Genomic DNA, 52,171 nt, shown 5'->3' on the forward strand with positions numbered 1-52,171 from the left:
CACTTAAAGTCTGAACACTTAACAGGGCATACCCTATTACTAGTGAAACAATTTGAACATTCAACAAGAGAACCAAAACGAAACTGTCCACTGTTTATTTATTTAGGCGCTTTGCCCCCATTTCATCCGGTTCATGGTCCTTTTGACGCCGCTGGTCCCCAGCCTTATGCACTGTTACCTCAAGGTTTTTTATCGCCCGACTGTTCCACTCCAAGGCCGATATCAATTTGCCGATGGAGCTTTCGATCGTCTTCTCCAGCTGGAATAGAGCGGTCGCAACTAAACTGGGCTCCTGTGTAGCTTCCTGTTCCGTCTGCGTGCTTGCTGCCTTCAACACCACCCGCTTTGGCTCGTCCATCACTGGTGTGCTTAACCTTGAACTAAAGCCTGGAGCTATCGCGCACACCTTATGTTGACTTAAGTCATTTTGTCCGCCTTGGGCTGGGGTCGCCTGAGGAACTCCAACATTGGCACTGGTAATCACTGGTGTGGGTAGATAGGTTGGAAACCCTGACCCTACACTGGCACTGACATTGGCACTGGAAATCACTGGTATGGGTAGATAGGTTGGAAACTCCGACCCTACACTGACTGTTGCGGGACTTTGATAGAAGTCATCAAACACATCGAAATTGTCCAAATCCTGCTCAAAGGGAACAGTTTTGGAGGTCTCAAATCTGTTGAACTCGGGTCTTGTCGGTGTGTACGGCAAAGCTGTCCCAGTAGACATGCCGGGTCCTTTAAACAGATTAGCAAAAACTTGCGGTGTCATCTTCACATTTACTAGTTCGCCTTGGCCTTGGTCGCTAGTCTCGTGCGCAGCAAGCTTGTAATCATCTCCTTCTTGGACCTCCTTGGGGTGTGCATTCTCGACGAGGTCCTTACTTTGGTCTCCACCTCCCTGCATTGCCGCCAACACTGCATGCCTCTTATAGTCCGTCACATGCTTATTCAAAGCTTCTCTCGATGAGCACCTAAACAAGCACAGAGAGCAATAGAACGGTGCTTGGTCCAAAGGGAAATAGGCTTTTGAACGTGGTCGGCCATCCTGTACATCTCATTCACATAACTCGTCCTATTTCTCTTACAATGAATGCACGAGAAAAGAGGCCGCTTTCTCGATCTCTTCCCATACTCCATCATCTGCAAATACACAATCATTGATTTCGGTCTTAATTTGAAGTCCGTACTCTCATAAGTCATTTGAAAACTTAATTTATATTTTTTAATGCGCATTCCTTGCTGGGAATTTTGTGTAACACTATTATTTGCATTTAAGCTATCGTGTCACTATTTCGGTTTGTTTGTGTGTTTTTTTTTAAATTACTTCGGCGACTCGCGTACAGTCTTTAATAAGATTAATGTTTTTTCACTTTAAATTCGCGTCTCACAATCGAACCTAACTCACACAAAAGTATTTAGATAACAAAGTCTTTCAAACGGTTGTGTCACACACAAAAATAAATAAAAAATCACGACACGTAACGGGACAGATTACTATAAGTTCTTCCGTGCTCCATCAATCCATTTCGGAAGGTTAGTACCCGTATATGGCTTCAACTTGTTATGATGAACTACTTTCTCCGGGCCTTTTTTCCCCAACTGGATCACAAAATTAATCTCAGATATCTTTGCCTTTAACAAAAAACGGACCATCAAATGCTTTCTGTAGTTTTGCACTTATACCGACTCTTCGCGTTTCATGTAACAGCCAAACCACGTCACCAACTTCGTACTTGTGGAAGGAGAGGCGCACATCGTACACCTCTTTACTGCGCTTTGCATTTGCCTCTAAATGCCTTCTTGCAACCTCATGTGCCCTCCGCATGCGCCCTCTAATTTGAACTGCAAAGTCAGATTGGTTTCCAGTCTCGTTTGCAACCTTTATGTGACCAAACATAACGTCCGCCGGTAATCGTATCTCTCGGCCAAGCACCACCATGTTGACTTACAAGGGGTCGCTCTGTATGCTCCCGCCAGACAACCCAGGTACAGATCCCAATCTTTCTCCTCGTCATTCAGATATGCTCTGACCATCTTCATGAGGGACCGGATGAATCTTTAAACATAACCGTTTCCCCGAGGATTGCGAGGACTACTGCGAGTCTTTTTTACGTCCATGAGAACACACAGATCTTTAAATAGCTGGCTCTCAAATGCCGCACCTTGGTCACTATGTACAACTAGCGGAGCTCCCCACCTGTTGATGATCTCGTTGAGTATTACCCTTGCGCAATTCTCTGCAGTTTGAGTTGGCACAGCTGTCACCTCAACATACTTTGAAAAATGATCTGTCATTACCATAATGTACCTGTTGCCCCGGTTTGTAACCGGAAGCGGTCCCAAGAAGTCGATGGCGAGTACATCCCAAGGGGCATTAGCCTTTAAGTGACCAATGGGTGCTTTTGGTGTCTTGTGAGGCTTTTTATCGGCTTCACACACATTACATGCACGGACATGAAGCATTATGTCGCTCTTCAACTCAAACCAGTAGAACCCCTGCAATACCCGGCGCTTCGTACGTTTAACGCCCAAGTGCCCCGCAGTTTAGCAGTCATGAGCCTGCTTGATCACCATTGTTCTCATGCAGTGTGGAACGATTAACTGGTGAAACTCTGCAGTTCCATCGTGTTTCCGGAAGATCCGGTAGAGAACGTCATCCAAGATCATGAAGCTGGACCACAAGAGCCAGTAATGCCTTGTCTCGCGACTGGATGTTTCCATTTCCGAAAACCCTGGCTTAACACCAGTTCGCAACGCTCTGAGGATAGGCCCAACATCTGCATCGTCTATCTGGGCTTCTTGAATTTCTGCCGTAGTATAGCCATTGATCCACATGGCTGCTTCTTGGCGCACAGGCTCTGAAATCTTCGACGATGATGGAATCTGGTCGTCATTGACAGTGATCCCTCTTATCTGCTCCACCTCATCACTATTTCCATTCACCGATACATCAGCTGCTTCTAGTGTAAGATCTGTGCACAGGTCCGATATTGGTCTAACCACGATTGGTTCAGTGCCATTCTGTGTTCGCCTTGAGACCATCAACTCGGCTCTACGACGGCACTTCCGGCACGGTCCGAATTTCAGAGCTTCGGTCATGTCGACATCATCGCAATTACAGTCCATCGGGATCGGGCACCTTGAAAGGGCGTCACAGTGGCTTTGCTTGATGCCTGGCCGATACTGTATATCGAAGTCGTATGGCGCCAAGATCTCCAACCAGCGGGCAATCTTGCAACTCGGCTCCTTCATGCTGAAAAGCCATACCAGGGCTTGATGGTCAGTTCTCACCGTAAACCTTCTTCCCAACAGGTACTGTCTGAAGTACTTCATGAAGTACACCACCGCTAATAGCTCCTGTTCCGTGATGCAGTAATTCCTTTCGGCCTTGTTTAATGAACGGCTAGCGTACGCGATTACCCTTTCCCTATTTTCTTGCACTTGGGACAGTACAGCTCCGATCCCAGTCCCAGATGCGTCAGTATCTAGGACGAACGTTCCACCATCATTCAATGGGTAACCCATCACGTCGGGCCCCATTAGAGTCTTCTTGATGTGCTGGAAAGCCGCCTCACATTTACCGTCCCACAGGAACGCAACATCTTTTTTCGTTAAATCCACAAGGGGTCTTGAAATTTTCGCGAAGTCGCGGATAAACAGTCGGTAGTACGACCCCGTAGCGACAAATTGCTTCACCTGCTTCCCATTTGTGGGTTGTTGCCAATCGGCGATCTTGGAAGCATAAGAAGGATCCGGAAGAACTCCATCGCTCGAAACGATATGGCCTAAGAACACCACTTCCGTTTGCAAAATGCTGCATTTGTCTGGACGTAACTTTAATCCAGCTTGCTTAATTCGCCCCAGTACTTCGTCAGCTCTGCAAATGTGCTCCGAAAAGTCCCTTCCAAACACCACCACATCGTCAACGTAGACTAAACATGTTATCCATTGGAGACCTTGAAGTACCAATTCCATGGTTCTCTGAAATGTGCAGAGATGTTGAGCCCAAACGGCATACGCGTCATCTCATACTGGCAATATTTGCAGACAAATGCGCTCTTAGAGATGTCCTCCTTCGTCAGCGGTATTTGAAAATACCTACTAGTCAGGTCAAAGCTACTGAAGAGTGAAGACCCTGCTACAGCATCAAGACAGTCTTGCATACGGGGAAGCGGAAACCCATCATATTTCACTAACGCATTGAGTCGCCTGTAGTCCACACACGGGCGGATCGCTCCAGACTTCTTTCGTACCAACACGATTGGGGATGCCCATGGGGAAGTGCTTTTCCTAATAACCCCATTTTCTAGCAGCTCTTCTATGGCCTTCCTCTCCTCATCAGCATACGCCATGGGTACCCGTCGTGGTCTTTGCTTTATTGGTGCAGCATTTTCCGTGTCAATTTAGTGTTCAGCGACATTTGTTAAACCAATGTCCCATTTCGCTTTTGAGAAAATATCGCTATATTTCTTCAAAAGGCCAGCTACTATTCATTTTTGCTTAATGTCTTTTCCCTCTGTTGATCTTTTATACATATCAATTAGATGATCGGGTACTTCTTTCTCATCTGCTTCCTCATACGCTTCGCTCACGGCAGCCTCGGCAGACACATACACTCGCCGTATCGACACTCTTTCGACATTTCCTGATTCTGCTTCTGCAACTATCGCAACAATGTTCTCAACTTTTTCAGCTTTCCCTACAAACGTATTTTGTCGCAATATAACTTCTTTTGAGAAAGGATTTAACACGCAAACCCTGCACGTGGGATTCGTATTCAAGTTTACAAGCGTTGCCGCCATTAACAGCTGGTGGGTATCATCTAGGGACTTGGTTGACTCGACCACAAAATCCCCCACTCGCTTATCATCGCCTTCTTGCCTTTCAACAAACACATCAATGACAGCCTCCGTTCCTCCTGGTACTGTTACATCGTCAGCTACCCATACCTTTCTCGCCGTTTCATCTCTTACACACGTTATTTCGACGCCATTCAGAACCAGCACGTTCCTACTCAACAGGATGTCAACAGGACCATTATCTTTCGAACCAAGAACATCATACCCCAATAGAACGTCGTCTTCAATATCCGCTACAACTGCTTCACGCTCCAACGTGACTGGTCCAACCTCGAGCCCCAAAACACCCATACCTAACTCCTTAATAGGTACTGCATTAGGTCCAACAAGGCTCACAGACCCCCGCAATTTTGGCTGATCTCGCGAATTTATCCGCTTGAAGACGTACTTCGATATGATGGTTTTCGTTGCTCCAGTATCCGCGGTAAATACAACCGGTACGCCTTCTGCATACCCTTCAACGTAGCATCCCTCGAGTCCTACCCGATACCCCTTTGACAACCTCGATACATCCGTTTTTTTTTTCAGTGCTTGTGTTGCTCGCCACTGGCAAGTTAACTGGCGTCGACACCTCATCTATGTGATTAATAGTTTGGCCTCGCGACATTTCCTCTACATGGACCACCCTTTTGCCGCAAAAGTCGGTCCTTTGATGTTTAAATGTCCATCATTAACAGTTTCGACATTGTCCTGTGCAACATTTGACTTGGTTTGGCATTCTCTTGCGTAGTGCCCTAGCTTATGGCAGTGAAAACACTCCACGTTGCGCTTTCCGCCCGCTGATCTTCTTTCGCGCTCTAATTTATCGACTCTGTCCAATAAAGCTTTCATTTCACAGTCACGTGAATTCTCTGCTTCAAATCCACTTTGGGCTGGTTTTATATCAACGTTTTATATCAAATTTGGTCTTAAATCTTTCGTTCCAATATCTGTTCCGGTACATCGGCCCACTATCTCGAGCGCGTTGATTTGTGCGAAAGTCGAGATTTTCACTGGCCTCCGAAGTTACCCGTCTTGCATTTTGCTCCCCATTGCGATCGCCCCTGCCAGAACTTCGTATCTGGACGTAGTTTACAGCATAATACACCGCTTCGTCGATGTTCTTCGGCTCTTTGTGGAATTCGATTTCACATTTCAACTCTTCATTATTTAGTCCGTCTAGGAACTTCCTGACAAGATCTTCATCTCTTGTGCGCCTAACTCTATAATTATGCGCCTTGTCATACAGACTCTTTAAGTCAGCGGCATATTCTTCCATGCTTTCTCCATGTCGCTGGAATCTCCTACTGAATTTTGCCGCAAACGCCCCCGGTGCCTCTATTACCCGGAACCGATTGTTCAGTTCACCAACGAGCTCCTGGTAGCCGTTAATAATGTACGGAGAAAGCTGTGTGAACACGAATTGTGCTGCTTCGCCTTCCAGTCTTGGCAATATCTGGTTCAGCTTTTCTTCGTCATCCCAGCGGTACCGATTTGCTATTGTTTCAAATTGTGCAATCCAGGTCGCCCACTGCTGTTTTCCCGAGAACGACGGCAGTTTCACTGGAAGTGGTTTCGGTCCAATTGACGGCGAATATTCCTTTTCGAAAGGATATGCAAAATATTGTGGACGTCTCGTATCATTGCAAAGCGGTCAATGTCCAAGCCTTGATCAACCCGTGGTGGATCACGCGTAAACAACCGATCACGCATGACACGTTCCCCAGTATAACGACGAACCGGCATTGGCCAGCCCGGCTCATTTCTACCAAAGCCGACGTGGCCACGTTGCTCGACGTAGCTTCTGTGCGGCGACCCTGCTTTTCGCATGTCCTGAGTACCATATGCGCTCTCAGCTACACTAGCTCTATTATTGTAGAACCTGGTGTGTCCACTTTCAGTCCCCATCACTTGCGGTACTTCCGTAGCGCACCCCCTTGTGGCGCCTCCTCGGGCTAATAGGTGTGCAAGGTCTCGGCACATCGTAACTCTCGCCCTCACCCGCACCAGCAGATTTATTGTTGTTATTGTCAGAATAAACGGTGCCACCATTATTCTGACTCGTCTGCTTGAGAAGATGCAGTTCTTTTACCACATCTTGTAAGATCGCCGCCATTTCTGATAATTTCGCATGCGCCGACGATTCTTCCGTCGGCTGGTTCGTTGCGCCGGTATTCGTCTGCTGTTTCGTTGATACGATATCCGTCGGTTGGTTCATCGATATGGTGCTGCGGCCATCATCAGTTTCGTCGGAACTGACATCTGCTTCCGATTCGCCGCTTCCATCATCCCCGTCGACGAAACGCCTCCGAAAATACACTTCACCATCGCTATACGCTCGATACGGCGAATGCATTGTTTAATTAAAGTCTATGTCTGTTTTATTAAAATATACACATTAAGAATATACTTCTTACTGATGCACGATCTTTTAAATAAATGCGCATGTTCAAGTGCAAAATTGAATGTCTACTTAATATTATGTTTTACGGTGTGCGGTAAATCAATTGGCAGATAAATAGTTAAACTGTTTATATTTGTTTTACAATGTTTTAGAAGCGTTATTGTTTAAACTCGATTTATTGTAATTTCGGTAGCGTAATGTTCATCTTTTATATAATTTTGCCCGATATTAAAGTTCTCGCGTAGTGTTCATTTCACTGGATCAGCCTTGGAAAATAGCCGATCCCACCGCTGCCCGCCAAATGTTAGGACCCAGTCCGCGCCTTTACAGAAATATGATGGGGATTTCGTCAAGTGTTTTCAATAAAACCAAAACCGAATAGCCCGTCCATGTATTTTTATTCTCCAGCAAGAAATGCATCTTAAAGAAATGTTAATGTCGTAATATAAAATTCAAATGTGTACTATATATGTATTCAATATTTTACTCTATGTTTCAATAGTTTTATTTTACTAGATTTAACAAAGTTCGCTTACTGAAATTCTAAATTAAAGTTGAATGGGAGATGTTACCCAAATGTTCGTAAGTTCAGTTATGAGAAAATCTCAGCTTTATCTACTACTGGGACACTGCGCCTTGTGCCTGGCACTGTGACACTGCGCCAGGCACATGGCACAATGCGCCCGACACACGACACAGTGCGCATACCACAACAAATTTTGCGCCGGATGCAGCTATGCCTTAACAGGTGCTCATAGAAACTTTAAGAAAGATGCCAAACATTCAAGTTCTACAATACAATACAATCATAAATAACAACAATAGCCTAAGAAATTTCAATCACCTCAAAAGAGCGTTTTCTGCCGCTACAATTTGAAAACATTTCCTTAAAGACTATTTAAAATCAATGGTGAACGCTTGTAGAATAACCTGTAACCTGGCAACGACAATAGGGTACAGTAAAAATCAAGATGGCTGCCAGTTCATCCACAACAACATGTGTAAGAGCTTTAAATGGAAAAATCTTTGGATTAAGACAGCTTTAAGTGGTAACATTTACCAAAAAGCTGGAAATTAAGGTAAGACTATAAACAATTCATTAAAATAGCTTACAATAAATTAGATTGATTGACACTGGGGTCCAACAATAGCTCCACATACAGAGCTTTCCTCAATGTTTTAATTATGTCAAACTTGACACTTGAAAATATGTCCTAGTCTTAAACAGTTATTAAAATGAATTTAAAACGTTATAACATATGATCCTGGTGATGGTTAACGTTTAATGTTCATTAACTGTGACGGATATTGAGCATAATGGGCAAATAAGTCCATCTTTTTGTTAAGGACTTTGAGGTTATAGTGCCATTAGTTTATGGTTATATGGTCTTTATGAAGCCTTTTTTGTTATATGTTTCTGAAATTCGTTTAGAAATAGATAACTAATTAGTTAAAAATAGTTTTTAAAAAAAGTAACCAGTTATACCATTTTAATTTCTGTTCAGTATTGATGCAGATTAGAGGAGACCAAGTTTTGTTAATCAGTGTTTGTTGTTCAATGCTCTATTAGCACGTTTAGAGCAATGCTAGGCCTCTGGTACTATCCATAGTAGCAGACAAACAATTGTTTTGAAACAAAGTCAAATATTTCCTTTTAATTTGCTTGATTTAAGAATGGTAGAATTTAGGAATGGTAAAATACACCAATTTTATCAAGATTCCAAGATTCCAATAAATAATGATATTTTATACTGTTCTTATTGTTGATTTTACATTCTATAAATTTGTTGTTGCATATGTAAACAAAGTGTGTGCGCGCACTAGTGTCAGGTTAAACACCGTATAAAATAGTGTATTTCCGTGACTGATCGAAAAAGGTGGTGACTGAAAAACGGTTGTGGGAAATTCATGTATGTTATATCATATTCATGTCTATCAGTCACTGAGTATAGTCAATGAAAGTGAAATTTCATATAAAAATGCTCTATAACTTCGGTCTTTAAATACAGATAAAAAGTCAACAGAATGCAGGATTTTACGTTTTAGTTTCAATTATATAATATTTTCCTGAATAAAGCATATCCTATAAAATATTATTCGGTACTAAAGAGGTATTAAATGTTCTTCATTCGTGTAAGCTGTTAATGATAATTGTATATAAAAACGATTTATTATATGAGATCGTGCAATATCCGAAATCCTCAACTAAAACATGATCATGTCATATTAATTTGTACAATGCATATGTACTTGCATGCCAAGCTTGGATTTGTGCCTTGGAGTTGGGAACTAAACATTTTTCAATTAAGGATTTATTAAAGAAAGTTGTATGCTAAAAGTTTGAAATTGGATTATTCTTTTGATATTTTTTTTTTTGCAAAACGACTCATGACCGATTTTTTTCCTGGTTTTCTGAGGGGAGATTAGTGTGATTATGTTTTATTCTACTTGTTATGTCTGCTTGTTTTTTTGCTAAATGCATACATTTTGCAAGTTTGTAAAAATATTAACCAAACAAGTATTGCTTGATCAACATTTATATTCATACGAACGATATTTGTAATTGGTTTCTTAAACTTTGATTTTGAATGTAGAAAACCATGGCGATAGGAAATATAGGAAGACCCAACAGAAAATCAGATCGTTGTTATGCAGGTCTAATATGTACTAACATTTACGGAGTTGCGTGCGTATCATACAAATAATGTCACATCTGATTTTAAAACACACAGACAGACAGATAGGTTATTTATACTTATACAGTAGTACATCGTCTTCATACTAAAATATACAAACTATTTTCTGTCACGTGAATACGAATAACAACATTTTATAATGTAACATAAAAGTTACATGAAAACAACAAATACAAAATAACAATTTATGGAAGAACACGTATGTTCTATCGAGGGGTGGTGAAATCTATTAAACAGTATTATTTAGGATCGTATTTCTGAAGTGTAACATTGGTACAAGCATCTTAAAGTTTAGATTTTCGAACCGTAATTTTCTAATTAAAACCGTACGACATCTATATATAGAGCATGATCTTAAACATTGTTCACACTGTCTAAATGTTAAAAGCACTTGTGTCATTGAAAACAAATTTCATGAATTTTTTATTCTTTTAAATTTCACGAAGATCGTAACATTCATCATTATCTTGGTAGAGTGGAAATACAGAACACATCGATTTTATTAATGTGATGAAAACGAAAAATGATCTGAACTTGAAGAAAATTGCATTATTTATATAATTATATATCTTAATCAAATAATTATTCACATCTCATGCATGTATAATATTTACGAAATAAATAGTTTTGTCTTGTCTTGTATTAAGTTAAATTCAGAACAAACAATTAATGAAGTGAAACAGCATTTAAAATAATATTTTAACATTTTGCAACTTGCTGAAACAAATATTTACAAAATGCAGATATTATCGTTTATCTATAAATGACCAAAATTGGAATAAGTCATTGAACTTTATTAAATGTATCATGTTGGTAACAGCAGCAACGGTATCACGCAAGATGGAACTCTGTTTCGAAAGCCGATTTTGCAATATAGGGTTATAGATCGAATACAATAAATCAACTCATTTCACTTCAGCTGAAGCATAACAATTTTAACTATTGATTGGATGATTCAATCTGGTCCTTGAATATAATGTCATTGTTGAAGTTTGATTTCATTCTATGCAAGGACACACAAAAAACATCAAACAAGTCTGCTTTTTTATCGCTGGCATAGATGTATCTGACGTATTCTCCTTGAACAGTGTTCACTGTTCAGCATCGGTAATTGACCTGACAACGTTAATAGTTGATACTACTCCGTGCCTCTGGAACTCATCCAAAGCCTTCATCCGGCAGAAGTTTATAAGCGATCGCTGCGTGACAAATCCAATACTCCTTTGCTTCGTCCAAGTTCTGGTTTTTGAACTGGTTTCAAATCCTAGAAAATATTCCTTTGTAGTTTCACTTTCCACTTCTGCGGCAACAGAAAATTTCAGATTATACACACAGCAAACTGCGTTAACAGTGTCCCCATTTTTCGTCATGACTACCGTTCCAAATTTCAAGTTTCCTGTTCTAAGATCAGTACCAAAAATAAATTCGAATTTCTTTGTTTCAAGATGTTGGCAAAATTGAATCCCGTTTAATTTACGAATTGAATCTTCGCCGTACATCTCGCTTATATCTGAAATCAATGAACTAAGCTGAAGCGTTGAATACCCCTTAAACTCTTTAATTTCACATTCCTCTTGCCAATTGTCAAAAAATTCCCACCGAAGCGTGTTCTCCAGACTTATGGCATCACTCCTGCAAACTTTAATAGCTGATAATGAGTTGTTGATTCTTTGAAGATACTCATTGCCACTGCAATACCAGTTGTGTCCATATTGGGTCCTGTAGGTATAGCTTGGTCTCCTTGCGACATCCACCCGATAGCCTTAAATCAGAAGACACGGTACAGAAAGAGTTATGACATCAATAACTCAAACAGTGTAAACAATAATTATTATTTTATTTTTTTTATTTTACACTGTTTGAACAATTTCTTTCTCATAAATATACTTATTTCTAATTGTTTTTGTATCCTCATAGGATCCAGTGTTTTTGAAAATATATTCGTTGGTGTTTGCTTATATTTCTCAACCATATATCCCGTTTAATTTACGAATTGAATTCTTTGAGAAAACAATTAAGCTTCACGTTTTGAATAAAGCAAAGATATTCAAATCCATCCGAAATCTGCATTCGAGTTAGGTAATAGTGTTTCGTGAAGCTATTTAAGTCAGGAGTGGCTTATTGGATTCAATAGGAGCCTTGTACGTGTATTTATTTCCACTATTATAATAATAAGATAGATAGGGTTTATTAATTATTTCTTGAAATGTATCAAATTTATGCGCCATTTACACTTAATAAAACGTTAAAATAATAGGCCGCGGTTGTAGACAAGGTGATCCCTTTTCACATTATATTATGTGCAGAATTACTAGCAATTAAAATCAAACAATGTTCTGATATAAAAGGCATTACTAAAAACGGTATAGAATGTAAAATTTCGCAATTTGCTGACGAAACGTCTTTATTACTGGGTGGTTCTGAAAGCTCATTGACCTGTGCGTTGAATATTCTCCTTGATTTTTATTCTCTGGACTAAAAGTAAATTTTGATAAAACTAACGTTATATGGATAGGAGCCCTACAGTACAGCTCAAAATCACAACAAGAAGTATCGTTGAAAACGATGGATGCTCCCCGATGATGCGCTTTGTCAATCTAAACAAATCTATTATTAGCCTCGGTGACCTTGACCTTGACCTCATATGACATCAAACGTCATCAATAGGTCTATGTATGGTACCTATATGCCAAATATCCAAGAGATCCGTAAAATATTGAAGGCGCTATGATAAACTGTAACAAAAGTATAACGGACGAATATATTATTAGCCTCGGTGACCTTGACCTTGACACCAGTGACCTCAAACCTCATCAAAAGGTAGAGATCCATGCAAGGTACCTACATGCCAAATATGAAAGAGATTGGTAAAGTATTGAAGGCCCTATGAGAAACTGTAACAAAAGCGTGAAGGAAAATCTATTATTAGCCTCGGTGACATTGACCCCAGTGACCTCAAACCTCATCAAAAGGTAGAGGTCCATGCAAGGTACCTATATTGCAAATATGTAAGAGATCGGTAAAATATTGAAGGCGCTATTAGAAACTGTAACAAAAGCGTGAAGGAAAATCTATTATTAGCCTCGGTGACCTTGACCCCAGTGACCTTAAACCTCGTCAAAAGGTAGAGGTCCATGCAAGGTACCTACATGCCAAATATGAAAGAGTATTGAAGGCCATATGAGAAACTGTAACAAAAGCGTGACGGAAAATATATTATTAGCCTCGGTGACCTTGACCCCAGTGACCTTAAACCTCATCAAAAGGATGAGGTCCATGCAAGGTACCTACATTGCAAATATGTATGAGATCGTTTAAGTATTGAAGGCGCCATTAGATACTGTAACAACAGTTACTGGATTACTTAAAAGTTTATCGGGGGCTTTGTCCATATATAATATAAAACTAACTGAAACGGAAAGAGAACGATGGTCAGTAATTGAAGAAATTGTTAGCATATACAACTAATTACTTTATACTTAAACTATATATTTGTCACTGAAAACAAATGTTATGACATCGAAAATGTTTTGCTTTTTTGTCCAGGTTTTTGTCTGTGTGTAACTTTTCTTTCTTTTTTCTTGCATTTCTCTCCTTTTTTGTCAAGAAATGAATATGAGGCATACACAATTATAACTACCCATTGTACCTTTGTTCATGACACGCTATACAACTTTGGTATATATATTGTATTGGTACTTTTATGATATCCTTATAAATAGTATGCACCCGTGTATGTTTTTATGAATTTCTGAATAAAAGCTTAAAAAATGAAATAATTGTAGGTCGGCAGTTCAACCTTTTGCGTTAAACGAGAAGAGCAAAGTGGTCAAAACTAATGCGTCCAGAGACACACCCATAACAGTCGAAGGCAAGGCACTGGATAAAGATGAAAAATCTCAGCTATCTTGGTAGGATCCTGGGCAACCATGTAGGAACGCAGGCAGATGTCAGAATCCGTATCGGATAAGCATTCCATCATAACATCTGGTGACTCAGCGCGATAAACATCCACACATTGATCAGGCTCTCCAATACATCGTGAAGCCAATACTACTATATGGAGCAGAGACCCAGAGAACCACCGTCACCTGAATGACGAAAATATAGGTCGTCACTAATACCTGACACAGGAAGATCCGTAAGATTCGCTGGACAGAGAAGATCTCCAACGAAGACGTTTGGAGAGACCAACACCAGCTCGTTAAAGGAGACATCCTTAAGAGACGTTGGCCTAGAAACACCAAGCGAAGAGACCAGGGTGCACATGTCGAGCAGATGGGTAAGACGCGAGGCGGGCTGGAAAGACGCTAGGAGGAGGTTGGTTGGCCGCCTATGTCCCAGAAGATAAGTAAGACGAAGATGAGATGAGTTTCATTGGAGCGAGTTTTTATTCAAACAGTTATTCACTATGTATGTTTTAAAAAGCTAATGCGACGATTTTTATTTCCTGTTGGAGTTGTCACAAAAATGGGCTTCTCAGATTAACACTTAAAATAAGAAACGGTAATCTCTCTGTTTCTTGGGTTTCCATGAGATAGCTGTAGAACAAAATTAACTTTTTGAAACATAGATTATTGCCGTCAATATGCTTTTTAATTTTTGTATCATGATGCAGTAACGTGTTATAACTTCTAATGTTTCAAACGATGCGTAATCTTTTATACATGTGGTTGATCTAAAATAGTACTTAAAAAGCTTCACTTAACATATTCGCAGTAATGTTTTGTTGTATTAAAATTAATCAAAATTTAACATCTAGCTTCTAATTTTTATTGTATATATTTTAACTATGGATAAAAACACAATCCATAAAATACTGAACACAATCGCGATGTTTTATATTCATGTAACAGACCGCTCGCTGATTGATACAATTTAGAATTAAGGTCTCTTTTTCAACATTTTACTAGATCAAATGTCTTTTTTTCACAAATCCAGCTATTATTTATCTACGAGCAACAACCCTTTATCACCTGTTTGTAAAGTTGATTATCACTCCTAATTACGTCCTCACTACAAAATGTGTTTGCAAGCAGTAAATGGTTGTCGATAGACTGATCAAAATGGAAAAAAAATAACAAAATCCAAAAAGAGTATTGTGCTTTAATGTCATAATTAATGGAATAGTCTGTCAATAAACCAATGTCGAAATTATGAGGTGTATGCGGCACTCAACATTGACTATGACAGGTAATAGCTAAAAGAGTAAACCATGTCTGTTCATAGTCTTTACTCTTAAGCAAACATCTGGAAAACATCTAGTCAAGTGGCTATGCAATTATTTTCCGAATAGATTTTCACCGATTTTTCTGTTTCAGCGTGATCTATAACCGATTCTTTGAATCCTTTACTATAATTATAATACAATCAACTCGCCATATTTGATGGTGAGTCTCAAATAAAAATAAAAACTTGTAACACGATTCACGATACCCATCCTTACAAACTTAAATTCAAAACATGTTTCTTATTGCATCTGTTAAAAATTGTCGACATTTTGATATACTTTTATTTTGAGTTGTCTCTCAATAAATGATAATTGTAAGTTTGCAATATTAATATAGAACTAAAATTATACTACTGTGTGGTCTTATTCAGGACTATTGTCTTCGTTATATATGAGTATTTCACAATCATATTTAAGTTCTTTGTTTATAAGCAGTTCAGTTAAAATGTAATTAACTGCATAACATTAGGATGTGTTAGCACTAGTACAGCATTATTATGTCAATACAGTAATGTCATATATTTAGTCACGACTTATAACTGAAAACAATAAGTTCAAGCATAATTTCAATTCGGAAAGTCATTTACTGATCGAACAAAACCCACAGTCAGGGTTAAACTTTCACTTTCAAACTCAATGGTAAACGTGTTTTTAAACCATGCTGCACGCCAAACTTGTTCCAAACCCTAGTCCGTATTGATAGATATAAATTTCAACGAGATTCTATATCAAAATGATAAATCATACAACATGTACCAATTTCTATTAATTAATTAATATACACATTTGTTTGCCATTGACCCTTACTCTCTTGGATTCTCGCTTCTCCACAGTTTCCAGATTTTGATTAAGAGTGATTGTAGCAGGCCAACGACTTTGGATCAGCTAGATCAGCATGAAACTTCGATAGAGAGGGTTTCCTTGTTTATCTCAATGTATTTAGCACAAATCCTCCACATGCAAGCATGGGTTGTAGGTGTATCCCTTCTTTTTTCTACCGGTATCTCTGTCAAATTGTTGGCTGCCTTGGAATGCACTTTACTCTTAAACAACAGAAAATACTCTAAAAACTGATTCAGGGAGTTATTTTGTGTGTGCATAATAGCTAAATTATCTGCATTTTTTAGTATAAATGTAAGTCGACCGCTATGGAATTTAACACAATTTTATTGTATAAAATATTCTGTTAATTTAGCTTTTCGTCAACATTTGCATCGAAATGAAGTATTTCATTAAAATCATGACAATTATTTAACCTACCAATACTATTCTGACTTAACTTGTTTACCAGTACTAAGTGATCAAACTCGAGTAAGAAACTGACAACAACGCTTCATAAGTCGATGTCGACTCACGTACTACTTTTATGTACCCTGGTTACTCTGAAGTATATTAAAACGTACCCCGGGTACGGATACTACGCTTTAAGGCACCCGGTTATACGCCAGAGTACTTTTGCGTTTATGTTCCATACCCTGGGTATATTGTTATATACTTAGAAAAACCGGGGTACTTTTAAGAAGTACATGAGCCGGAAGTCACACTTGCACCATTTGGGCCAGCACGCATTTCCAAAGAGCTAAAATAAAAACATTTATCTTAATTTAACCACAGAATATCACATCAATCAAATAGCAAATTTAAGAATCAGCAAAATTTTAAAATTGGTGAATATACTGCACTGAATTATAATATATCATAACATAAAATACAAAATGCATACATTTTCATAAAAGTATATTTAATAAAAGTTTTTTCTTTACAACAAATTCAAGAAATTGTGTGACGAACATTTGAAAGAGGTACGGACATTTATTTTTTTTAACGCGCAAGGAACACATTATACAACCAATACTTAGGTTGCAGATTAACTCTCCATATGATACAACTATGCAAACGATTGCTAAAATGCGTTTGTGAACACGCAAAACTTGCCATAAGTAAGACGTTTAGAACAAACAATTCGATCAGTATTTGGATCTGGAGCCACAACGCTGTCTTCGTCTGTTCCTAAGATGCTTTAAAGTTTCTGTAAAGAAGTCTGATCGCCAATATTAATTCAGTTCAAGTGAAATTGCTGGCCTGTGGCTTTTGTAACTCATTTTTTGCACTTCCGTGCAAGATTGTACGGTGGCATAAAGGGGACATAGGCAATATTTTATTTAACAGTCTCTATGACGTGCGCACGTCATAGCTATGACGTGCGCACGTCATAAAGGTGCATAAAGGGGGCAAAGGCAATATTTTATTTAACAGTCTCTATGACGTGCGCACGTCATAGCTATGACGTGCGCACGTCATAAAGGTGCATAAAGGGGACAAAGGCAATATTTTATTTGACAGTCTCTATGACGTGCGCACGTTGTAGCTATGACGTGCGCACGCCATAGTTATAACGTGCGCACGTCATAGCCTTGACGTGCGCACGTCATAGAAATAGTTAAATAATATAACATAGGAAATATTTTATTTAACTATTTCTATGACGTGCGCACGTCGTAGTTATGACGTGCGCACGTCATAACTATGACGTGCGCGCGTCAAAGCTATGACGTGGGCACGTCATAACTATGACGTGCGCACGTCATATCTATCGCGTGCGCACGTCATAGTTATGACGTGCCCACGTCATAGCCTTGACGTGCGCACGCCATAACTATGACGTGCGCACGTCATAGAAATAGTTAAATAAATTATTTCCTATTTCCCCTATATGCCACCGTAAGATTGTCTTCGAGGCTTTGTTTGTAAACAAGCAGATGTGCGCAGCGAGCAAGCGCTTACTTCATTCGTGTTGCATGTGCTGAGATTCCGTACACACCTCCTTTGTTATAATAAATCGTTTCGCGTTTGCAACATTTGATATTTATCAGGTTTTCAAATCTGTAAAACAGGCGTAAAATTTATAGTTGAGAACACAGTTAATTTTCAATGTAATTGTTTCCTCGAAAATAATATACATGCAACGAAAATGAGCAAATCAAAAACTTTTTGTTTCAAGTTTCTCATTTGCAACATGAATCTGAACGTTAATCTATTCACACATTTGAAAGTTTATGTGAATAAAATTTTGATGATAACTTGAGATTTAATTGCACTGTTAATTGTTGTACACCAGTCTATAATATCTCAGCGCAGAGTGGCCATTCCCTAGCTTATAATAACTTTATAAGATAAATTTCATCATATACATCCTATGATATTTGGATTGTTATTATTGAAATTGATGTGTATTAAGATAATGCATCTACGCCACGCCTAGCGTAGCACGCCCCACCCCCATGTTATATATAACTGCATGTTCACCTCTTATCTTGGTTATAGTGCTGCAAACAGGCACACATAAGTCGCTTATTTAGGGGAGTAACTGGCCACTGATCATAAACAAAGAGTTTTATATACAGAAATGTTCGTCTGGGTCTGTAGATTATGGTATGAGATTTCATTTGTTCGAAAAGTGCTGGAGGGCTTCAAAATCCAAGATTGCGTCCAAGATGGCCGCCAAAAGTGTCCTACTCACTGTATACATTACAACTTTTATTTTATATGGGGAAAATTTCTATCCTCCTTCTAAATCAACATTAATGAAAGGGATGTGTATCTTAAATGCTTTATTTACCTATTACCATGTAATGGAATGCATTTTTGTGCATATTTTACTGAAAATCAGCAAAAAATGCTCCAATTTTGGGGACAAAGTCTAATATCTCTATGTATAACTATCAAGTATTTGATTAAAATGTACTTAAAGTCAGGTAAAATTAATAAGTGTATTAATATCCTTTAAAACAAATGAAAAAGAAAACTTTATGGTCAAGAATACGATCCAGATATCATAAAATAATATTTTAATTGATGAAGTGATTTGTAACTGTACTTTCATTTGATACATTGTGTTCATAGCTTAAAACTTAAATTATGATTTTATACCAGTAATATGTTATCCATTTAAATGAAATTATATACCATTTTTATGAACTGAGTCAACTTTAAACTCTGAAAGCTATGACAACTATAATAATATAAAGAATTATTTGATTTTAGATACTAAACATTTGTTGAGTTACTCCCCTTTGATATAAATTTACCATATACATAAAAGTTAGCAGACACCAATGTCAAACTTGTTTTGTCATTTTCACAGTTTTCATTTCCATGTACATCTAATATGGTAAGTATTTAACATGTTTATTCATTGTTCGTTTCATAACTTCATGCTATGTTTATAGATTTTAATTGATAAAACATTTTCTCAAACATCATCACAAGGAAATTTGTCTGAAATGTCATTGATGTTATTCATCACATATATTTACTAAAATCCGTTTGAATACACGCAAAAGTAGTTTGCGTGAAAATCTGAAACCCTAACTTGAAACCTACACTGTATTAAATAAGAGGTGCTACTATTTGTTTTACCAAAACTTGAGTAGTACTCGGATAGGTACTAGTAAGCAGACATTGTTTGCACTCATTTTATTATCTTGTAATTTAACTTATTTGAGTTTTTAATATTTTTTTCTGTTGATGAATTATTGTGTATGCCTAATATATGTTAATTTCTGCCTATTCTAAACTATTGTTTGGAATATATTAATAGGGTCGACAAAAGAACTTCATCAGCCAAGGGAATGCCACAGTCTTCGGGGAAGAAAACATGGCTACATCTGGAGAGAGCTTAAACATCTAATATGACTGCAAAGTATGAAAGTATATATTGTTAATTGTAATTCTGTTGATCCATTATTACAGTCATTTATAAAAGAGGTTTGTGTATACTTAATAGTTAGATATAAATGTACTTACAATGGGAACACAGGCAAGTTATAATTAATCAAAGATTATTTTTGTTTGCTTCAAAAAAATGAAGCAGAGGAGTGTACTGAAGACATATATGACAACCATGTGGTGATCCTGGTCTGGTATGACAATGATAATGATATTCATAAATATCATAGTTTGATTTCTCTCAAACATGATCATTGAGAGTAGAACATTAATGTCATTTCAAATTCTCTATTTTTCTGCAAAGGATTTCATATGTATTTCTGTTTTTCAGGCCCAGATGGTCCTATGATGACTCAACAATGGATGACAAGGAAAACACAAGAACACCTTTTTAAGACGAGGTCCACTTTTGCTATGTTTATAGATTTTAATTGATAAAACATTTTCTCAAACATCATCACAAGGAAATTTGTCTGCAATGTCATTGATGTTATTCATCACATATATTTACTAAAATCCGTTTGAATACACGCAAAAGTAGTGTGCGTGAAAATCTGAAACCCTAACTTGAAACCTACACTGTATTAAATAAGAGGTGCTACTATTTGTTTTACCAAAACTTGAGTAGTACTCGGATAGGTACTAGTAAGCAGACATTGTTTGCACTCATTTTATTATCTTGTAATTTAACTTATTTGAGTTTTTAATATTTTTTTTCTGTTGATGAATTATTGTGTATGCCTAATATATGTTAATTTCTGCCTATTCTAAACTATTGTTTGGAATATATTAATAGGGTCGACAAAAGAACTTCATCAGCCAAGGGAATGCCACAGTCTTCGGGGAAGAAAACATGGCTACATCTGGAGAGAGCTTAAACATCTAATATGACTGCAAAGTATGAAAGTATATATTGTTAATTGTAATTCTGTTGATCCATTATTACAGTCATTTATAAAAGAGGTTTGTGTATACTTAATAGTTAGATATAAATGTACTTACAATGGGAACACAGGCAAGTTATAATTAATCAAAGATGATTTTTGTTTGCTTCAAAAAAATGAAGCAGAGGAGTGTACTGAAGACATATATGACAACCATGTGGTGATCCTGGTCTGGTATGACAATGATAATGATATTCATAAATATCATAGTTTGATTTCTCTCAAACATGATCATTGAGAGTAGAACATTAATGTCATTTCAAATTCTCTATTTTTCTGCAAAGGATTTCATATGTATTTCTGTTTTTCAGGCCCAGATGGTCCTATGATGACTCAACAATGGATGACAAGGAAAACACAAGAACACCTTTTTAAGACGAGGTCCACTTTTGAGAACCTTGACTGGAAATCACAGTGCTTCATTTGTGGCGAAAAGTGCAGCCGTCATAGAGACAATACATCAAGAGGTTTTTTAGAAGTTGGTCACTAGGGCCAAACAAAAAAAATTGTGTTTCGGGAAACGGCTGAAAAAAAATTAGGTAGGGTAAGTATTTTTTTCTGGTTTTGCGATGGCTCACATGCTTTTGCAATGGGAATATCCGAAAAAAAAACATCGTACCGAAGTATGCGCGTCCTAGAAATTGGACCATATTCCGTTTCTTGTTGAATTCTCAAATGCGCATAATTAAATTTGTAATCTGAAACACTCTACCCTATTTAATTTTTACTCGACGTTATCACATTTTTCAAACAAACTGTAAATGTACAGTGTGTTTTAATCTTTTCTCTCGAGAAAAGCGCGCGCAAATTATTCCCTACATGAACAACGTCACGTCAAACGCATGGAACGCGTGCGTGCATTCAATTTGCGTTTAATGTTCCGTGGTAAATTTAAGCAGAATGATATAGCGAATGATTTGGAATTTGACATTTCCTCAAAATTAATTGCAAATCAAACACAATGTATATTTATCGTTACGGACGTTTACATAAGTCACTATTGAAACAGTTATTGTACTGTATACTGGTGCAACAGAAAATCCAGACCAAACTGGATTAAGTGTTGGGTGTTGTCAAAACGAATCCCGGAATAAACCCCCTTCGGAAGAAACACCCTTCCCTAAAAACAGCATAGCGGAAGAAACCCCCTTTCACATTTTGCATAAACGGAAGAAACACCCTTCCATAGCGGAACAAACCCCCTTCCAGTTTTCAGACAGGCGGAATAAACCCCCTTCATAACTGTTATTCAAATTGTTAGAAAAACATTGACACGTAATTCGATTCACATTCACAATTTTACTGTTTGAAGCAATAATAAACATTTTGTATATTACATGCTCACATTAGTATCACTACATTATATATATATATATGGTTGAGAAATATAATAAAACACCAACGAATATAATTTCAAAAACACTGGATCCCATGAGGATAAAAGAACAATAAGAAATAAGTATATATATGAGAAAGAAATTGTTAAAACAGTGTTAAACATGAGTATCTTATACCCTAGCGCTTTCGACTATACATCTTCTTCAGGGGTGTATACAGATATACAGACGTATAGTCGAAAGCGCTAGGGTATAAGATACTCATGTTTTACACTGTTTGAACAATTTCTTTCTCATATATAAGATACTCATGTTTTACACTGTTTGAACAATTTCTTTCTCATATATATATATATATATATATATATATATATATATATATATATATATATATATATATATATATATATATATATATATATATATATATATATATATAAATATGTGCAGTGACAATCTTGTGTCAAGCTCGTATGTAGCAATAGGGGTCGTCGTCAACCGGGTTTCATGCTTTAGTTGTATACGTATACTAGGCCACTTTTATCTACTGAAAAGCATTTAGAAAAACAAAATTATGAAAAAAATAGTGGTTGATGTATAACAACAAACACAAATAACACTATTAAAAAGTCTTATAAGCGGTACGTTGACCATATCTTGTGTCAATTTCATAGATCTATATGTGGGCTTTTAATTGCTAATTATTAAAAAAAAACAAAAAAACAACAGATTGACATGATTATACACCGAAGTTTGACAGGGAGTTATGTAGGAGTCACGCTGTTGGGCGGTCGGTCGATTGTTTGGTCGGATGATGGGTTTTTTCGTTTGTCCGAATCAAATGTTTAAAGTTTGTTAAGCAACTTCATTTGTCAAGCTATTTAATCAAAACTTGAAATATGTAATCCCCTTTAAAGTGAAGATGTGCAAGATACTTTTTCATGAGCAGTGATCCACACGTTCTTGAGATATTTAGCCTTGATAGTAAACCTATTATGGCAAAGGTATACAATTTTCTCCGTTTGTGAAGTGATTTTTTTTTCATATTTCTCAAACGAAAGAATTTAAACTTGAAATATGGCAATAACATGAAGTGTTTGATGTTCAAGACACAATTTTGTTTGCTGTTTCAAAGTGGTGAGAGGGTATGTTAAGTCATGGCTGTAGTTTATGTACGTAAAATGCATCACGTATAACGTTCATGAAGTTTCAACTTAATTAGTTTTAACCCAATTCCAAATCATGGAACAATTGTTAAGAGTTTAATGGGCAGATATATTGACTTTAATTTAACATAAATGAAATAATGCATTTTGCCACTTTTAACCTGAACGTGTTTTTAAATAAACCTTGTAAAATTCTACTTGCAAATTATCTGATAACCTGTGTACTTATTATATTATGCTTGCTAAAACTTTGCATATTTGTTTTAAATGAAACACTCCATACATATATGTCAGCACATGTAATTTAATCATGAATAAGGCACAATACTAATATTGGGAGATTAATCTCCAAGTATAAACATGCTTGACATTGATGTCAATAGATGCTACAAAGTGGTTCATTTCTGCAAGATTCTACAGATCCATGTTCTCAACAAGATATTGTTCCAAAACAGTCGATGCTTACAGATAATTCTTACTCACTTTAAGATCAAAACCGTCGGTGGATACCGTAATCCTGACAAGTAAACAAAGATGAGAGCCTATTTATCATACGTGATATGGAGAGTCTTCAGTTAATCTGCACTAATCGGAGCAAATTACCAGCTACATTTGTTCGAGTGGACAGAAACCAACGCGTTTATCTTGTTATCTAACAGTGCTCAGTTTAAAAGTTATTATAGGGCGGTTAACTGCATTGCTTGTAAAACTTGGTTGACAAATTAAATTGTTGCAAAATTTTGCCAAGATCTTCGACTTCAATCTGAAAAAGCCATATATACATGAACATAATACTCTGCAATTCTGTCGTGTGTGTTTCTTTCCCCATAGTAATACTGTATTCGAATAGTAAATCTTAATGCGAGTGAACTCGTTTATATTCGAGGGTGAAGATAGCTTACCAATAGCCCTCTACTGCTTGATAACCCATGCTAAAATAAGTCGTAGCTTGCTGATTCAAGCCGAAATAGGTCACAGTTTGCAACTTCGATGATACCAGTGTCACAGTACAGAACGTTTGAAAAAAGAGTCTCGCTAAACTATAATGAGTTCTTATAAAACAAAGTGTCTTTTATTTAATTGAAACGAATTTTGTTTGACGAAAAAAAATGTGTCTGTTCAAAAGCGCTTGGTGCGATATATATGTTTACTTATTTTTGCGTGTGTACTTAATCGATTAACTCTTAAGGCTTCTAGCGCAATCGCTTGTATAATTCTATCTCTATGCAATTAATTATAGCAAATTGTTCGTTATTCTACCGATTACAATGCGTTTTTTTTCAGTAACGTGTTCATTTAAATCATTTTTTTTCCAAGTGTGTTTGGAATTGGATTAAAGGTAGATCCAAAAGTGTGCTTCTGCTCGTTGGCGCTGTTCGGCAAATGTTGCTGTAATTTCACCCGGCTTATATTTTAAGTTGTGTCCAAATACATCCTTGCTTGAAATTAATTCCTGAGTCAGACAAAAAAAAATGTGATAAAAGTCATAAAACTAATCCTCGGCGGTAAAACAATTTGGCCTCCTGTGAGAAGTTTGTTTGAAAAGCTCTCCAAAACAAGGATATTATCATTAAGTGTGGGAAATCATAAATATGCACAAATGTAAAGACAATTATCCCCATCAAGTGATTTCTACTGAAAGCATGTTCTGATTTCTTCGCCAAGCTGTTTGTTTCCACTGCTGATGTGTGCACAATGATTTTATCTTATCTGAGTACACATTGCTCACGAAGACCTTTTGTGACAATATTGTGTGCGTCGTCTGTTCGTTATCATGTACCATATTAACACTTCAGAGCACACATGGATTGCTCAATTTTCACGAAATTTTTTCAGCACATTTGTCGCAATGATATTTCGGACAACGTCACTAGGTTAGATTAAAAAAAAGGGCTTGTGAAAACTCTAGAAGAAACATGTGTTACACAATCTTCATGAAGCGTACCCAGAACATGTGTTTTTATGATATATCAGAAGAGTGTTTGCAAACGATTTTTGTTCGTTAAAAACATGGCTGTCTGCGGGAGGGGGTAGCAGCTGTTTTAACATGGGTATAGTCAAACCTTGTGACACTCTAGAATATGTTTTGCACAATCATTATGAGACTTGCATAGAACCTTTTTTTCAAATGATATATCAGCATAGTTTGAAAATGGCCCTTGTCCTTTTAAAAACATGGCCGCTGTTGGGTAGGGCAGTTTTCTTATGTGGCTATAGTAAAACAAGGAGGTGAGGCAGTTGTTCGAGGCTATAGTGATATATTGTGGACGCGCTAAAAGACAATCATTAATTTCAATCAGAACATTTTTTAATGATATCTCGGCTGAGTTTGTAAATGATTCCGGTCTGGATTTTCTTCTTTTGCGTCTGGGAAACCATGTAAACACTTAAAAACACATATCATTTTGTCCAATGATCATTAAACTTGCTCAGAACATTAGTTCTAATGATTTTGAGGTCGAGTATGAAATAAGTTCCGGTCCATTAAAAAACACGCTTAGCGGTTCTACTGACCTATTGTGTAGACAGCGATGTTGCAACAAAAGGGATTAAAATGTGCGAACGCGACTCTTTGCGGATAATGGAGCGTGTCTGTCAAAATCGTCAATACTATGCGTATCCTTGGACATTTATGAAATTCTACGCTGGATTATAGTGTGCAATCGATAATTGCCGGGCGTAAAATCGGATGATTGATAACGATAGCGGTAGTGGCAAATGCGCGGTTATTTCCGGGCACTATTTTTTTCAGAGATCTTTTTTTTTACAAGACGAAAAAAGTAGGGTCGGGACCAAAATCGTAGGTAGGGTCGGGTTACCCGAAACACACATTTTGTTTTGTTTGGCCTAGTTGAAACCTCTTATATTCAGACTCCAACTCTAAATATCGCAAAGTGTAAGATATTGCTACTGCAATAAATGATGTAGCCATTATTGACAGATTGGCAAGTGTTCCAAATGGTTATCTTGTAGCCATTGAGGCTCGATATCATAGAAAAGAGGTTGTTTGACTAAATACTACCAGTGTAATGCATTTTCCGGGCTGACACCCAATAAGGCCACTTCTGAAAACCAAACAATTTCATACACAATAATTGACGAGATAATTAAAAATGAATTTGAGCATTCTATTGTTGTTGATAAAAAGATGTTCTTCTTTTCTACATTAAAAAAAACGTTTTGTTGAAATTGCTGAATCAGAATGATGTTCAAATGATGCAAACTCTTATAAAAGCTCCAATTTGTAAAGTTGTTTGAAAAATTATGGCCAGAGGTATCCTTTATTCATCAGCATGAAAAGCCTGACCTAGTTTGTTCGTCTAGTTTGACTATTAATGATGCTGTCAGAAAGTCAAAGGAGATGGAACAGGTCATTCAAGATGACAATGAGTGTTCATACGATGAACTACCAGAGTCAGTGGACGACACAGATGAAGCTGTAGTTCATAAGGCGATGGGTATTTTGAGAAGACGAATTATAGAGAATAAACCTAAATTTGATGATTTCTTTTACGCTCCAGAAAAAATCAAATTGTCAGATCAGAAGCAGTTTGTGGAGCCTCTTCTTTACAAGGCAGTGTGTTGGTTACATGACAAAAATGCTACAAGGAAGCTTCTGAGAAGACCATTACAAGATGTCTAGCTGTTGCTTGTGACCTAACTACAGTTGTCACGTAAAACCTATCCCCTAAACACCTGGGCTTAGAGATACACCTCAACAACGAGTTTGGCAGCCGCCATCTGATTGAAGATATGTACTCTCTTGTTTATTCCATCTCATATCCAGATCTTCGGTTATTCTTGACATTAGCAGCCCAACAGAACATTGCATCACACAAAATAACAGACTCTGGTGGCATTGTACCAGACAATATACTACCTAGAGACCAAAAGGGGAAGCTTGTAGTGGCAGTTGCTGATAACTGGAATCTGAATGAGCGAACAGTTGATGGTAAAAGGACGACTCATGCGATGACAAGCATGTTGGTCAGCAGTGCGCCAGCCGAGTCAACGAGGATTCCACGACTTCCGAAAGCAACAAGTAGGACGTTTGACAGTCAGTCACTTCCTGGTTTACAGGAGTTGTTTTTCAGTGTTTGTAACTTGAAAACATATTTTGTAATTTGCATCATTTCTATTAGTTAATACAATGTAAAACCTCATAATTTACAACATTTGTAAATAACGTTTATGAGTCTGTATCAAGCACTTATACCTGGTTAGATTTGATTGTGGAATAAATATGATACATGGAACACTGCATAGCTATTCTTTACATTTGCCTTGATAAGTCTTAAAGTATTTATTAACGATTAGAAGCAAACTTATTAAACTTGATGGTTATAATGCCAAATGACTTTCCACAAACCAGGAAAATGGCCACATAGCGTATGTAGTCTTGGTTACCATGGTTATCAACACAATTTTAGGCATTTACTTTTGTTTAAAATGAAGCTTGTAAATGTGGCTATATAATAAAGAGGTTAGTTATCACAGCAAATGTAAAGCATTTGAATTAAAAAAGAAAATAATATGTCAATACTCAAATTTTCGTTTATTTTTCCATTTTGACCATGAAATGACCTTGACCTTTGGTGACCTTGGTGATCTGTTTGGTAGAAGCCGCCCTATATCAATGGATAACTTATATCAGATATTAAAGTTAGTACATATAGATTTTCAATAAACATATTCAATTCATCTTTATTAGTAATTGAATCATAAAACGGCGGCCATCTTGGACGCCATCTTTGATTTCTAAGCCCTCCAGCACTTTCCAGAAAAACGACATCTTGTTCTGAAATCTACAGACCCTGACGAACATTTTTGTATATTAAACCCTCTGTTTATGAGTTGTGGCCAGTTGGATGTTATAAAGCTTAACAAATTTGCAGCAATATTAGTTAATTGTTAGGCACTGATTGCTTCTATCGTTGAATAAAAAAGTAGCCACTGAAATTATATGCTTTACACTTGGTTTTTTTACCTAAACACATTACACTGGCGACGAGGATAAAACCTTGTAGATTATATTTCGAGAATTTTACCCATTTAATAAAATTGTACGTGACATTCTGCATATAAACACAAAATGGCAACGGGCCTGATTTGGGAACATTAACGCGTAAAGTGGCCGGACTTTTAACAATCCTCGGTGAAAAGACGTACGGTTTGTAAAGGAACCCTACCGTACCAGTGAAGCCGTCCGAGAAATGGTATGAGGAACTTTGTCAGCTTTTACAGACTCATTTGTGCCCGAAACCGTTTATTATCGCGGAACGATTCCGATTTCACAACAGGAATCAAGAAGTGGGCGAAAATGTGACTTGTTACGTGGCTTCACTTCGGAAGTTGGCAGAATTCTATGAGTTCGAATCGAACTTGAACGATTCTTAAAGGGACAGGTTCGTTTGTGGACTTAAAGATGCCGGAACACAGCTAAGGTTATTGTCTGTCGCTAATTTGACACTTCAAAATGCCATAGAAATAGCGCTAGTCATGGAAGCTACACATAAAGACCCCGCCGAGTTACAGTTATCGGCAGCCGCCGATGAGCCCGTTCACCGAGTTGGACATTCAATAAAACCCAAGATATGAAAGCAATACAAACATGCCAAAAAGAGCAGCAAGTGCATTCATTGTGAGAAAACTAACCACCTCTCCGAGAAATGCAGACTGAAAGATGCAATCTGTCACCACTGTAAGGCAAAGGGACATATAAAGGCCATAAGTAGGAAGCTTAAGTCGGTGCAGTATATGGAGGAAAACGTTTCAGTGATCAACACTGTGAAAAAAGAGACAACGGAAAATTCATCGTTAAGCCGAACATTAACGATGTCGAGGTACCCATGGAGCTTGATACAGGATCATCAGTTACCCTCATATCAACAAGGATTTCCGAAAACGGTTCGGAAATATGAAGCTCGATCCTGCTCATTCCATACTGAAGACATATTCAGGCGATGTCATAGAGCAACAAGGGACTGTTATTGTGCATGTAAGTTATAATGGACAATCGCAGACATTGCGACTTTGCGTCGTAAAAGGTGATGGGCCTGCACTGTTCAGAAGGGACTGGCTGAGTCACATCAAACTGAACTGGGACACACTTGTTAATGTGAACTCTGTGACAACGGAAGGCCTGAAGGTACGTCTAAATTTTTTACTTGACAAACATAAAGACGTGTTTAGTGACGGTATAGGACAGGTGCAGGGAATTAAGGCAAGGCTAACCTTAAATGAAAATTCTCAGCCAAAAATCACAAAGGCTAGGAATGTACCGTACTTTATTAAGCCAAAAAAGGCTAACCTTAAATGAAAATTCTCAGCCAAAAATCACAAAGGCTAGGAATGTACCGTACTTTATTAAGCCAAAAAAGAGAAAAAAACTGTACAGTCTCGAGATTCAAGGAATTATCTCGAAAGTGGACACCAGTGAATGGGCGACACCGATCGTTCCTGTCGTAAAAGGAAACGGTGATGTTAGAATATGCAATGATTCCAATGTTACCGTAAATCAATCATTCAAGGTTGATAGATATCATCTCCCAAGAATCGAGGACATTTTCGCCAATCTGTCAAATGGGCGAAAATACTGCAAGCTTGATATACGACAAGCGTACCAACAACTAGAATGCCAAGGAGTTGCTAACGATCAACACCCACCGAGGATTGTACCGTAAAAACCGGATGCTATATGGGGTTTCTTCTGCTCCAGCTATATGGCAACGCACAATTGACCAAATTATTCAAGGAATCCCTGGAGTGCAGTGCATACTGGATACTATGGTGATTACTGCTGAAAGTGATAAATTTGCATTTGGATATTTTACAAAAGGTGCTGTGTAAGTTACAGCAATATGGAATTAAAGGAAATAAGGATAGGTGTGTGTTTTTTGTGCCAATGAATACATTATGTGGTCATAAAATTGACGGGCAAGGTTTATGGAAGTGTAAAGATAAGGTAAAAGCTGTATTGAATACACCACCTCAATGTGATGTTACATCACTTCCGGCATATCTCGGGAACTCAATTATTACCATCGTTTTCTGCCAGATCTCGCGACCGTAACAAAACCCATGAACGCGTTGCTTGAAGAAAATCGAAAATTCGTCTGGTCAAAACAATGCCAGAGCGCGTTCGAAAAGTCGAAAACACTTCTCATTACGTAACCTATTCTTACACACTATTACCCGGGACTTCCGGTTAGGCTCGCGTCGGATGCCTAACCATTCGGTGTTTCCGGTATATTGTCACGCGTTATGCCAGATGGCTTAGAAAAGTCGATCGCGTTCGCATCAAGATCACTTACCAAAACGTTTACCCGCGCCGTCAAAGGAAAACGGTGAAGAAATCTGGTTGAAGATGTGTTCTACACTTCTCAGTTAGAACAAATTCCGGTCGCGAGCGCGGAAATCAGCCGTGAAACTAGGTGGGAGCGCGTTATGCCACGTGTATTTAGTCAAGTACGACAATGTTGGAATTCAAATGATAATAACTCTCTTTTGAAAGGTTACTAAAGTTCAGTTACACCCGTGGGAATGGCCTACGTCAAGTTGGGAGCGAATACATGGAGTTTCCATAGGTCTATGTTTTTGGTTATCGTAGATACTCATTCTAAATGGCCATAAGTCATCGAAATGAAATCGATAACCTCTGGAAGAACGATTGAAGAATTGCGTACAATATCAACCAGATACGGCTTGCCCAAGCAATCAGTATCAGACAATGGTTGTCAATTTACATCTGAAGAATTTTCTCTGTTTATAAAGAGAAACGGGATAGGTCATATAAGAACTGCGGTAGCAAAACCGTCCACAAATGGTCTTGTGGAAAGGTTCAATGGCTCTTTCAAATCTGCAATGCACTCTTTAATGCATGACAACACCGATTTCAATTTGAAGATGAACTCTGTCTTGTTGGCATATCGTAATACGCCACATTGTATGACGGGGGAAACTCCTGCAAAACTGTTTTCCGGTCGGAATTTGCGCAGTAAACTAGATTTGATAACACCCGACACACAGAAACGAGTCAGTTATGGTGAAATAAAATGTCAATGCTGAAAATAGAAAAGTTCAGGAATTCGAATAAGGCCAACGTGTCTTACCGCGAGATTTCAGACCTACTTCATAGTAAAAATGGATCACTGATTCAATTGTTTCTCGATATGGTCCACACTTGTATACAAAGTAGATAACGTGAATAATATGACATGGAAACGCCATTTTGATCAGCTTCGCGCCACGGAAATGCAGAATTATTCTGGTATAAATTTACCGGTTCTCACACCCTCAGAAACTACTTTAAATGCCGCGAACACAAATGTCAGTGAACTTCAGACGGAACCGAAACCGATGGAAATAAATGAGTACCGGGATAATCGTAGTAATGATACGGATTTACGACTGCCAGAAAGACGCTATTCATTACGCAATATAAGACAGCCCGAACGCCTGCAGTACTAAAGTTTCATAGTGGCATGAAGACATTAACTGTACTTGGCAGGAGAGAAAGACAGGTTATCGGTTGTTTTTACAATACTGTGTAGAATTCGGACGCTCATTAAGATTCTTATATTGCATCCTATGAAGAAAAAGGTCATGCTTAGTTATGAGGTCATGAACTAGAAAAGGTCAAGGTGTTATTGATTATTCATTCTAAGGTTAGAATTGTGTACGTTGATATTTACATGTAAACGCATGTGTATGTATGTTCATTTTTATTTACATGTATGATCAATGAAATTAAAAGGGGAGACTTGTTGTGTATTAAGATAATGCTTCTACGCCACGCCTAGCGTAGCACGTCCCGCCCCAAGTTATATAAAACTGCATGTTGACCTCTGATCTTGGTTAGTTAGTTGTTAGGCATTGATTGCTTCTATTGTTGAAATATAAAGTAGCCACTGAAATGATATGCTTTACACTTCGTTTGTTTACCTAAACACAACAGAATTAAATCGCAATTTCTGCAGAGTCCATAAACACCACGGCTGTTAAGACATTTACAAATCATTGGCTTGCCATTTATTATGTTTACAAAGGTTGAAATAAAATTATAAACACAAGAAACTAATAAAACAATATTTGGACTAATTTGACGTGAAATCCGATAATAATGATAAAGATTATGAAAATAGTAAAATAATTTTAGTTTGCAATACTTTTGTACATACATTGGAATTAGTCTTAAAGCCTAAATGTACCTTCCATTCTGCTTTCTCTCTTTGACTCCGTTGATCCCATATTGAATCGCTCAAAGTTAAAAATTTAGCATTAAAAACACGACAATAAGTGTTGATTACGCCTTCATAAAAACTAAAATGCGACACCACTTTCGTCTTATTTTAATATAATTTAATACTCATACTTCCGATTTTAATTTAAAAAGGTCGGATCAATACTGATAAGACTTTTCATGGGTTTCCAGATAGACATTGGGGGAAAAATCGTTTTTTCAAGCAATGATCTAACTGTATGGGATTCTATCAAAAAAAGTACGCTAATGCAATTACTAAACTTATGTAAAATTCCCGATGGGATTTCATAGGTTTTTTTCCAACATGTTTAAAATCAGTTTATAAATGCTTGGTATTCCATGTAACTATTCGGCTATTGTTTGTTTTCCCATGCTTTTCGTTTGAGAATGACATGTTTTAGCTCACCTTGAGACTACGTGCTCAGGGTTAGTTTTGTGAACAGAAGGCGTAAGTCACTTTAAGTGCGCCGTAAACATTCATCTTGTTAGCATTCTAGATGCAATATTTAGTTTTCAGTCGTCATGAAATTTGGTCTGAATATTTTTTAAATGATTTATCGGCCGTGTTTAAAATTTGGTTTAACTAATTAGCTTTATGCAGAATTAAAGCAAAAACCTTGTGAACATTCCATCTAGTTCATAAATTTGCTTAGAAGATTCGTTCTTTTTTTTATAAAGCTCGGTAAAGTTAAAAAAGATTCCTGTCGAAACATTGTTAAGACTCGATAAGAGCGATCTCAAGTTTAAAAGATTCCTGTTGCAACATTGTGAATACTCGATAAGAGCGATCTTTATTTAACTTGAAAATTAAAGTATTTGAACAGCATGGCCACCAGCAGATGGAACAGCTGTCCTTATGACGCTATCAAGAAAGAATGTGAACACTTAAGAAGTCATATCATGTGTCCGATCATTGCGAGACTTGCTTAGCCGATTTGTTATAATGATAAGTTCGAAATTTTTCCGGTCCGTCAAAAAACAGAGGCCATCAGAAGAGTGGGCCTTTTTTTCTTTTATGGCTTTAGTTTAACCATAAGAATAATCTCAAAGTCGCATTGTTCCCAACCATCACAAAACTCACTACGGAGAAATATTCGTATGATATCTCGGCTGATTTCGTAAAGTGTTACGGATACATCACAAATGTTGCTCCGAAGCATTTTGTTCCTTCGGCTATTAGGTTCTCGACCTAGAACCTTTGGGTCATGTCAATAAAACGACAATCATTTTATAGCTGAATTATATTAGTCTATTCAATTTTTTATTGACATGCAAAATTACGTATTTATGCATTCATTATATTTTAATTCTTGTGAATGTGTGACCGCTTTAGTCTTAGCAGTTTTTTTAAAATGATTAGGTATTTTTTTGGAATTCCAAACTGTGGAATGACTTTCCTACAGTTCATGCTCGGCATCCCATTCATATGCTCTATTGTTTGGAATTCCACACACATGCGATCGACAATATTAAAATCTGCCAGATGATTTTTGGCTTCCCATTAATTGTTTGGGAATATTGTTTTGGATTCCACAAGGTGGAATGACTATCGTCAATATTATATTTTGCTACCCCTATTTTTGTTATGATAGAATACCAAACATTTATTGCTTCATCATCATGTCATGTTTTTATTCGGATTGTAAAACATTTTAGCTCAACCAATTACAACATGCTCATTGTTTCGGGCTAATTATGAGTTACTATTATGTTGCTGATATGTAAGTTTTCGTGTGTGCGTGTGTCCGTTCGTTATTTTTTTTCAAAACTTAATATATGGCTTTATCGTATAATTTAATAGAACATAACGCCAATTATCTTTTTTATATAAAATAAAAAATGAAACGTACTGTTTTATTTATCATCTTGTTCGTTTGCCAGAAATAATATTACAGGGTCATATTTACAGTATTTCTCACTAAATGAGGAAGTTCTATAAATATAGATATATATATGAACACTTCATATTCCAACTTTTGTTACATATTTTTATCCAACAACGATATTTATAATATGTTTAGGTCACACAAAAAAATTAATATGCATTGAACATCGCAGTCTGCAATGAAATCATCTTAAACATTTCTTAAAAATCAAACATTTAAATGTGTGTATTCTAGATGCAGTATTTATTTCCAAATCGTCATGAAATTTGGTCTTAACATTTTTTAAAATGATTTATCGGCCATGATTGTTATTTTGTGTAACAAACTAGCTATATGCAGACTTAAAAGAAAAAGCTTGTAAACCTTATATCTAGTTATGAAATTTAAACAGAAGATTGGTTTTTATGGTGGCCCGGTAAACTTAAAAGAAAGACTCCTCTCGAAACATTATGAAAACTCAATACGAGCGATCTTTATTTCACTTAAAAATAAATTTAAACATTTGAACAGAAGGCCACCAGGAGATGACGCAGATGACCTTATGACGGTATAGAGGATCAATGTTGAAAGCGCTGAGTCTTGTAAAACTATACTGTAAGTGGCAGTCCTTGTTGCAAGTAACGAACACAAAGGAACTTGCAGTCGGGGAAGGGTGACGCGCGCTTTCCGAAGGCTTCTCTGTCAAGTTGAATACTCAGATCTGCTAGCCTCAGCTAGCTCTATGCCTGCATGAATTGACTGTCGCCAAGCGGTGCGGTCTTGGGCCAGGGTCCCCATGTGTCTGTAGCTATTGAACTGGCTTACATGTCCCTTTTTAAGGCAACATTGTACCTTAGGGCTGAGCTATCCACGGGGCAAGCTGTCCGTACATGACGTCCTTTAGTAAGCGTCCATCCGCCATTCGGGGTATGCGACCAAGCCACCTGAGGTTACGTTGAGTAAGAAGGGCAAACATGCTTGGGATTCAGCACGTTCCAGAATGTCGCTGTGCGGGATCTGATTCTGCCACTTGATCTTCAGAATGCGTTTTTTAAGCACTGTGTGAAAGGTGTTGTGGCGGCATTCTTTGGGGGCAGCCGATCTTCACCAAAAGGCGTAACAGTCCGGGTCTTCTGAACAGATCGAAAGCCTTTGTAAGGTCGATGAACGCCAAGTAAAAATGCATACCATGTTCTCCGCACTTTACTGAAGCTGACGCACTTTAAAGCTCATATCGATGGTAGATCTGCCGGCGCGAAGGCCACACTGTTGCAATGATCTGGGGTCAGTTTAGAAGAATGAAGGCAAAAACCTTCCCAACCACGCTCAGCAGAGAAATCTATGGTAACATATCGCATATCTTGTGGCACTGCGCCTTCCTCCCAGCACACGAGCAGAAGATCATGCAGTGGCTGGAGAAGTGTGGTCTTTCCGAATTTGATGGAATTGGTGGGATGCCGTCACTTTCTGTCTCTTATCCACAGCTCAGGGAGTCGATGACGTTGGAAAGTTCCTCAACAGTGGGCAGGGCGTTCAGCTCTTCCATTACAGGCAGATCGCTGATGGCGTAAATGGCCGGCTCGATGACAACAGTTACCATAGAATATAGCTCTGAGTAGTGCTCCACCGTCGGAGTCAGTCCTTGACGTCATTTTTCTGTGCAAAACGAGTTTGGGCTTATCACCTGTAACTATTGCCTCCCGTATTGAATTAATCGTTGTTAGACGAAGCTGGAGTGACCTCTCCAGCGCGAAAGCATGGGCAGGGAAGTTTGGAGATCCCGGGTTGTCAATGCGTCAGAACCTCCCTTTCCCTCTCCACGCAGCTGATGGATACAAGGGAACGCCAGACCGATACAGCTTGGCACCAGCGTTTTTTCAGTAGTTGTCGGAATAAACTTGAAGACAAGGTCAGTCCGTCCAAGGGACTCCGGCTTCGGATTTGATAAGGTTTGAGATCAGAGTTTTCTTCTTCTAGATGGAGATCTGTTCCTCCATCATAAGAGGAACACTTCGAACATCATGAGACTTGCTGAGACAATTTGTTTTAATGATATGTCGTCTTAGTTCGAAAATTGTTCCGGTCCGTCGCAAAAGTAGCCATGAAAAGAGTGGGCCATTTTCCGTATATGGCTTTAGTTAAACTTAATTTCAAAGTAAGATCTGTTCCCAACCATCATACAACTTGCTAAGAAGATGTTATCTCATGATATATCGGCTAATTTCTAAAATTGTTACGGATACATCACACACGATGCTCGGAAGCGTTCAATTCGGGTATAAGGTTATCGACAAAGAACCTTTGGGTCTTTTGTCAATAAAACGACAGTCCTTTTAAAGCTGCATAATGATTGGTCTATTCGAAGTTTCAGTGACATGAAAAAAACGTATTTAAACGATCATGATGTTTTTATTCTCCTGAAATTTGACCGCTATAGTCTTAGCAGTTTGTTAAAATGATTAGTGTTTTTTTAATTCCAAACTGAGGAATGACAGTCGTACAGATCATTTTCGGCATCCCATTCATAAGGCTCATTGTTTGGAATTCCAAAAAGTCGATTGAAAATGATCAGTTTTTTTATGATATCACACGGTGGAATGACTATCGCATATAGTATTGTTTCCCCCATATTTTTGTGTGAAGATGCTCAGTCTTTACGAATAGAATACCTACACATTTGCTTCTGAATTATTAGGTTTCTATTCGGATTGTTAACCATTTTAGCTCACCCCATCACAGCATGCTCATTGTTTCGGGCAAATGATGAGTTATTGTTCTGGTGTACGTTTTCGTGCGTGCGTGTGTCCGTTCTTCAATTTTTATTTAAATGACGTAAACTTTAGCTTGATAGTGTAACTGATTAAACACTCTCGAAGTCGCATGTGCTCCAAAACATCATACAACTTGATAATAGATTTGTTTCTATAATATATCGGCTGATTTCTACAATTGTAACGGAAACATTACAAATGATGCTCAGAAGCTTACAGTTCCGTCTGGTATAAGGTTATCGACCTAGAACCTTTGGTTCGTTTATCAGTAAAACGACGTTTCTTTTAAGGCTGCTTCTTATCGAAGTTTTAGGGGCATAAACATATTTTATACATTCATGATGTGTTTATTTTGGCAAAATTTGACCGAAATAGTCTAAGCATTTTGGAAATGATTAGGTAAATATTGGAATTCCAAACTGTTGATCATGTTCGATATCCCATTCATATGCCAAATTACTTGGAATTCCACTATCTTGACTATCGGACAGATAATTTTTGGCTTCCCATTTTTTTCCAAACGGTTATCACTATCGTACATATATACGCTGGCTTCCCATCAATAACTGTCGCTGCATAATTATGTTTCTACTCGCATTGGTAACCATGTTTAGCTCAACCGATTACAGAATACTTATTGTGTCGAACTTGCATTTTTATTAGTTTATGTTTTGCTGCTGTGATGCATACGTGTTTCCGTTCGTTTAATTTACGCACCTGTCAATATTTAAAATGTTAAACATTGACAGGTGCGTAAATTAAATCAATGTCCCATTGAATTGAAATTTGGGTTGTGATGTCAGACAGCGGTTTGTTGATCTTGTACCACGTCCCATCACAAAAACTGGTCACGCCTCAGGGTGAAAAACTGTATGTAGATTTGTATTGCTAGCTTACTTAAAACATCTTTTTGGAGCCAGAAGACACAAAATATGCAGTATATTGTTATGTTGAATCGTAAAGAGACGGTTTACAAAGATTGTTTTAATCTTTCCATTCCGCTAAAAACTTCTGTGTGCACATGTATATACTTGTACAGAATAACGTATCTGAAAATAATTCTGAGCAGATTAAAATTATAATTGGCTTGTAACATATAATGGTAATCTTAGTATGTTGAGGTGGTGCCTTTTTGTTAAAACTTGTCGTTTAACGTTTCGTTTCTCGAAAGGTGTTTTCTTCTTTTGCACACCAATACCTAGATTTCTAAATGATCGGTAGTAATAGATGTTTCAAATAGTGCCTCTACCCTGGATAAGTATAGCTTGTAAAGAACCTTTAGCAAAAAGCTTTAATTTGAGATCTACTCAACAAGAAACGTTATACAGGTAAGCAATCCAAGACTTTCTTGTCCAACCTATTTCAAAAGTTACGAACATTTGACTGGTTTCCCATTCTGATATATTTAGCATATTATGTCATCACTAAACGGTGGGTAGCATTTGCTATATAAACGATCGATATTTAACTGAAAATATTTAAGTGTTAACTTTGCTAGGGAACACAAGTATTTAAAATATTTATATAAGGGTTTTAGGAGAGAGTTTCAGACATACAAAACAATTCGATTGAAATTCGCACAGACGGTGAATACGCTTACCAGCATTTAAGGTATGTTACATCGTTTCACTTTTTGTTATCAATGTTGCAAAAATTATGAGCAATATATATATTCCTTGTTAACGTTTAAAGGCAGGTTGGGTGATTTTCCGATATCGCATACATCGTATCACAATAATTATTCCAAACGCGAGTTCACTTCGTTTGGAATTGGTAATCGCCGTTACCTTAATTGATTTTGTATTTTTTTCAAAACTTTGTTTTGATCTCCCGTTAATTTGTAGCATTCTGGTTTATATTTTATAATTCATTTTGTTCACGTCTGTGCAACCCTTTCCACCATGAAGTCGACATGGTGATTGTTAATTATGAAAATATCACACTTAATTGGTGCAAAAATGAAAACGCATGAGTCTTTTAAAGCCCATAGCATTCTGACATTTTTTCGGTTTTTACTTGACCTATTTACCGTGGTTTTGTTATTTATAAAGCCTACACTGTACGGAAATCTTGCCAGGACCAATTGATTGGTCAAGTTCTTAAAAAGAGCCAATTTGGCTGCAGTAAATATGAATTGAATTACTTGCAGTATACAGATGGTTCGAACTAGCAAAACTAAAGGTTAATTTCTTGTTATCGACCTCGAACATTTTGGGTCTTTTGTTATGAGTAGAACGATATTCCTTTTATGGCTTCATGATAATGGGTCTCTACGAAGCTTTAATGACATAGCAAAAAACGCATTTATACGTTAATGGAGTTTTGGTTCTTATGAATTTTGAAAAGAATGGGTTAAGCAGTTTAGAAATATTATTGATTTAAATCAAACATTTACTAACGGACACATGTACGTATTCCTTAACAGTTTGATTTAACACCGTCAAGTAACTTCCGCACAAAGAATTTTGGGTCGCACATTCATCTTTAGAAAATGATAAGGTATTATGTATGCGTTTGATATTGTATTGGCAATACCTGATCATATTCCATAATTTGTAAAAGGTCAAAGAAAATAATACAAATATGCACTAACCTAACTTTCTATCCGAAACTGCATGGTTTATCTGCTGTAAGTTTTGTTTATCGGAACACCAAGGATGAAGTTTGTAAAGGAACATAACGTATACAGTTCGTAAAATGTGTCTGACCTCTGGTTATTTGGCAAACCGATTGCTCTTGAGATCGTCTCGTAGATATTATGAAACCTTCCGTTTACGAATATAGCATTATATTTTTGCACTCGTTACATCTCAAACTGGCCGGCGACCTTTTATAAAAGTAAGAATATTGACATATCTCATCGTTGAAATGCATACTTTTTTTTGTATGAAATTGAAACAAGGCTGATTTTTTGTTCAGCTTTTGTGGGCAGTCATGATTGATTATGTGGCTGATAATTTAAAGTTAACCAGGTTAAATTAGATAACATTATGCTTTAGTTATACCCCAAAAAACGAAGTTTAGGGGGTATATAGGAGTGAGCTTGTCTGTCGGTCTGTCTGTCTGTCGGTCTGTCTGTCTGTCTGTCGGTCCATATTAAGTGTTCGCTCTCTAATTTATGTTGTTTTCACCCGATCTTCACCAAACTTGGTCAGATGTTGTATTTTGATGATGTCCAGGTCAACTTCGAATATGGGTCATGCCTGGTCAAAAACTAGGTCATGGGGTCACTTAGTGCGTTGTAAACATTGAGCATGGTGTCCGCTCTCTCATTCAAGTAGTTTTCATCCGAGCTTCACCAAACTTGGTCAGAAGTTGTATCTAGATGATGTCTAGGCCAACTTCAAACATGGGTCATTGCAGGTCAAAAACTAGGTCACGGGGTCACTTAGTGTGTTTTAAACATTGAGCATGGTGACCGCTCTCCTATTCAAGTAGTTTTCATCCGATCTTCGCCAAACTTGGTCAGAAGTTGTATCTAGATGATGTCTAGGTCAAGTTTGAATATGGGTCATGCCGGGTCAGAAACTAGGTCACGGGGTTACTTAGTGCGTTTTAAACATTTAGCATGGTGTCCGCTGTTTTTTCTGTGAAGACAACATGCAAAATATTCTGTACCAATGCGGTATGTGGGGTAATTCGTCAAGTCTGTGACAGAGTTCTAGTTTTACCTGAACTACGATGGTATTTAGTCTTAATATTTGTCTCGAAAAAATATGTCTAGTCAACAACTAGGTCACCATATCAGATGTCACCATATCACCCGCTCCAACTCAAATGAGTGTCAAATAGAACAGAGCATTAGTGTGTTGCAAATTTTCTAGAGTGAAATTTTATACAAAAAAGAAGTGCAAAAGAGATGATTTCCAAAATAAAACAAAATCAATTCGAAAACGACAAATCAAAGAAATATTTTTACATATCTTTGATATACATACGTAAATGGAATTAAATAAATAGTTTTCGTTTATTATATAAATTCATTAAGTTAACACATATACACATGATACGAAACACATAGTTTGTTTTGGTTTTTGTTTGTTGGTGGCCATTTGAAAATGTCAAATAAATCAACATTTGTGTTACCACTTAACACATATTAATTTGTTTCTTCGTTATAATAGGGCAAATGAATAGGGTTTTTCATTTTCAATGGTATGTACACATTTAAGGGGTTCTTGTCAAAATAATAATATTCGCTATATATTTATACTTTTACGACAAAACAAAACATTCGATCGTCTCTTTCAATTTTCATATACATACCTATCTCGATAACTAATCTGTGATTTGAATATCTAAAATTAGCCAATTATTTTATACATGGAAATGAAACATCTAGAACAAATCATTTTCATGAGTAATTTGAAATTTCAGGCATCTATATATATCACATTGTGATGATTGAGTTAATGTTATATGCCATTTTGTATAATCCATCATATTCCGCATAAACGCGTTAAAAAAGGATAACATCTACACAATCTTTGCAAAATGGATAGTGAATATTTTTTGTTCATATGTACAATTTAATGTAATCAATTTAGCTTAAATTAGTTGACGTTGTTTTCTTTGAAAATTGTTACGTTTGAAAGCAAGGGAGAGTTTGTTATCTGAAAAACAAACTACCATTTTTAATAGTCCACCTAAATTTAACATGAAGTTGGAGAACACACAGTTAAACGACATTTTAGTTTATTTTATTTGAAAAAAGTGAGCATCTACACTTTATTTCCTTGAAATCTTTTGTCAGAAAATATTATGTGGGTTCTTATCGATAACAAATTTGGCATTACAGTTTACAAGTAACAATGGCCGAAAGTCAAGCAGCACAAGGTATGGTCGCTCCTCCTGGGTCCTGGGGCTACCCCGCTCCAAACACCGGACAGACGTATTGTATGCCGCCAGGTCAGTACCAGGCCCCAATGATGCCACCTGGGCAACAAGGAATGTATTACCCGCCAGGAGCACAGCCCTATTACAACCCATATGGCCATATGATGCCCCAGATGCAAGGACCACCAGGAAGTAGTCAAATGGTGCCGCAGATGATAGGGATACCAGGAAGTGGTCAAATGATGCCGCAGATGCAAGGGGTACCAGGAAGTGGTCAAATGATGCCGCAGATGCAAGGGGTACCAGGTAGTGGTCAAATGGTACCCCCGATGATGCCGGGAGCACCAGGATACCCTGCGGTTGTCGGGCAGCTAGCAGCTGCTGTAGATCCATTCGCTAACTCGGCCGACGCGGCTGTAAAAAGAGGACTTCACAATGTCAAGGTTGTACTATGTTTGTATCAAGATTAGACATAACTAGTTTAACTAATGCCTTTTCTTAAACATTCAATGATGTATAATTCTTTGCATTTGTCAGTCGGTCGGATGAATATCTGTTTGAAACACATGGTCAAAACAGACTTCTGTATAGAACGCACATTGGAGGTAAACGCTACGTTCACTGAAGCTAAATGTTGACTGATGGTGTCTGACACAAAATTTGCTTAATAAAATACCAAAAACTCAATAATGACAATAATGAAATACTGATTCTTAATAAAAACAAATATTTCAGGTTTCAAGGTTTGACGCGACCGAGGTTGAGCGGCAGCTGCAGGGCGAATTGTTCGACAAGTGGCATGAGTCATGCGAGGTGGTAAAGGCGACGAAGATTCAGTTTTCAAGAATCGAAGGATACCTGGATCACCTAATGGATGCATATGAAGGTATATCGAATTGAAAAGTGTTCTTTCAATTTTTCCTGTTGTCTTAAATTATATTTAAATGAAAAATGGACAATTCATTTAAAACAATGGTAAGTTCTTAGAGTCAACTGGTCTTATTTAATATCCAAGATGAAAAGAATTATGCAAACGTGTTTCGATTTGACCTCGTTTGTTCCTGAGAAGTACAACAGAAAGGAGTTATGTAGTGTTTCGGAACAATTAATCACTTTGTGCTTCAATGTGTCAGTTACTGTAAGCATATTTGGACTTGATGAATGCATTGCATCGCCATTGCAGGGATTACCCCAGAAACAAGAAAGAAGATGGATGGCGTGTTGTGGGCGGAAGGGGAATGGGAATACAGGTTAATGGAATGGAAATTTAACAAGGGAGATAACTCTGAAGCCAGGTATTGTTTCTTGTCTATGGAAGATCTAATAATTCAATATATTTCTTTTTAACCCACGCAACTAACTTGTAAGGGACGTACTGTAATTAGATTTTACGTCATGATATTCGGCATTAAGGCATTTTCCTGTCGTCTTTTTCGACAAGTATACGAACAATAAACTTAAAACTTCAAAAGAGTGAGATACACAAGTGTCATTTATCTTGTGAAATTAGATTTAAGTTATTCAGCAAAGTTTATTGTCTTTTTTTAATTTGAACCGATCCATTCTAGCAACTTTCTAAATAACGAGTTTTTGTCCATTAATGTTTTTTTATACTACGATTTCTCGAATATTAAAAATTTCAAACGTCATATTTAGTTTCGCCTATTTTGGGTGGGTATAAAGCCTAACACGCATAACTTAAAAAAAAAAATCTAAACGTATTGCCAATTTTTTGTCCGTTCTTTATCTCAGACACTTGTTGAGTTGTAAAAATAGACATTGTAGCTAAGAAGCTTGCATTAAGTGAACGTGCAAACACATAAGAATAATCTGCCTCCATAATAAGTCCATAATTGTCTGATTTGCTATGAAACGTTTGTTTGGGACTTTGTTCCTATTGACTCAAATGTCATGCTTCATACATTTTCTCTTCTAAACCTAATAAATGCAACTAATTATTAAAAAACAAACTAAAAATGTTCTCTGATTAAGCGGCATACTTGAAATATTTCAGACAATTTTCCCCACGAAAACATTTTCTCTTCATTTCACAGAGCTAACTATGACTCTTTTGATTTTTATATTCATGTCAATTTCCGTAAAATGTTTGCTTAAACTTAAAATAATGTGATGGAACAACAAAAATGTTCATACATTAAATTTTAGGGAAGTAAATTATTGAGCATATAATAACAAACTCTATCAACTCATGTTCTATTTCATAAATCAGGTACGGAATGATCGCCTTCGGACGCTCGCCCGACAAACAGTTTGTGGACTGCATGTATGTCATGTACAAAATGGATTTCAAGGTAAACGTATGGCGAATGCTATTCCTCTCAAAGTTCGTATGTCAATTATTCAAATCTCATATAAATACTTATGGATGAGCTCGTTCAACGTGTTATGCCATTTGGACTTACAAGAGACGTATGCAGTTTCTGCAATCTTATTCGTTATGATCCTATTCTAGGTCGCACCACAGGTGATCGTGGAACGTAAAGATCACTCTATGTTGTGGGGTCTAATAACCTGGCAGACATTGTCACAGCACACCGTGGAGCGATCTCTGGGTACGAAGGACATCGAGAGACTGAAGAATTTCTTCCGTAGTAAAGCCATGGAAGGCTTCTACAAGGAAGGTGTCATCGAAAAAATCAATTATGTCACGTCACTGGAAGATATCCCAAAAGACGATATCAAATCATAACGTATGCAACGTTTAAGGACATGTAAAGATTATTTGAACATTTGATTTCTTTATTCCAATTCATTTGTATTTAAATTGTGATCTTTACTCTAATTGGAAGGTGGCACATTAGTATAACATAGCAAGTATTTCATTGTTTTGTTTAAATTAGATAAGCTATTTATAGTATCGAATCGAATGAATATATATGCATTGTACATATGGCACCATAAAATGTATTTTCTCATTCTTTGTATACTAATGAAATTTTAAATAATCGAATGTGTTATAAATATATGATGAAATGAAAGGTATTTTAAATGGAGACACACACTTGGACGGGAGAAGAGCAGATCACATCGATAAATATAGGTTTATAAGCGATACTGATTTTAAAATTGACGGCATTATCTAATCATTCGCCGCTGACATTTGATGTCCGCACCAATAACGCTGTTTCAACAAAAAATAGTCATCCGAATGTTTATTTTCAATGGGAACCTAAGAACAAATGAGACTTTTTACGTAATGTTTCGTGAGTTGTTCATATTCTGGTCCATATCGCAAACTGATTCAAACTCTGACCCTAATATTCTAATGAGAGAATTTTCCAACTATTTAAATTCAAAAGAGTACAAATATGTTAAGCACATTTAAGAACATGAAAATAAAGGTTTTATATATTCTGGTCAAAAAGATGGTTTAACAAAGATTGTTAAACAAAATCAACCTAAAAGAGCTTTATTTACGTAAAATATAAATACAGATAAACGTTCATGGGGACAATTTGTTGTAATGAAAAAAGTGTGCGTGTAAATCTAAAGCAATTATTGATGAAATATTACCAAGACAATCTTTTGGTTTCATTTATATGACAAAGTTTACCTACACAAGTGTAAAATGAAACAAATACTTTCCAAGCATAGAAAGAGCCAAGAAATACACAGAGTATGAATATGATAATTTTTGAGAAACATGTAAATTTCATAAAATAATTTAAAACTATTTGACAGTGAATGGCAACTATTTTATGCTATTGTCTCATAAACTTATACTTGAATCTTTGTGATTTTTGTAGTTGTATTTACAAATTTTTATTTTATTACATGTATTTTGTAGATTATATTTGATGTGTTGCATTTTTGTCATCTTTTTTATTTCATTGCATAATCGGGTTATTGCTCATATTGTATATGTATTTGTTTTCAATTTTGAAAAAGTGGTCGGCGTATAGAAAATCCAAATTAATATACAACAATAATCAAAGCAAGCAATTACAAAGTATCAGATGGAAATCAGCCCGTGAATTTTGCAATAATTCAAACGTATACAGGTACAAAATCAGGGACGATATCATTAAATGAACTTCATGTTTATTTCAGTAGGTTAGCGGACGAAGGTTACGTAAATATAAGGCTTTGATTTCTTAAATGCATTTGATAATAGACAAAATACAGAACCGTGGTATGGTGAATTCGATTTTTTTATTTAAAATACAAGAGGGTTATTAGGACGCTCACCTGAGACCCTAATAGGAACAAAACTATACTATTCCGACAAGGGGGGTTTCACAACAAAACGAAATGAGGGGCTGGTAAGAGTTACTTAAGCCCATAGATAGGCAAAGATGAGGACAAGACAGCATAATACCGATTCCGTTCGGTCGTGGCTCGGAAAAACAGCAACCGCGCACTCCACTGCCAGTCTCCAGGATGTATACGACAAGTAAGCTACTGGAGCTAATCAATTTATTAAGCTGGGAAGAAAGGGAACACATATAGGAAAATGGAACATAAAAGCACTGCAAGATCCACGAGTTAACGCACGAACTACAGCCGGGACATCATCCGACGTTAGGTGGCCGTCAGGTGGCGTGGCTTCGGAGAAACTTCAACAGACAAAGGAAACAAAAGATGGTTCGTGGGTATGATTCGAAACATCGCCACGGGGTTGCTGTCATCGTTAGGAAAAAGGTTGTCAATAGCGTCATCAGTGGCACCCAATTCTGAAGCAGGCTCATCTCTATCCGTATCTCAGCGCGACCTCACAACATCTCCATAATTAAAGTCTACGCAATTACATCAGATTATGAAGACGAGGGGATTGGACAGTTTTCTGAAGAGTAAGAGCGCATCATAGTAAATGTTTCGAAGAAAGATATCATCATCGTCCAAGGCTATTGGAACGCCAAGTAAGGGCCATACTGGTCAGGAACAGAAGGCATTTTTGGTACAGGAGACACCAATGACTGACGACTGAGACTTCTTGAGTTCCTTGAGTGCTACAGAAGCCACCAACTTACACTGACCAACACGCTGCATCCACACAAACCGTCCATGATAGCGACATGAGAACGTTTAGTTTAAACCTATTTATTTTAGCTCGATTGCATCGAAAGCTTTAGGCTTATATAAACGCTCTCGAGTCCGTTTCCTGGGCCTAGAACCAGTACTTGGTGTCTTTGAGGGAGATCTTAAGAACACACCCACGGTGGTGATCCCGGTCGTTGGCGGATACCATATCCATAACACCACGGCGACCTCGAGAACGTTTCTTGGCGCAGAAATCATTAAGCCATCATTTAGAAACACTTGCAACACCAACGTGAGCTCTTCCACGCCTTCATCGACTTCAAGTAAGTTAGCAACCGAGTGTGTTAGGCAAGCAGTGAACTCCAAGACTTCACCAACGAGTTCTAAGAAAGATCCGGAGAATTAGATATGGAGGTCAGCATGTGGAAATCGAAGATCATGGTGACTAGCAACACCAGTGCAGACATCCCGTTGAACGGCGAGAAACTGGAAGAAATGACCACCCTCAAGTATCTAGGAGCAAGCATTCCAAGGATGCTTCCAGCACCGCTGAGGTCCATATGAGAATCACCATGGTAACTGCAGCGATGGCTAGACTGAGCAGATTATGGACAAGCAGCTCAGCCACTTTCCCCAACAAGTACAGGCTCTACATGTCCTCGTAGTCTCCATCCTACTTTAAGGCTGCAAGACTAGGACGCTCCACATGGACAAAGAACGCAAGATACAGGCCTTTGAAAACACATGTCTCCGAAGACTGCTCCGCTTCTCAAACCTGGAGCAAAAGACCAACGAGTTTGTCAGGAACATGACGGCATCAATTGTCGGTCCTAAAGAATCCATACTAGAGACCGTCAAACGTCGAAAGCCGGCTTGACTGTGTTTAAAGGAAATATAAAGGGAGGTCGCCGACGTGGTCTTCAAAAGAAAAACGGGATGGAAAATGTGAAAGAACGTCCCTTTCCATGGATTAGCTACTCATAGCATTCCACAAAAGAAGGGAATGATGATGATTAAAGTGATGATGTTATGATGATAAAATTGACTTACTGGTCAAGAACTAAAAATGTAAACCAGTTTAATTGCCTTGCAATCCTCATGTCAAACTATCGATCATTTATGCCACAAAAAATACACTGCTTGAACAATATTTAAAGCAATGGATTCATTATTCACCCTAACAAAAAAATAAACGTTTCTATGCAAATAATGTGAAATTTATTTAACGCTTCGTTTCATCCATTTTAAACTAAAACTTCGAGGTTTGGGTATATATTTAAGCGGGAAGTATTGAGCGCGCATTGAGCGCGTTCATCGTTGATTCATTATTAAAAAAAACTACTACATGTAAAAATGTAATTAAGTTTAAGATCTCTTCATGCCCAGGCTGGTCGATTCCCTTTATATATAGACAGATATGTAAGGATCGAAGGCTGAGCGAAGGCTGAGGTTCATATACCATTTGGGGCTGCCTGGCTGGTCACTATTCTGCCATTGGGCCTGAAGTGAGGTTTTCTATTTCTTATATTATACCAAACATTTTTGTGCAGATAAATGCCAATAGAATAAAAATAAATAACAAAATATAAATTCCATCAAATTTATTAGTTACTATTAATAATATGTACCGGTGAACAAAGGAAACAGTACTAGATGCGCGAGCATCTTTACCGGACAATATTCAAAATAACGGACCGTTATAGGTTATATACGCAAAGAAGAAACAAATTTATGTGAGGTATAATATGTTATTATTGCATAAGAATGCAGTGATTGTCAGTCTGATTTTTCGGAATCTGAATCCGACAGCTGTTTTAAACGCTCGTCATAAGATAGCCTAACACAGGGTTATTTTTAGCTAACTACGGACGGTTTACGGCTGGCTAATTTAACCTTCGATCAGTCACCGTGACATAAACCATACACGCACTTTACTTACTGTGTTTGTTTGAATAAGATAAAATTATGCTGAACAACAGACGTCACGATGCCTCCACACAAAAAAGAGACTGATACAGTGCCCAGTCAACGAACCTTAGCTGATTTCTGTTGGCCAAAATAAGGAAGAATGAACAATCTCTTAATAGACCCATTATATTAGATCGAAATTATTTCTTTCAATATCGTGTGCAAAATCATTTGCCCTCGAGTGCCCTATTTTGACGCCTCTAATAAGTCTGTTGAAGTTTTGTTGCTCTAATAGGGATTTAGATGATTAATATTTTATTTGATTACACATTTACCTTGTATTTACACATTTTTAATGCAATTGATTGCGTTATCAACCAAAATATAACTCAGCACATTGTATATAACCGGTAAAGTTGCAATAATCCAACTCCCAGCTATCGATGATGATGATGATGATGATGATGATGATGATGATGATGATGATGATGATGATGATGATGATGATGATGACGATGACGATGACGATGACGACGGTGACGATGACGACGATGATGACGATGATGATGATGATGATCATGATGATCATGATGATCATGATGATGATGATGATGATGATGATGATGATGATGATGATGATGATGATGATGATGATGATGATGATGGTGATGATGATTTTGCAGGAGAGACAACCAGCTACTCTCTAACGTTGTTGTCCTATTAGAGTTTTTCCCTACACATTAATCTAAGGTTGACAAATGTAAATAAACATAATGTTTTGCAAATATGTTCAAAGGTTTGTCACAATAATATGCCTAAAAGTGAAATAGTTATTTTTCACAAAGGTCTTTTTATTCTACTTATCTTAAAAATTTAGTTTCTTTGCGTCAAAAAATAATGTGTAAGTTATGCTTAAACAAAATAATAAGCGAAATAATACTTCTGACATGTAACAAAGTAAAAAACTACTGGTTCATTTATGGAGAATTATTATTCGAATTCGATATCATAATTAAGCGTTTGGTACGCTTTTCCTCGATAAGTTTGATGAAACGCGTAGTACTGACATATTTTTTTAAATATAATTTTCGGACAATTACACAAGTCTTCGTGGCGCATTGGTAGAGCAATGGCGTTTGCCTTCAAAACGTGCCACACTCGAATCCCCGGGACGTCATTTTTCCTCTTAACTTTTTTTTTTGCTTATATGATTAGTTTAGACTATTTAAAATGTTGTTAATATGTTAGTAAATAGTTTAAGAGATTACATAAAAAAGAAAAAAAATCTGTGAATAAGTCTCATAGGTAGAATAATAAGACAACACTTGTGACAATAAACATAATGCTATGGCTTTTCTTTAGTACGAGAACTAACTAGTAACTACACAATGAACTCATATTTTCAACCACCATTCAAAGCTCCTTTTCACATTTAGAACAAGAAAATGCATAATTCTCATTCATATCATTCTAGATTAAAATCCTTCATCCAAATTCATGTTGCAAGTCATACAGGATGCCTGATTTTATCTTTCTACTTTCTATTTTTTCATGTTTTTCTTCTGTTAATTTAATTCCTGCATTTTACAGCATCAACTTTTCTGCGTGTCACATTGTCCACTCTTTGCATGAACTGAAGTGTATCTTTTTTTTCTTTCTCAGCAATGACCCTAACACTCTTCAAGTCTTTAAATAACAACGATCTGCATTCCGGAGATGTCAAATTATCTGTACAGGAATTTCTTTCTGTTGTCTGTGATGGTTTACAAGTTTCCTCTGCCTTTGGAAAAAAGGCAATTTTAATTATTGTAGACACTGCAGGTCTGATTCTACACATGTCGTCATCAGAGTGGTGTGATGGTCCGGGCATCGATTCTTTGTTCAGCACCTCTAGTCCATACTTGTTACATGGTTCGGGTGTTGTATGCGTTGGGCGTAAGTTATTGTATAATTTCTTATACACATTAAATAAAGCTGACATGCCGTCTGCATCATAACCCTCATGCAGACGTGTAATATATTTAAGGCGAGTAAGGGTACTCATGGTTTCTTTCACCACTTAAAAGACACCAATAGCCTTTTTTATTATATGTCTGTTCCGGGTCTTCTACATATTGCTCACATACAGATTCAGTGAAAGTTAAAGAAGGCTTCATAATGTCTCCAGAGATAAAAGTACTTCCACTGGATATATTCCAGATTATTTGAAAGTATTTATGACAGTAAATAGTTCATTTAACTGTAATTAGCAAATTCATCAAAGTTTTCTTGACAGATTGCACTCTCGTGTAATTTATAATTAGATGCCAGCGAAATGTTAAGGGTCTAATCACATCTTTGTCTAGGGGCTGCATCGCGTGGATTGCATAGGAACAATTCAGTACAGGTGAATTCTCACGGCCAATTGCCTGTATAAACACATCATGATTGACATGGCTCTTACACAGTCAAACAACAGCAAGACGCTCATGTACAGCGTAATTGCAGAAGTGGTTTATGAGCCTGGAGAATGCAACTATATCCATTCAACAATAAGGAGTATAAGCGAATTTCGTTCCCTTTAGACAGCCATTTAGGTGATGAAGCTTCGCGGCTTTGAGTCTGGATACACTTGTACAGGCAACATCGGACTTGGACTTGCTGCGCTGCCACTCAACATGGTAATTAGCTTTTGATTTCCCACATCTTGCAGGACCTCTCTGAACTTGAATTATCCGCTTAGAATATTTTTTTTTCTTACTGTTGACCTCTTCATTTCCATTGGGGGTAAATGGTACCTAACGCTTTTTTGAACAACAGACTACACGAATTCAATGAACTTACACATCCTCAGCTCCATACCCCGCTGTGACATCTGCTGAAGTATATTTGCCATAGCCTCGTCTTTCTCTTTCCCTACATACTGTTCCTGTTCAGTACATTTTAAATATATCATATTTACCACTCAACGGATGATGAACAAACGACGCAGATAAGCAATTCATCTCTGTTGCTTTCCTGACAGATATTTGAGTACTTACACTAAAGAGCGCACTATAACTCTGTCCCTTTTTCCTGGACTCTTTCATAGACGCGATTTCTTCTCGTCTTTTTATGTTTGTTGATGTCTGCTGCGGAGGACTTCGCCTTAAATCGCTTATACTTGTTTTTTTCCTTTGGACTCATAAGATAAAATCAAGGCG

General features: G+C 37.2%; 2 protein-coding genes across 2 annotated transcripts; one reads left to right on the forward strand and one right to left on the reverse strand.

Moving 5' to 3' along the window:
* Window positions 1-9,980: 9,980 nt before the first annotated feature.
* LOC127841508 (uncharacterized) lies at window positions 9,981-32,745 on the reverse strand. The gene is made up of 2 exons (XM_052370380.1): window positions 32,556-32,745; window positions 9,981-11,703 (listed from the first exon to the last, which is right to left on the reverse strand). Exons 1-2 carry the CDS (start codon window positions 32,593-32,595, stop codon window positions 11,033-11,035), a joined length of 711 nt encoding a protein of 236 aa, XP_052226340.1. The 5' UTR covers window positions 32,596-32,745; the 3' UTR covers window positions 9,981-11,032.
* A 5,942-nt stretch (window positions 32,746-38,687) lies between these two features.
* On the forward strand, window positions 38,688-45,906 carry LOC127841507 (uncharacterized). Its single transcript, XM_052370379.1, has 6 exons — window positions 38,688-38,855; window positions 42,043-42,523; window positions 42,816-42,966; window positions 43,264-43,375; window positions 44,311-44,392; window positions 44,554-45,906. The coding sequence occupies exons 2-6, from the start codon at window positions 42,056-42,058 to the stop codon at window positions 44,788-44,790; spliced, it is 1,050 nt and encodes a 349-aa protein (XP_052226339.1). The 5' UTR covers window positions 38,688-38,855; window positions 42,043-42,055; the 3' UTR covers window positions 44,791-45,906.
* The last annotated feature ends 6,265 nt before the right edge of the window (window positions 45,907-52,171 follow it).

The sequence above is a fragment of the Dreissena polymorpha genome, chromosome 8, assembly GCF_020536995.1.
Source record: "Dreissena polymorpha isolate Duluth1 chromosome 8, UMN_Dpol_1.0, whole genome shotgun sequence".
NCBI classification, from domain to species: domain Eukaryota; kingdom Metazoa; phylum Mollusca; class Bivalvia; order Myida; family Dreissenidae; genus Dreissena; species Dreissena polymorpha.

Coding starts and splice junctions, on each gene's coding strand:
- LOC127841508 (XM_052370380.1), bottom strand. CDS start 32,595: ATGGGATCAACGGAGTCAAAGAGAGAAAGCAGAATGGAAG. Junction 11,704..32,555: donor GAGAGAAAGCAGAATGGAAG/GTACATTTAGGC, acceptor TTCTGATTTAAG/GCTATCGGGTGGATGTCGCA.
- LOC127841507 (XM_052370379.1), top strand. CDS start 42,056: ATGGCCGAAAGTCAAGCAGCACAAGGTATGGTCGCTCCTCCTGGGTCC. Junction 43,376..44,310: donor GGAGATAACTCTGAAGCCAG/GTATTGTTTCTT, acceptor TTCATAAATCAG/GTACGGAATGATCGCCTTCG. Junction 44,393..44,553: donor TGTACAAAATGGATTTCAAG/GTAAACGTATGG, acceptor ATCCTATTCTAG/GTCGCACCACAGGTGATCGT.